This window comes from Glycine soja, chromosome 14 (assembly GCF_004193775.1).
Source record: "Glycine soja cultivar W05 chromosome 14, ASM419377v2, whole genome shotgun sequence".
NCBI lineage: Eukaryota > Viridiplantae > Streptophyta > Magnoliopsida > Fabales > Fabaceae > Glycine > Glycine soja.
In genome coordinates this window covers 50579462-50643372 of record NC_041015.1, presented here as the reverse complement: position 1 = coordinate 50643372, position 63911 = coordinate 50579462, and the positions used below count along the sequence as shown (strand labels likewise).

The 63911-nt window shown below is 29.7% G+C and overlaps 3 protein-coding genes across 3 annotated transcripts; 2 read left to right on the top strand and 1 right to left on the bottom strand.

Moving 5' to 3' along the window:
* The first annotated feature begins 19442 nt into the window (after nt 1–19442).
* LOC114384282 (protein SHI RELATED SEQUENCE 7-like) lies at nt 19443–22262 on the top strand. Its single transcript, XM_028343944.1, has 2 exons — nt 19443–20780; nt 21523–22262. Exons 1-2 carry the CDS (start codon nt 20141–20143, stop codon nt 21882–21884), a joined length of 1002 nt encoding a protein of 333 aa, XP_028199745.1. The 5' UTR covers nt 19443–20140; the 3' UTR covers nt 21885–22262.
* An 11724-nt stretch (nt 22263–33986) lies between these two features.
* On the bottom strand, nt 33987–36786 carry LOC114383215 (cysteine proteinase 15A-like). The gene is made up of 4 exons (XM_028342841.1): nt 36259–36786; nt 35930–36049; nt 34749–34992; nt 33987–34564 (listed from the first exon to the last, which is right to left on the bottom strand). Exons 1-4 carry the CDS (start codon nt 36718–36720, stop codon nt 34287–34289), a joined length of 1104 nt encoding a protein of 367 aa, XP_028198642.1. The 5' UTR covers nt 36721–36786; the 3' UTR covers nt 33987–34286.
* Nucleotides 36787–58936: 22150 nt separating this feature from the next.
* Nucleotides 58937–63692, top strand: LOC114383007 (protein WALLS ARE THIN 1-like). Its single transcript, XM_028342577.1, has 6 exons — nt 58937–59267; nt 59519–59581; nt 59789–59905; nt 59989–60418; nt 61486–61637; nt 63146–63692. Exons 1-6 carry the CDS (start codon nt 59047–59049, stop codon nt 63330–63332), a joined length of 1170 nt encoding a protein of 389 aa, XP_028198378.1. The 5' UTR covers nt 58937–59046; the 3' UTR covers nt 63333–63692.
* The last annotated feature ends 219 nt before the right edge of the window (nt 63693–63911 follow it).

Below are 63911 nucleotides of genomic sequence, written 5' to 3'. Positions count from 1 at the left end.
GTCCTGCCATAGGCAAATGATTAAGTGGATCCTACCGTAGTTTTTATGTACGGCAGGATCATCGACCCCATATTCAAGCGTCACAAATGTGTTACCTGCAATTTTGGACTATGTGAGTAATTACGAAATTTACTCATTGTTGGCAGTTACCAAACTCCAGCCAATGACAATAATTACTAATTAATCGTGGTTTTCAAACATAACCGACTATTTTTTTTTTTCAATATTAACCGCAAGAATAAATAGTACATATTAGTGTAAAAGATTTATATTATCATTTAATACTATCATAAATTTAATAACTTTTATAATAATTACATACTTTAAAAATCTTACTAACACTCTAACCACAATTTAAACTGTGGTTAAGTCTCGCATTCTAGACTAAAAAAATGTATGCAGCTAGTTACAGTTACAAAACCAGCTGCAAAATGTAAGATTTAAAATTAAAATTGCAAGGAATATAAAACTTTACATTGAAGCCACAAACTTGGGATGAGTCTGGTAATTCCAAGCATCATGGAACAGAGTGGATCGTAGATATCAAATGAAGTACAAGAGTTATAAAATAAATAGTGAAATTAAAACTGTTTATATATAGGAAGTTATTAATCTTAATCATGTTGCGCATGAAATCCACGAAGCCAAGTCTGCTAAAAAATTAGCGAGTCTAAAATGATACTGAGAGAAAAAGACAAAGTTTAGAAAATAAATGCCCACGTTAATTAAAATGATGAAATTGCAGAAAATAATTCATGGAAAACTTCACTCATGTTAATGATAAATTGGCGATAAATGCATTTAAGAAGCAGTAGACATGTAGAGTGATCAAAGTTACTACGTAATGGTTCAAGCTACTTAAACTAAATACATAGGAGATATTTAACTTTCCTAAATAATTTAATTTCCCTGTGTTTTGCTCCTTCCATTTTGTATTGAACTACTGATGACAAAAGAAATGACAATGGAAAAGGTTAAAGGACTTGTTTAGTTCTTGAAGAAAATACTCCCTTGTTTTGCTTCCTACAGCCATATTCATAATTACACAATTTATCATACACTTTTAGATCACTCTAGAAAGAGTTAGAAATTAGAACACTCATTATCAAACTTTGACTCTTACACCAAATAGAAAAACATGAGAACATGATGGATGCAGTATTTATTTTTAACCATTAAGAATAAAATATAGTAGTGCATAACTGAGAAATGAGATTACAAATTGTGGAATACAGTCAAAGTTGTAAGCAAGAAAAGAATGACAAAAAAGTATCACATTTTCAAGTGGACAGTATAGTGTATGTGTGTGATTTAATTATAATAATATCAATGACGGATTAAAATACTATATAGATGTGTTTTCTTATACATGCTTTATATACACTAGTCAGCATCAACTTGCACCAATAAAAACTTGGCAAATTTACACTATAAATTAAAATGTAAAATAAATATGACTGTTGGATTGCAACAAGTGCATTGCACAATTTAAAATGGAGCAATCATTTCTTTTCCATATCAAACTGTGATGCTAGGCTACTAGCTTCACTTAAAAAACTTGATGAACTTTAGGAGATAATTACAACCAAAAAAACTTATTTGAAATTGTTAAGAAATTTTACAGAATATGATCAACAAGTCAAAAGCACCATAATGGAAGATTTTCGTCAGAAACCATTAAGGGTATGAAACTAATCTGGTTTTACACAAGTGCCAATAAATGCTCAACCTACCCTTGTGTATGTGTTGATAAAGAAAATAGAACAAGAGAAGCAATGTAATGCATAGCATAGTCTGTCAATTTGTGATGTTGAAATTATTGAAAAGGGGGAGGACACTACCTTGATCTCCAAAGGACTGTGGAAGATCTAGGATTTTGTTGATGCTGTTTCAAGGATAAGGAGGTAAGACTTTTAGTCAAGTAATGATATCTTCACATACCAAAAAATTCTCAGCTTTTGAAGTCAAGCTCTAGAAACAGAAGTTTTCAGTTTTATATTTCTGTAAGTTAATTTAGCTCTGAACTTTAAAGGCCCAGTAGAAGGAGCATAAAGCAATAATATGATTTCAATTCCCTGTTTCTGACATTTGAGGACCTCATTTGTGACATCACTAGCACTCTAGCACAATGAGGTGAGCAAAAGTAATTTAGCAATTTCACAAAAATTCATATATGCTAGTCTAGAGACTTTTCTGACAAGATATTTACTAGATCACCCTAATGTGGTATGGAATTAATATGAAAACATTAGTGCTTAACTAGATATATGCAAGTTAAAGTAAAAAAGAGAGAAGCACAAAGAACAAGCATACCAAATAATGATAGAAGAAGGAGCACAACAAATAATGACAGAGAAGGAAGCATTTGAAAAAGGAAATAAAGGAAGAGAGAAGTAAATGGAGGAAAATGCAAAGAAACAATCAACCCAAAAGCTTAAGCTATTAGGCTTGAGCTTAGAAATTGCTTTTAGTCACATCACATCTCTTGACACAAAAAACCTTTGGACTTAAGGCCTGAATAAAGCACAAGCACAAAAATACCCTGTGCTTTAAATTTAACACTAAAACAAGAATGATGATAAAGATAAAACAATCATTTACACAAAGAAGGCTCCAACACCATGTCAAGAACCAATGATCCCTAAAGAACCGGCCAATACAAGAACTTACGAAGGCTCAATAATAATTTTCAATTTATATAACTTATACACAAGAAATATATATAAAAAGTTACACCTTATACTTCATTTTTAATGCTAACCTATCAGCGGAAGTATTTTCAATCATAATTACTTCATCTTCAAGTAGCTCTAGCAAATTGTTAGCTATATCTTGCCTAAAATAGATATATCAACAAATAAATACACAGACAAAAAAAACGATATAACAATATAAGCAGTCATACCAAGCAGAATACGGCATTAAATCGTGACATTGATGATATATGTAGGACTTCTGATATAACATCCATAGCATTTACTATCTGTCAAATGTTTCCAAAACAAGGCACTTATCGTCATGCATATCAATTCTAATTTAAAAAGGAAATATTTCAGACTTAGAAATAGAAAGTGATCCTGCTTAGTGCATAATACATAAGAGAAAGAATACACTGATTACTGAATACATTGAACATTATTCTTCCATCAGCATAACAAAATCTTTAGTTGTAACCAAGCTCTATTCTACCTAACAATAAGTTACAAAGCTTGAACAGAGACAGATAAAACTAAAAGGTACAATTGCATGATAAGAATTTGTTTGTATAGCAAAAGTATGCATGTTAGACACAAATCAGACAATGAACATATTCCTGAATCAGTAATACAAATTCATTCATCTGCCATATAAATATGAAATATTAATTGATATGCACATTTGGCTAATTGCAAGGCAAATGTCTATAATTGGAAATTCCACAGAAAATCCATAAGTAGAATAAATGAACGAGAGGTGAGTCAGTCAACGCTATATATCAACGGAGTGAAGAGTTACAATACAGAAGCAACGAGGAGGTGAAAATGAAGCAGAAGAAGAAATGACATAACGCCGAGGTGTATAGAAAGGCCAAGTTTTATCTATATTAATATTAGTTAATTAATCTCTTTGAATTTTGTACATCTTTTTTTTTTTTTTTTTTTTTTTTTATCTGAGGACATTGTATATCTGATTATAGTATTTTAGTTTTTAAAATTAGTTACTTTTCATCATCGTTATTCTTTTAAAAAAATTATTAAAATTATTAGATTTTTAGAAAATAAATGGTAGAATAAAATGTAACTCTCTCAATCCCTTCTCATTTATCTTGTGTATCGGAATCCTTATTTGATTTAGTTAAATTCGTAATTTCTCATCAATTTACTATTTTTAACTATTAATACTTTTTTTAAAAATATTGAAAATATAAATAAAATTAATGGATGGTAGTTTTAAATGATTTAGAGATTACTTTTTTTGGATATATGCAAAAATAGTATGTGAAATGCACCTCAAATGCGTTGCTTTGTTTAAATTACGAGTGAAATATAGATAACAAAATAAAAAGAAAAATATACTGGAAAACAAGTATGCTTGGATAGATAGAAATAAGAAAGAAAAAAAGTAGAAGAAATATTCTATGTTTGCTTGGGTAGACAAAAAAGAGAATAGAAATAAATTATGTTAAAATTTTTTTACTCTATTATTTTTTTCTCAACGTACATGCAATTTTTTGTTATAAAAAAGTATTAAAAATTAAAATAAAAATGAAAAAATTACCCTTTTCCCTCCATTTCATCTCAAGTTGGGAGGGAAAAGTATTTTGGTGGGTCTCGCATAAATAACTCATCTCCTGTATATTTTTCATTTTCAAATAATATTTGATACGTTTATCTTATCTCTCTCCTTTTTATTTCTTTTTACTATTTTTTTAACCCAAAGACACCGAAGGTAAATGAGAGAAACAAAAGAATATTGAGAATGTCAGCTAATTGAAAAAAAAAATAAGAAAAGTGAAAGTCTTACTCTCCAAATTATATATTCTAGTTTATTATATATATATATATATATATATATATATATATATATATATATATATAAAGAATGTTTTATGTTACGAAATGATATTATCTAACATTTTCATATTTATTTATTTCAGATAATTTAATTAATATAATTTTATATTTATTTTATATTTAATATAATCTTAAATCAATTATAATACATAAAAATAATATATATTGAAATAATTAGATTTTATATTTATTTTATTTTTTTAATTTTATATAGTAGATATAAGAACAAATTGATATGATATATTTTTGTTAATCAAAGCACAAATGTAAAAAAAAGACCTAATTACAAGTATATTATAAAGTATAGTAATGATCGTTAAAAGTAAATTTTATGTGAACACAACTAATAAGAGTTATTTTTAATATTATAAAAAAATATTTATTTTGATGTTTTTTTTAATTTGTACGGATAAAATTTAAATCAATTTACATAGGTATATTTTGCTATTATAAAATATACATATGTACAATTTTAACTGATTGTCGGATAAAACAATTTAAGTCAATATTAGTTTATTCTATATATTTATTGAATATTATATATTATATAATTATTGTCTAAACATTTTTTCTATTTTTATTTCATTAGGTGTTCTTTCTGTGACTATATATACCAACATATTAAAATTGAAAGTCTTCCATATGATCATTTTCTTTTATTTATTTCCTTTGATTTGCTTAAGATAACATATCGTTATGTTTCATTGACAATATAAAGTAATGTTTCTTATTTTATGTTATTTATGAAATTTCATTCTTTATGTTTAAAAATAAAAAAATTTAAAAAAATTAAAAGAAAATATGTAAGACAAAAGGAATCTTACTTAGGATAACAATCACAATAATAATAATTTTTTTGATGTATATGTGTATATAAAATATATTTAAATGTTTATTGGCATATCTACTAACATGCATTTATTAAAATTTAAATTAAGTAAAATATATTAAAAATTCAAATGACATATAAAATTACTCCTATAAATTATAAAATGAGAATTTAATGATCGTGTAACACACAATAACTAAGTAAGTTTATAATATAAGAGTGTAGATTTTAAAATAGTCCATAAAATTAAAAAATAGTTTATTAAGTTAATTTAATAGTCACTCTTAGTTAACGAATATCATTATATATATTAAAATGGCATTTTAAGTGTTCTATTGATGCTTACATTAGCCCACACATAATAATTAACTTAGTCATCAGAAATTGTCATTTTATTTGTCTTTGAAATTGTAGAACCTTGTCAATTTAGTTTTTGAAATTATTAAATATTTTATATTGAAGATCATCAATCATCATTCTTATATCATTAATTTTTTTTTTTGTGAATTATTAATCAATAAACAAAAGCCCCCTAGATTTCTAGAGAAGCTAATACAAGTAGCATCCACCCTCAAGACACTACAAATAAGATATGGGACTATCTCAAAAATATGTAATGTATTAACTTGGCATACTTAAACTATGCTTGGCCAAAAAATCAGGGACTTGGTTAAATTCGCGAAGCACACCGACCCAACTAATATGGTCCTCTTTTTATGGATCGCCTTAACCAAACCATAAAAAGGATTGGGAGTGAGATGAGATTAACTTGATGGATACTCTTTAATATTTTAGACTATTTTACAAATTTAGTAATTTTAGGAAATAAATTGACCCGTTCTAGAATTTCAAAGGTTAAATGACAATTTCTTGTGTCTAGATTGTCGCGATGGGCTAATATAGGCACCAACAAAACACTTAAACATGTTATATGAATTTGTTTGATGTTCTTTGACTAAAGATGACAATCGAAATAACTTTACCGATAGTCTTCAACTTGAAGAATTAAATTAATATCATTTTGCAATTTAAGAGATTAAAATTAAGGATGTTCATGAGATGGATTGATTTGGATTTATGGTAAAATCAAATCCAATTCAGTCGTATTTAATTAGATTGATTTAGCTTGTGTCACTTAGTTATCATAAAAAAATTATTTTATCTTCAAGTTTTTACTTTCACTTATTGTTTATTTATGTAAAGTTTTATTTTAATAATAATGTAAGAGAGAAATATTCACGATTTTTTAACAATCAATTACTTTTTTTTATAATCATCACTTTGCATGTCTCATTAATTACTACTTAAAATTTGATGAAAAACTATATAATAAATATGACCAAATTAAGATACTAAGTAACGGTAACATTAAGAAAGATCATAAGAAGATCAAAATAAATAAAAGAAAGAAAAGACAAAACTAGGTAAAATAAAAAATATAAATATAAAGTGCATTATCATATTAGATTAATTTGAGTTGGAAAAAAAACTCGACAACCGATTGAACTATATATACACTATTTGGTTCATATATGAAGAAACAAACAATTAACAAAACCAATTTAAATCTATTCATATGATTTTTTTTATCCATATGAAGGAGAGTTTTAACAATTCACATACACTATCCAACCAATTAAGCTCTCTCTTAGATTGATTTAGATTATCAAATTCAACAAATACTCCTAATTAAATTTAAGATTTACTCATTTTGCCCCAACCTTGCAACCATTCGAATCAAAGTGAGAGGCACGACAAGTGAGTTGTAATATGTTATTATATTATAAACCTAGGATCTATTTGTAAATATTAAAATTTTTAATCTGATAATAAAATTATTTTGAGGATTTCAGAGCAAAATTAAAAACTATAAAAACCCAACATATTACAGATCGATTTCATAATCATAATCATCTGTGCACCATTTCACTCAATTTCTGTACACGGCACTTAAAATAAAATATATAGAATGAGAGAGAGAGAGAGGATATGTTTCTTCTTCTGTCGTCACGATCGTAAATCGTAACGTAAGGTACTAATAACAAAAGAAGGTTTATTTTTTTGAATTTTTAATTGAAAATAAAAAGAAAAGGAAAAGGAGAGAAAAGACAGTGTGGGTAAAGTTTGTGTTACCTTCGTTGAGACATGATGACAATTTATCGGCTGAGAGGCCAATGATCCACTTAAAGAGAAACCTATGATCAGTCTTGGTCTATAGCTCTATATAATCTAAAAGAATAATATTCGTACACTTTGAATAATATTTTTATGTTTTCTTTTACTTTGTTTTTCTTTTTTTATTTTACATCACATCATTTATGATATTATTATTCGTTTATTTTTAATCTTCCTTCCTTCCTTCTGCCGCTTACACTAAAAAATAGTGTATAATAATAATTTTCCTATAATCTATATATTCTCATCTACCATCATTTCACTCACATGCAGGGTCATTTGGATTTCGGACCAACCCTAATCCCCTATAACTATAACTATATCTACTTGGGCATGGGGACCATCTCACGTCAAATTTCGTTTCCAATTGACGTAAATCTACATTATTGGCACATTGTTATCAAATAAATAAATAAATAAAAAGACCCTGTGGCACCCATGTTCTGAAGAGTGTACTATTAACTTAGTGCTCGATTAATTATTATACTGAATAATTTTGTATTAAAACAAAGTAAGAATTTCGTTATTGAAACTAAATAAAGGTTATATGATGAATAACTTATTATATTTTAAGAAAATAACTAATAATATTCTTTATTATTGATTTTTTTAAAAAGTGTATATAATGCAATAGGAGGCCCAAAATCAAGAAGCTAACGCAGAATTAATTTTGTTTAATTTATATAAATATATCAAATATAAATATCATGCAATAAATTTTTGAAATTATTTTTAATAGTACTTTTCATACAAAAACCTATAATCTTCACGTTTTTAACTAAGTTTTTAAAAAATAAACATTAAAGTATTTAAAAGAACATAATGTTTAAGCCACGATAAAAAAAAAAAGAGGAAATATATGAAATCAGATAAGAAGTGCAGCCATGCATGCAAGTAATAAAGATGAATCGTTTGAAGTTTGAACCGGAAGAAAGCAAGCACAAGGCTCGAGAGCAGAACTGTTGCAACGATGGGACACGCTTTTAGATTGAAAGGGATAACATTACTAGAAATCGGAAGGATAACGTTTCTACATAGATATAAACCATAAAGAGAAAATATTAATTATTTAAATAGATAGATAAAATAAAATAATGAAATGAAATGAAGATTTTTTGTATGTATTTAACTTAGTAGGAAAAATAATTATATAAAAAATATGTCGATTTAGATATAATTAAATATATACTTTAATATTATATAGTACATTAAAACAATATATTAATAGAAACATAAAATCATCAACATAAATAAATTTAAATTAATCTAAAACAACCATTTTATATTGTACATTAAAATAAATTCTTTATTTTTTTAAAAAAATAATTAGTATAAGAATCTTATATAAAATATTCTTTAATTGATTGCTTAAAAATGTATTTTTTTTACATAATGGTATATAAAAATTAAAAAGTTACTAACTAATAAATTATTGTCTCTATTATACTAATATAAAATTCTAAGTAAGAGTTATAATTGTCAAATTTAATGATAAAAATAGAATAAATAATATATACAATCACAACTTAAATATTTTTAATATATTATTATTCAATATAAATTATTGTGTGTAATAAATTTATTAACTTTTAAAATAATTATAATAAAATTTACATAATATTATCTTTATTAGTTAACAGTATAAAAACTTTTACACAAACATTAATATTTATTAAAAGAATTATACTTTTAGGATTTTTTTTGTACATAAGCTGTTTCAAGCTCGAAAAAAAATTCTAAATACAATGATACTACCTAACACTAAAAAAATTAAGATATAAGGTGAATAAGAGGTCTTACATTAGGATAAAAATGAAAAAAAGTTAATTAATATATAAGTGACAAAGATTCATAAACTTATAGTAATTTTTTTTTATAAACTTAATATCTTAAGTTTTTGACTTAAATGTAATGTCAAATTTATTTATATAATTGACTCATGATCTATTAATATAAATTTTTTCATTATTTTACCTTGCTCATGTTCCATAACAAATTATATTAGAGTAATGGTGCGACTTTATATTTTTTTGGTCGGGAATAATACTTTATATAATATATAATATATAACACGCACAAGGAGTGCTCACCAAAATACAGCTGATTTGTCCATCGAGAAGCCTTGTACTAGAATTGTACAATTAGCTCACTAAGACAAGCATAGTTTTACGAATTATGTACAGATCCATCCCTAAGAAGGATATTGAATCTTAACCTATACACACTGGTTGTGCATATGAGAAGATACAAGCCCCATATAAATGATGTGCAGTACAAACATAAACTCAACCTACGAATTACAAGAGACAGCAACTGGATTCAACTACCATAGCTGGAAAAAAGAGAAAAAGTCGTGTTGATATGTTTTCAGCCATGACCAGACGAGAAACAAAATTTGCTGCCATAGATCCTCCACGTCCGTTAGCTTTGTTTCAAAGACCATCTGATTTCTATGACGCCATATTTTCCAAAGCAAATGCTAGACTTTGCAAGAGAAAAATAGGTGTGATACTAATTCATCTTCTCCAAGGCATAACGGGCATGATAGGTTATTGTCTTGTAAAAATATGTTCCTTCCATTTGAGGTTCACCTTTGTTGGTAGTCTATTATGGAACACCCGCCAAAGGAAGAAGGCTACCTTTGGAGGTGTTTTCAAATTCCATAAAGATTTGAAGATATCAACCTCTTGTCCCCCCCACACACATTCTATATATTGCCCTGTATGATGATTGGACCATGAACTTTGATGATGGGTCTTCCAACCATCGCCACGAGTTCTTTCCATATATGACAATAGTGACACTTTGGATCATGCTTTGTAGGTGTTCCACCAATATTCTCTCCCATTTGAATAGTTGTCGCATCCACTTAAGCTCCCACCGTCACAACCCTTGCACCAAGCAACTCATGTTTTGGATAGACTCCCTTTTTTGCTCCGAGATAGTAAATAGCCTTGCAAAAAGATTTTGGAGGCACTCCTTTCCAACCCATTTATCCTCCCAAAATCTTGAGTGTTTCCCATTCCCAACTTTTCACTCAATTCCTCTCTCAAACCAACCCTTACTTTCACCTCCACATTCTCAAATTCCTCCACCATATTGACTTGTGAGTGTTTCCCCCCGCCTCATCTAAACCTTGACAACCCCGGCATTTTGACTCTAGCACCTTACCCCACAAAAAGCCCACATGATGGAATAAGTTCCATTTCCACTTGGCAAGTAAAGCTGTATTAAACATGACCAAATTCTTTATCCCCAAACCAACATGTTCCTTTGGCCTACAAATGACATCCCAACTAATCCATGATATTTTTTTCTCTATTATCCTCACAACCGCACAATAAGCTTCTTTGTAACCTCACTATCTTCTCAACCACACCTAAAGGATTTTTTTTTTTTATAAAAAAAAACATTTAAAAAAGAGGGAGAAAAAAAATACCGAGTTAATCAAACAAGTCTTTGCAACAAAAGATAGGTGCTTATGTTTCCATAATGAGAGCTTTTTTTTTATTCTTTCAATGATTGGATTCCATGTCTCTATCTTCCTTGGATTAGATCCAATGGGGATCTCCAAGTATACAAAAGGAATCGATGGTACTCTACAATTCAAATATCTAACATATCTCGCGATAACCTTCGAATCTACCCCAATTCCTTCAGTCAATGATGTGACTTGGTGATCAACTTAGACAAGAGTTGAGTCATGACGAAATTAGTAGCTTTATTTATAAAAATGTCTAACAAGCGACATAAAGGCAAAGTAATGTGTCTTGTTGATATAAACTAACCAGGAGATGTATAGAGTGTGTTCATGACAATGGTTAAGTTCTTCACCATTAAATACTTATGAATGAAAAAAAATTTCTGCTTAAGATAGAACATATTATAAAGAAGAAATTACACAAACTAAAAAGAAATTGTTGATGCAAATGTAAGTAAAAAGTCTCGTGATATTTGATACAAATGAGAAGTTGAATAGTATATAAATGATAAGAACTCATATACTCAATGTTTTATGATTTTAAATTGAATGTAATATTAAACTTACTTGTATAAATAACTTGACATCTATTAATAAAAATCCTCAACATGTTACACCCCTCAATTTTATGTATATAGTATAATCATTTAATTGATAAAAAAAATTTTATTTATCTAATTTTCGAATTCTTACAACAAAAGAAATACACTTTACTCTTGTGATTCAGTATTATTTTATAATTTTTTTATACAAGCATTCTTTTTCTCTTTTGTATTGTCTCAAGATTCCATGATATAAATGTACTTTGTTGTGAGGTGTTTTTGGTTATTCTTTTCTAAAGAAAAACACATACCTTTTTCTCATCTTATTATATCAATAAATTTTATTAGTTGTTTTCCCTCTTTTCACTTTTTGAATTGAAAATATAAAACAATATTTTAAAACCTATATTAGTCAAACCAATTTAGTTGATTCAGGCAACACAGAATATTGGAGGAACGAAAAACCAATCACAAAATAAAAGTGAACAAGAATCTGTATCAGGAAAATGGTTTGAAATATTTATATATACATAATTATCACCACGTCCATTACAATTAAACTAATGAACTGTAAATAAGTACCTTCAGAAATTCGATCAACAGTCCAGTTTTAGAAACATTACTATAAACTCAAGTCTCTTTTCTTCTTACCAAGTATAAACTCGAGTCTTATTTCTTGATTAAAAGATATTTGACAAGTCAATAGTTTATATAAACTCTTTGACAAAGAATGTTTTCAGAGTAAAAAGTTAACGAAAAAAGTGACAATGGTTTCACAATAGAAAAAAAAAATCACAATAAGCAAATAAAGTGATAAGAAATCCCTTTTGGAAACCTAAGATGGTAAAACAGGAAAGTAGATAGGATGAGTAACTAGACTTGTTAAGCTATCGTCATCCATTGTGTGTAATTCATGATTCTAAGGGCTAAATGTAGAAGAAAAGAAATGGCCAATGATGGTTACTCTTAAATAAGTTATATTTTGTTGGGCCAGCCCAAACCGACCTTCAAATTAGTCTATAATTCAATCATGATATAAACTAAATTGGGGGAGAGGGAGTTTGCAAGACAGAAAGATCAGTAAAAAGAGGAAAGTTACGCTTCTCAATTTTGAAAATTGAAACCCCTAAAGAAACGTCTTCTCAATTCTTTAGCTCTCGTTTTGGCTTTTGCCACTAACCACGCGATGATAACAATATACCTTACATGGTTTCTAATTGTAAGCCTCATTTCCATTTAACTATTAGTTATAAGCCTAAGAGTCATGTCATATACTTTATTATCATTGATTCAGATTAATTAAGTCTAATTACTTGTTCCTAGGTCTTCAGCTAAACTAGTCTGTTTAAGGGGTACATTTTCCATAATATTATGTTGTCTTTCCAAAAAGGTATTGTTGACCTGTTTGAGACTTCCATGTTGCGAAAACGCACCATCAAAGATTGAGAGCATCATTTTCAATTGGGCCACTAATTGGTCTAATTATAATTATATTGATTCAAGCGTCTTGGTTTGCATCTTTAATGCTGCCGCAGAGAACAAACAAAACAAAACAGCCAAAAGTTACCAAAAGAAAAAAGGGAAAAAAAATAATCAATCATCGTTGAAAGAAATACCACAAAGTTACTTGAGAGTGCGAGAATGTGACATAGTGGACAAAGGGGGCGGCCAAATAATGGTGTAGTAGTAATAGTTGGTGAAGGAAAGATGATTTGTTTCCTCGGGCCCCTAATAACAATTGAATTTAGAATACGAAGTTTGGCTTTGGGAATGATATAATAGTAAATAGTAAATTGAGTGAAAAATTTTAAGCATGCATGTGTTAATTTTAACACCGAACACGAACACGTGAATTAACCGGCTTACAGGACTCATGTATAAATAAAAAAAATTAACTAATTTCATCTTTACTTAAAGATATTATTCTTAAAATATCTTTCACTTAATTACATTTCTATTTTCAATGATTTTATTTTATTTAAAGTTCTAATAAATGATATTTTAGGAATAACTTTATTTTTACTTGAGATTAATAAAACTAAATGATTTCAACTAACTTTCTTAAACAATTTTAAAATAGTTATTTTTTCTTATACATGAGTTCAGAAAAATCATATAATTGTTTAAGTTCATAATAAGCATTCGTATTTGAAATATCATCTTAAGTATTCGGTGGACCGTTATAACTTCATCTTTGTAAAAGGATACTTCAATATATTAAGAAAAAATGGTGTTTATAAATGATCACTGTCCTCAATATCTAAATGATAAGATTTAATAACTATTAAAATAATAATCTTATTGGATTCAAACGTAATTAATTATTTGTGATATCGTGTTAAAAAGAAAAAGAAAAAGAAAATAGCGTACGGCAGTGCAAAGCAGCCGATGAGACCGTGTCCTTTCTTGCTACCTGGTCCAGTTATATTATTGAAGCCAATTATTTGTTGTCATAAGTTAATTACATTTTGGGGCGGTTCACGTGCTAGTGAATCATTTGTAGTTTGTAAAGGGTTTTTCTCATTAGATTTTGAGTCCCGTGGACAGCGCTCACGTACTGTTAATTACTGCTACTTAATTAAGTAAGAGGTTGCACTGCTACCACCGTTGTCTCTAATAAGCACACACCCCTTTTTAATTACTTTTGGACATTGATTTTGAACGGTTTTTTTGTTTTGTGTTTGTGTCAATGTGTGCCTCTCGCTTTCTACAAATGACAGCTAGCTTAAGTAGCTGAGCATGAGGCTGTTTCATCCTTACAAATTGACCAATTCAAAATTTTTCTTTCATCTCCCATCTTTCTGATGCTTGACTTGCTTTACTACTACACTATTGCAGTATTTACTTCTAGAAATTCGGTGAGAAGGAGTAAACAAGGAGCTCATTTGAAAATTCGTTGTAAAATTATGTTTGAAATAAAAATAATTTTATTAACAAATCAAGACCTTTATTTTTTATTTATTTTACTTTTATCCGTTAGATTTATATTAAAACGTGTGTTGTGGTATTTTTAAATGTGAATACAAACTATATTATATGACCAGATATGCACACTGTAGGATATGTGACCGTAGAGTCATGCTCCATGACATTACAATACAATACAAATTCATGCTGTTGGGAATGACGTACGTCTTAGACAAATTTTCCCTCTATTTCTCTTGCTAATAACACAAAAAAGTTAGCACATGCATGAAATAATATTATGGCAGCTAAGCTCTTGGACTGTTATTTGAAATTTTGAGCAAACAATTAATTAGGCTCAGAACAGGTCAATATCGGAATTTACCAGATTTCCCGCTACATGAAATGCATAGTATAACATTGAGAAATTTGTTTAAGGGCCCATATATAGTTGAATGGATGTATTGTATTTGCAAGTATGCATTGTCAATTCACATGTCTAGGTGTTACTCTTGGAAGGAAGAAGTTAATGGTAGCTGAGAGTTTTAACAATCTTTCACTGGCATATATATATATATATATATATATATATATATATATATATATATATATATATATATATATATATATATATATATATATATATGCATGTATGTCAATCCACATAAAATGACAAGTTCTGAATTATTTAAACACATTAAAGTTTGTTTAAAATGTGTCATAGCATGGAAAAAGCCATTGCATTTTACTTTTTTTTTCCCCTTTAAAATGTTGGCAGGTCTTCCCATAACGCGTCAAGTAACGTGTGTTACGTTACGCGTTAATAAGGTCCGACTCTTCTATCTATCACTCTCATAATGATATATCGGCGATACTTGATAGTAAAAGACAAATAAATAGGATTGGAAAACCATGAACTTACTGGCCAACAATGTCAATGAGAAATATATCCACCGTCCAATGTGGTAATCATCAAACGTGAAAAAAATTATAATCATATTGTTCGAGGTTTTTGCTTGATGCATGTTCCACAATGGAAGGCCTATAATTGAAGTGTGAGTTTTTTTTAAAAAAACTAAAGCAGTTTGGGTCTTCCACAATGCAATTACGTAGTAATATCTATTTAAAAAGCTTCAACAAGCCACAAACATAGACAACATATAAATCTTTAGTATATATATTTACTGTTTTAGAACAGAGAAACTAATTAGTATATGTTTCGATGAGTGTTGGAAAAATTAATTTTAAATAAAATTGATTTTAAAGTAATATGATTTATTTTTGGATATTTTATTATGAGATCAAGTTAAGAATATATTTAATATAAAATTTTAGATCTAATATAAAATTTATTCAAAATTATTTTAATCCAGAATTAATTTTAAACTTTAATTAATTTTTTAACATAAAACCAAACACACATTTGACAAGGCAGTTGCCGGTAACAGGTAGACGACACGACGCGGCATGGTCGCATTTACAATTCTAATTATCCAGCAATTACTAACATTACAGATAGAGAGTAGAGAATAGTACCATTATGTGAAATTGAGCGTCAATCATATAATGATTACTCCAACAATTTTGAGTGGAATACGAGGCATGGGACGAGGTTCGAATTTATATAGGTAAACTGAATATACAGGCACGAGGCAGGTAAATTCTCACTGCACCCGAGAATAAATTTGATTATTTTATATAACTACAGAAATAATTAGTGCAGTGACATCACATAAAATAACCAAATTTGCTCGGTTCATGGCTTAGGTTTTGTTTGATTTAGGATGGGCTAACAGAAATTTAAAAAAAAAATTGTAATTTTATGTCAAATTCATACTTTTTATATTTGATTGTAATTTAAAAATTTCTCTTATAATTTTATCATTTAAATGAAACACATCTTTAGTATGGGTGAGTGAATAGGATTAAAGTTTTAGTGTAACATCTCATGTGTGGATGAGGAGAGAGATTGATTGTCGATGCAAAAAGAAATGAGACATAAACATGAAGCGGTTTTTTGGCAAACTTTCAACCGAAGCAATACATGGATGCATCAAATATGTACCCGAATAAGTTATTCAAAGTTTGTCATATTTAAGGCCTGATCCGCGAATGATCCGCGAAGTCTGCATTTTAAACAATGCAAAAAGGATGAGACACAAACATGGAGTAGCTTTTGGAGACTTTATGCGGGAGCAATACATGAATGCATCAAATATGTCCTCTCCATTTCTATGATTTTTGAAAAAATAATCTGTACTTTCCATTTAATGTGTAACATATCCATTACATTTATCTATCCAAAACTTTAGTAATGGAAGAAATGGAGAGGATCTTAACCCTATTAAAATATACCAATATTTTAAAAATAAAAAATTATTCCATTCGATTTTGATTAAAGAAAAAAAATACATATTTCATAATTACTAAGAAAATTAATTAACTTCATTAAATTATGTCATTTTCAAATATAAAATAAATATTTTTCTTAAACTATTATTTATTGAAACTTGATATTTAGCATGAAATTTTTTTTGACCTTGTTAATTGAAAGGTATTTTGGAGAGTCTGGTTAAATAAGACATAAATAATTAAAATTTGTTTATATTTGAGATAAAGAAGAAGAAACTTTTATTGTTTATACTCGAGATCAGAGAGAATAACAATAACAACCTAAATTAAAAATCAAAATTTTAACATAACATATTAATAATACTTCATATTGAATTTAAGAGAATTAAAGTGTAATATGTTATCTATAGGATCCGTGGGCTTAACGGGTCAGTTCACAAATGTGGATTTATCTATCCACCCATATAAATAAGAAGGATCCAAAGAGTGCACAAATACACAATTGTATAAATGGAAAGGGTTTAAAAGAATTAATTAGTATTATTTATACTAACAAGATGCATATATTCTCATTCATGAGTGGCTTTTTGAAATTTTTTTCAAGTAGAGTGCGAGTAAGGATTAAACACATTAAAAAATCTTGTGTTGATTTATAGAAACAATCAACCATTAAGCAGTTGAGCCTTACAATTAGGGTGGTGAAGGACCATAAAAGCAAAGGGATAGCAGAGATGGGGAACAACATTGGCTAGAGATGAAGGTGGCCAATGTGAAAGCAACATGCCAAGATGACAACCTTTCGAACGAGAAGTACGCAAAGGAGATCTTGAACCTCGTGTCCCACTTGCACGGCTACATCCATGCGTGTGTCTCCATTTCTCCACAGTGTCCAAGCGTTTGGGGAAAGATGTGTGATTGGACTATGGTACTCATGCTCGTGCACCCGCTACTTGATATGTCCGATTTCAAAGACATGCTTACTCTAACTCTTTGAATCACTTCGCTTTTGTGAGGACCTATGCCATTTATCTTGATCAGGGGATTAAGTTGATGATGCTTTTTAGAAAGAAAAATTTATGCGTCTGTTGCCTGTGGATGAAAGGTTTGGTGAAGAGATAATTTCTGGTTGTCACACATGAGTACGGAGGCAATATGGGAAATGAATGAGGAGGACAAGATTAACTAGGAACATGAGTGAATTGGTTTGGAGGGGAAAGACAAGAGGGTTGTAACTTATGTGTTCTTTAAAGGATATAACGTCAAAGAAGATATTCAAGAAGATGGATCATTTGCAAAGCTGCAACAATCTCATCAAATTTTTTAAAAATTACTTATATAGAATTATTATAAGCTAGAAAACTCTTCTTTCAAATAATATAGTCGTATATTCAAAATTTGAATTTGAAACATATATTAAAAAATTATCATGTATGATATTTTTTTTAATACAATATTATATATATATATATATATATATATATATATATATATATATATATATATATATATTTCCCTGAAGACAAATCAATTTGAGATTCCTAGAATCATTATAAGCCATAAATTATTTTTTCGAGTCATATGGTTACCTATTAAGTCAGGAAACCTAATACCAATTGACCTATTTGTTCAATGATACGAAGGAAAATAATTTTATTGATTCTTATAATTATTATTTTAAAAGTTATAAAAAAGTATTGATTAGTTAAAAGTATAAAAACTTTTATAATAATACATCAACTAAATTCTAAAATATTTGGAATAATGACAATATATATCATATTTCATCAAAATCAAAATTGCTGAATTAATTGATGCAGAGCGGAAAGCCTTTCGTAAGCTGATTCGATTCCAGCGACTTTATCATCATGAATTTTGAAGGTGAACGTTACTTTACGTGATTAAATTCACAATTGACAAAGGTTTTTTTTTTTTTTTATAAAAAAAAGCAATTTCATAAAGTGGGGTGCATTGGCATTTGTTCAGGGAGAGCCGTTTGATGGCGAAGTGGGAAATAGTTTATGAGCGGCGATGGGGACGTGTGAGGGACGCAAGTGCATGTGCGTGAGGCAGCGTATTGGCCTTTCCAGTTTCAACTCCATCCATGGCATCACAACATAAATAAAAGAAGAATAATCCATAAACATCGTATTATTTTAAATATTTTATTGATATTTTTTATTATAACATAAATTTTATTATATTTATATATTTTTTTTCTTATATAAACCGTAAAATAGCATATTAAATATTTATAAAAAATATGAAATTGATTTGATGTTAAAAGAAAAAAATAATAAATTCAATTTTTTCACTCAAAATCTAAGAAATTAAGAATTAATATTATGAATAAAAAGATATTAGATATCTACGTGATATTTTCCTAAATAAAAATCGAAAAAAAAAACAATCTTTATAATGGAGATTGTCAGAGAAAAAAGTAGTAGCGGGTTTTCCGCTGCAAGGACGAATAAGCAAAAGCCAATGTTGCGACACGTGGAACATCCTGCACCGAATGATGGTCAAAGCAAGAAAGAGAGAGAGAGAAAGAGATGATTTATTGAAGAAACTGTGTGAGAAGAGAAGTTGGCAGTGACAGATTTTGTTGTTCCCCCCACACACATACACACCCTATCTCACACACTCTGAGTTTGAGTCTGAGGCACACACAAATACTACTACAACATCAACAACCACTGTAGTATTCTAATTCTAATTCTCTTTGGTGCAGTTATGACCGAAAATTCATAAATGAGATTTTCTACAGTAGAGTTGATGGGTGCAGTTGTCATGGCGGCGTAGCAGAGACTCTAATTCCGTGCCATAATTGCGCCCCAGGGAACAACTACTACTCAGGGAAATTCAATTCAATTAACCAAACATTTATTTATTTACTTTTATGTTGTTTTAATTTAAGAAACAGTTTTCCTCAAAAGCTGCGAAAAAAAACCCAACCAGATCAGAAGATCATACTTGAGACGCCCCCACACGGTCTCGCCACAGTGACAGATTGAGAGTCAACAAGACCCACAAAACAAAACAACAAAAAAAAAGAAAGAAAGTTCGAGTGGGTGAAAATTAATACTAATAAGTATCTATATTAGTATTATTAGTCAGCAAAAATTAATTAAAGGCGCACACTTTTTATACACTTGAAACCCACCAATATTTTACAGTTGTGGACTCTGATAATATATAAACCTGTGAAAGAAAACTGTTTTAAGATTCACGAAGGTTCTTCTTCTTCTGATATGGATATTATCTCTGAATTGGGGATCGTAGAAGAGTGCAACAAGAGATTATTATTATGGCTGGGTTCTTCTCTTTAGGAGCAGGAAGGCAGAACAAGGCGGAACAAGAAGAAGATCAAAGAGAAGAGAACGTTAACAACGCCGGTGGTAATAATAACAGTCAATTCTTGTTCAGAAACAACGTTAGCGAAGAGATCTACAACAAGGGATTCGAGATATGGCCACAATCCTCGTACCACCACCACCAGAACTTGACCAACTTCTACTCCTTCGGTGTGGGCCCTAGTCGCAGGAACAACCACAACAACAGCTCCTCCAACAACGTAAACGACGACGTTTCTGTGTCTTTCTCGGATGAGTCGAACCGGTTCGGGTTCACGGTGATGAGCTCCGGTGGCGGCGGCGGCGGAGGAATGAACTGTCAGGACTGTGGGAACCAAGCGAAGAAAGATTGTCAACACCTCAGATGCAGAACCTGCTGCAAGAGTCGAGGGTTTCAGTGTCAAACGCACGTTAAGAGCACTTGGGTTCCTGCGGCTAAACGCCGTGAACGACAGCAACAACTTTCTGCTTTGCAGCAGCAACAAAATCAACACCCACAGTTTCGTGGAGATCACTCAAAACGACACAGAGAAAGCATCGAAGGTGCTGCTGCTGGTTCTCTCGCTTGCGTTCCAGTTCCGATCACCACCACAGGTAAAGAAACTTGTCTTTTTATGATAAACATACCATATAACATTCCATAATAGAAAATGAGAGAGAAAACTTTATTAAAAGAAAAACATATAAAATGAAAATCCTTCTTTATATTGTTCACACGTCAGTCCTAAGCCTGTTAAGACCTAAGATTGATTTCTTGAGTTCGTAACAGACTTTATAAGATTCTTCTTCGGTGATGTGTATGTTCTGTGGCGTGAAGAGGTGTGTATCGGTAAGTGATGAATTTTCAACAACTATATAGCTATTTGGAGTCTATTATTGCTAGAGAAATTAAGATACACCGATGAGATCTCGATCGAGGAACTATTATAGTCTTCTATGATCTGATACCTAATATCTCCATACTCCATATATCAGTCATAGTTCACTCTCTCAAAATGAAATTCTACTCCATAGTCCATAGTCACCCTTCACCTTGCTTTTTCTGTCATCTCTTCTTTTACCTTATTCTATTACGTATGGTTAATAAGTTAAACTAACCAAAAATTAAATTTCATGTGATCCGTTAGAGTTGAAGTTTTATTTTTATCAAACTAAATATTAATTTGTTAGTTCTTTTGTTAGAGTTGAAGCTGGTTCATTCATTATTTGATTTCTTTCCCTACTTGATGGAGAAAAAAGAAAAGAAAAAAAAAAAGAGAGAAGAGAAGCTGGTTTCTTTGATTTACATGAATGGTTTAATTTTCTCATTTTTCTGATTTTGATTTTTGTTGGTTAGGGTTGGAGCTGGGGCAATTTCCACCAGAGCTAAACTCACCGGCGGTGTTTCGGTGTGTGAAAGTGAGTGCAATGGACGCACCGGACGAGCGTTACGCGTATCAAACCGCAGTGAACATAGGAGGGCACGTCTTCAAGGGAATTCTCTACGACCAAGGAATGGACGGTCCTTATGCGGGTGCAGGTTGTGAGGGTTCCTCCGGTGTCGGTGGCGAAGCTCAGCCACTAAGTCTCATGGCCGCCGCCACAACCACCACCGCCGCCACAACAACAAGCGGAAACCCTTTTGAGGCTTCACTCTACACGGCTCCGATGAATGCCTACATGGCTGGTACGCACTTCTTCCCACCCTCAAGATCCTAAGGACGTTTCACGTTTCTCTCTTTCTCTTTCTATCTAGATAAGCTAATAATGACTGAAAGTTGAAACCGGGTAGTGTATTTGTTTTTTCATATGTACTCTTATTATGGTTAAGGTTGTTGGGTGTTATATGTGCCAGCATCATCTTAAGTTCTTAACATCATCAGCTGAAGTAGCTGCTACTACTAGCTTAGACTAGTTAAGAAGAGTTCACAAATGATTATGTCGACCATGATTCACGAAATTAAAGGGGGGCTGGGATTTTTTTTTTTTTATATTTTTTGTCCGAATCTCAGTGCAGATTTTCATGTTTTTTTCTTTTTCTGTTATCGAAATACTAGTCACTTCTCATTCTCGATCAATTCTAGAGCAAATCATAATATATTTTGATTTCGTGGTGATTTTTCTTTGGAGCTGCGGCGGCATTTGGATGTGTGCATTATTGTTAATATTATGTCTTTAATTTGTTTTGTTTTGTTATGATTTGATTTTATTTGTTTATATCGTATTTTTTTTTCTTTTTGTGGATGAATATTATTGAGTGAGGATGAGGCTTTGTGGTTGGTGCTCAACTCGAAGCCGCTTTTCCCCGTTTACCCGTTGGTTTGCCGGATCAAAATGGAACGAAAATAGGTTTCGTGTTTGGTTAAGCATAGAATTTTTAAAGCATTCTTTTAACTCTATGCACGATTTCTGGGGGGAAGAAAACAGGTGCGTCTTTTCTTTGTCTCCCATGCATGGTTTTAAATTGTGGTCACAGGTAAGTAGAATTTATAGTATGGGTAATTACGAAAAAAATGCATTTATAATTACGGTTGCATCTGTGTTACGATGAGACAAAATATGTTGGCATTGGGGCCTCAATTACAGCTACAGCTACAAAATGCTATTTAAAACTATGCTCCCATGCATCGGCAAATTTGAAACTGCAGAACATAGTCCCAAAAGTGAACCCACTACACATTGGGATGTGCCTTTACTTTCTTTTCTATTATACCTTTTTTCCTCCCCCGATCGATCGATATGCATAATTGTATTTACGTATAAATGGAGAATTACAACTAGCATTTACACCAACTACTTCTCTGAAACCACAATAAAAATTGGCCACTGAAATAGACAACCATCATCCATGGATGTCTATTCCTTATGCCTAGAGTTGGAAAGACATTCTTCTTTGGCACATAATGTTTAATGCTTCTCAAAGTATGTGCATGTGAGGTGTGTTCATATTGCATACAAGTGGCTACTGCCACCAATGATATAGGTCAAGGTACATATGATATGATAGGGTTAATGATACTTCCCCTAGACTACTGGTTTTAGTTCATTAGGAAGAACCAGAAAATTTTACGAAAATTTCCTTTGTTTTCTAATAACTGACCCATAACATGTGCTGCACAACCTTCAGCTGATTGAGACCATAGCGGTCTCTTTCTTCTTCATCTATACTTTTGTTCTTTTGTATTTATAATAACCAACCTCTTTCAATGTCTTTTCCTTCAATTATTCCCCAAATGATCTCTTCCGGATTCCTTTTATAAGTATTGATCATATTCATGTAGCAACAGAAGAGTGCATCGTACCCTATCGTTTGTTCTGAACCTTTCTTCTATATCTAGGAATTGAAATGAAATTTTTGTTCTCTTCTGCTAAGATATTTTAGTCATGAATAATCTTTATGATATATTAATATTAATATTAAGGTTTAAAATTGAATCATTTTCGTGGGTTTTGGAGGAGACATATATAGAGACAAGGGTCAAAGTGAAAAGAGTTGGCCTTTACTTATGCTGAGCACGCCCAAAGAATAGAGAGAGAAGAAAAGTAAATCACACAACACTTGTTAAGTTTCATTATATGTGTTGAAAAGATTGCATAAAGCGTGTATTTTCGATCGGAAGCTAATAGTAATTTTTTTTTTGGTGAATTCAAGCTAAATAGTAAGATGCATCAAAATAAAAACTCTAAAAAAAAGTAATTAATAATCTGAAACGGTCAGCGCACACATGCACATACAAAACGCTGTAAGATGAGAATGAGTTGGATTAATAACAAAATCGTTATTTGTGAGAAGTGAAACAATGTTATGTCCAAAATTAATGCAATTAACTTTATACTAGATGGGCTGTAAAAAAAACTTTATACTAGATGTTATATAATAGAAATTAAAGAGAACATATTACAGTAATTAGACTCTAGATTGAATGATTGTTTTCATAAGACTTCTCAATTCATTGAGAGATATGAAATAACAAGAATGTTGATCGTGCATTTTCAACTTCTGGGGGAAAATGTGCTATCTTTGTGCGTGTTGATATTGTAGTTGTTAAGGTAATTATAAAAACACTTTTTTTTACAGATATAGAAACTCACCCTACTCTTTTATAGCTTATTTTCACTTCATTTTTTATATTTTTATTTTTAAAATCACATCAATATTATATTTATCATTTTTTCACTCTATCTCTCCATTTTATTCGCCTCTCTTCATTCTAAAATAAGATGGCCATTATCCTATTATATATGCCATGATATATATATCTAGTATAGAACTAAGAACATTGTTTATAAAATTTTAATTTTATAAGAAGTCTTACTTGATATAGTACTCATGATAATTATTAGATGATGTTAAAAACATATGCGAGACAAGAATGCTATGATGTTTGATGTCTATTCAAATCACATTGCATCCTTATTTGACTGGTCCATTGATTTATGGTAGGTTTATTTTACAATTGTTTTTCTTATTGAAGATTCAAACAATAAACAAGATCGTGATATTACTTGACAAATACTCCAACAAATTGGGCGTAATTAATAACATATCAAGCGAGCTTATATTAGGAATTTTTTTTTTATATTTATTCAATCTTCTCGCACTAGCTAGGGCAAGGATTTATGAGTTTCTGATTGCGCTGATAAATAGGAACCTTTTCATGGCTAGACGACATAATGTCTAGTCAAATGCCTAGTCATACAATTGTGTATATTCCTTTCTTTTTTGGGTGCACAAATCCTGTGATCCAAAAAATATATTACTAGTTCCCCATACCAGCGACGTTTTATACCCTGATTTAATTTTAATTTATGGATGCACAATAGGAGACTTCATATTTTAGGGGCACTGAAGTGGTGAATCATTATTCATTAGGGCTGAAAAGGTAATTTAATCAAATACAATTTCATCTCCTTAAATTAAAAAAAAAAATATTATATGAACACTCATGCTATATGATACCTAAAGAGAGACAAAAAAGAAAAAATATTTAATATTTATGATGTGATAAAATGAAAAGAATAAAAAAATAAAAGGTGTTAGAAGAATATTTAAACTAAGAAAAAGAAGTTTGTGTATCATTATTCTTAAAAATATCTAATACTTTTTTATTTTATTTAAAATTTTATATGAAGATTATTATAAGATAGGTAAAATATATTTATTGTTCACAATTTCAACATACTCCATGGATAGATTTATTCCTTATTAATTATGATGGCCATTAACACGGTGAAAAGCGATATATTATTCTAAAAGTGGTTAAGAGTATATTTATAGTAGTTTATATATGCTGATAAAAATAGTAGTATATATCTTATATTAAAATAACCTAGAATTGATACTTTTTTAAAATGATAAAAAAAATCATAATTCATACATATGCAATTTTTTAAGGTACGGTACAGTAAGTCAATAAGGGATATGTGTTTTAAAATTTAAATTGAAGTTACAAAACAATTACCAGAAGCCAGCTTAAAGAAAAGGAAACTGCAAAAACCAGCGAGCGCGCAAATACAAAGGTCGTTATAACACTTACTTGAATTGTTTTTCTTCGATCCAATGCGCATAATCAAACAATCTCGTTTTGAAACCATATAATGTGAAATTTTAGGTAATAAATTGTTTGAAAGTCTGATTTGCTGTCTTTGAGTTGGGGTCAACAATTATTTGATAGGACACGACCTACCATTGCCCATATGAAATTGACTTCCGTCATGCCAAATTTAAATGTACTCGCGAATATGGATACATATCATCGACAGTTAATTATTCGGCAATGACAGGAAATGTTATTATATGTCCTAAGATTGCGCTAGCCATAACAATAACATATAATAGTGATGAACAAATCAACGTGATAAATCAATCACTATTGACGTCAATTAAGGTTTTTCAATATTTAACCACAGCATACAAAAAGCCCAAATTAAGGTTGTTGTAGATTTCACCGTAACATGACTAATCACTCGATCACATTAACGTCAAAAACTAAGGGTACACAATTCGTGGGCCATTTCATGTCTTCCTGGTGGTCTCAATCCGGACAATGCATGTCGGAAGAAGGGTTATTCATATCGTGCTTTGCTGTTGTTTGATAAGTTATGTATAGTGTACACTATATTGGTAGCTTTTTTTCCAGCAAGAGAACTTTGAAGTAGCTAGGGTTTGATATGATGGTCACAGCCTAGGGTTTGAGCAATGAATAGAAGGAAGTATAGGTCGTAGCGCGGGGCATACCACAGAGCTATTTTCCCCTCTGCTTGATATCTGCTCAGCTACACACAGTGGTCCAAAGATACTCCGTTACTGCAGAAAAGTTTTTATGTGACATGTGAATATATATGAGAGAGATACTAGTTCTGGAAAAAACAACAATATTCCTATACCTATACAAATTTTGCATTTACATAATCGATGCTTATATAATATCTCAGTTAAAATTTATTTTTAAAAGATTAAACGATCACTAATCCCTTTTAACCTGAAGATATATATAATTTAACCTGGAGATATGAGGTACGTCTAATAGTTAAGGGAGAAGAAAAAATAAGATTGTGGGTTCCACTAACAAAAACTAATAATATTAACTATTAATATTTGTAAAAAAGAAAAAAAACTAAACACTTTAAACTAATAATATTAACTATTAATATTGGTATTATCAAGGATTAATTTCAGTGTAGCTTAATTAATTACATAAATAGGAGGGACACTTTTTTTCTTTGCCTCCAAAGTCTTCTATTAGAATAGACTTTAATTATCTCCATCGATCATTTGATCCTGTACTAATACTTTGACATGATGCACTCTTTCCATAATATGTAAGGTTTCTTTGGCAAGAAAGAATCGATTGAGATGGTCATGCTCCGACGAATTCTCAATAACACTTATCATTTCAAATTATCTGCATTTTTTAGGATAAATTATTATTACATTTCAAGATTAAAAATGTTTATGCTCCAAAAATTAAAAATGAGAAGTAATTAAATTTTGGGTGAGTGATAAAAAGCGTTAAGTAGCATAGGGTTGTAGCGGCTGGGAAGTATACTGGGAACCGACAAAGCTACCTGTCATCCACACTGATGAGTTTTGGCAAAAAGGTACTACACTTTGACTCAACTGTTACAGAAAATGGATTTGTTAAAACATAAAAGGGAAGGACAAAGGAGTCACAAGCAAATAATAGAATGAGGTGCTTTAAAATTTGAATTTATTCAATAAAAATATTAATTTTTTTATAAATATTTATAATTATGTATTGGCAGCTAGTAACTGAAAATTGTTAAAGTAACTTGTTATCTTATAAGTGTTTGTTAAAAATATTTATTGGCAGCTAGTAAATATAAAATGAAAAAACTAGACATGTTTGCATGGTATTTTTATACAAAATTTAATTTTATTTTATCAGTAAAAGTATACTTTAAAGAAGTTGTAATTTTAATTTTTAATTAATTTTAAAATATAATTTTTTGGTTATAGATCAATTATTAAAATTACATCTTTATCTTTCAATTATTATATTTTATATTGTGTATTCTACTGTATATGTATTTCATACTATATCTTAAAATATTTCTATTGAAATTTAAAATAAATTAAAAATAACATGCTTTGATTGCTTTCAAGTACACATTGTATTTTCATTGAGTAAATTACTACAACGATTAAAATATCTTGAAGAATAATGTAAAAAGATAAAAAGAAATATGAATAATATAATAGTTAAAATAAGTGATTTAATATGAAAAAAAAAACCTCTCATTATCAATATCAATATCTTTTATATTATAAATTAATAAAATAAATATTTTAAATAGTATGATGATTAAAATAAGTAGTGAGATATAAAAATATCTAAATAATAATTAAAAAATAAACTTATTTTATTTTATTATCAATATCAATATCTTATGGAATAAAAGAGTAAAAATAAGAAAATTCTATCATATGTAAAGAAAAGATAAAATAATAGAATACTACCTTATGAATGGAATAAGAGAAATAAAAAATATATAATAAAAATCTTACACTATATAAAAAAAGTAAAAATAAAATTTATTAAATATTTTAAGAATTACGGAGGAATAGTATAAAATTTAGATAGTTTCAGTTTGTAAGCAGTTTTAAAGGATATGATATGGATATACTGATGTTAGATGATTTTAGACGGTGATACAAAAAGTTAAACTATAAATACCAAAATAAAATATTTTAAATTGTGAGAATTAAATGGAAAAGTTATTGCAGCCAACAGCGGAGCTTCGAAGGAGGGGGCCCAATAGCCATGGGCTACCTAACTTTTTTCAGTTTTTATTTTATATATATATATATCTTAAAACTATCTATATTTTACTTCATTTCAATAAGATATTTTATATTATTTCTAAACTACTTTTTAAAGTTCTTTATTTATTAATAAGCATTTTTATATAGAAAAGTTTATACAATATAACTAGCAAATTTTCTTGCTGTGGATTTTTCTTGCATGTTTTTTATGCAGTTTTTTTTTTTATATAAATTTTGTGACATGTTTTCTTAGAAATTCTTTCTTCAAATGTTGCTATGATGTTGACAATGGCAAATATATATAGATAATGTTGTGAGAAGATTTAGAAATATTTGTATAAAATATACTATTACACTTGATATAATGAAATGTAACTGCTTTTTTCCCGTTCACATGCCTTTCTTTGGGCTTATTATTATCCTTATATGTGCGTGTTAGTGAGGGCATGTGTTGACATGGGGGATTGACATTGCGTGCTGAAATTTGAATCTCCTAGTGTCTGATGAATTTCTAATCAAATGTTTTGACCAACACCGGCTTGAATCTACCGACAAAAAGACAGATTATGTTGATTTGTGGTAACTAAAAATGAGAATTCCTAAAACTTGCCTTTGTTTGAATAGTAATGTTCTGTGAATCTGGTTGCTTCAATTCCTAATAAACAGATTGATATCAATATTATTTAGAAATTTATGATGGGATATAAGCACATTACTAGTGTTTAGTTCAATCCAGTTATACTCGTTTCTAATATTGTTGGAAATGTTAATTGTATTTAGTATTAATCAAATAGAATTTATATAATTGAGCGGTTCTTGGGTTATCTGTATCCTTTTGTCAAAAAATAAAAAAAGTTATGTATATGGGAAGAGCAAAACACTTGCAATCTCTCTGTATCTCCGTAATCTATGGTTATGTATGAGTTATATATGTAGATTTCTATGTTCTATTGCCAACAAGGTTCTAAGCTGGTTTATGTATTGATTTTCTGTCTAGAACTCAAACACTCACATGTTAATATTTGGCATAACTATCTGCTAGAACTCCACAAGTTTCGCGGGTTTTCTTATTTCAATGATTTGTTGTTTGAAAATCTCATTCAGGGTAAAAGAGTGGCATAAGAATTGAAACCGTCTATTATTACACCCAAGCATTAGCTGCAGCTACTTGTTCTATAATATGTCTATCTTCTGACTTTACATGGACTGGCCTTGAATTTATATAACTTTTTCCTATTTGAAATGCGTATGTAAGTGCTTCATATCCTAGCTTTTTATTATCTACTTCAGTTTTTTTCTGACTTTTACACATAGGCATCATATTCTTACTTCCAATTTCTTCTTCATGTTTTGGTCTTTTCAGTGTAACTGATTCAGATTTTTCTAGTGTTATCTTTGACAATGTGCTGGTGGTTTAATATGTTTTACTTCTGACTTTTATAAATGGGCCTCGATGTTATGCCTTTCCTTTTAGAAATGCATCAGATCCTTGCTTTTAATTTCTTCTTCAGGGTAAGTTCTTTATATTATGCGTGAGTGGTAGGAGTATAAGGAGTATGATCTGACATCTTAAAAATCCCTTGTATTTGTGATGCAGGTTTAACAACATCATTGTTGCATCATTATTTTCATTTTTGCAAGTGTTGGTCTCCAACCTTTGATCAAAACATTTACTAGTTTTTTTACACGTAATTATTTTCAACTCTTGAATGCAAGCTTTAAAAACATTGCTTAAGTCGAATATTTATATTACTATAGCATTTCAGATGTTCTTTAAACCTGGTAAAATCCTACCATTCTCCTTTGCTCGCTAGACCTATTAGCATTGGCTCTTATTCCTGTATTTTAACATGTTCTTATATAAAATATTGTTATGCCCACATTCTTGCAAACAATACCTCCATTCCACTAAGGACACTACTATTGGTACTATCCCTTTTGCTATCATCACTATCATTTTTTTAATTTGGGGATGAAAAGACAAAACTGCCCCTAAGGCAATATCCCCAAACCCACCCCTTCCCCATCCCTTTTCTTTTTAGTATATATATATATATATATATAGATTACAGGCTTGTGCAATTGCCGACAAGGATTGATTTTATAATGATGCGTGGCTTAATTAGTCGTTGTTTGTTTCAAATTTGTCGTTGTTTTAAAATATTGATTGATAATTGAATTTGAAAAATTTAAAGCTCATGCGTACCGTGCGAATGCGTGCGTATCCGTGCGCGTACTTACCGTATGCCAAAAAATCATATTTAGGTATAAAGTTATAACATTAGACAATATTATCATGTATTTAATTAGAAATAACAAATTGAAAAAAAATATAAGCTTTCATTAAAAAAATATCATAAAATTTTATAAATTAAATTTACTCTTTATATAAAAAAAACTAATTTATTATATCTTTTATCACTTTTAACTTTTTACATTTATTTTAAAAAAGTGTTTTGTGGACATCCATTTCTTTATGGGGCAAAAATAATTATTTAACATATTTTAAGTAAAAAAAAAACTTTGTAGGAGAAATTGTCCTGAGTCACTTTAAAAGGAATTTTACACATAATACTATAATTAAATGTTGACATCATTAATCTGGGTTACAACCACCATTACCCCTCCTGGATGATTCTGGTAGGAAACTTAGCATATGTGGTGATCACCTTAATCATCATGCCCGTGACAGTTTAATGGCAGAACAAGACGCCACATGAGTGCCACCACCACCAGTAGCGGCAGTGGCAGAACAAGAAGCCACGGAAGCACAACCACCACCACCACGAGAGGATGTAGCCATGTATTATTGAGTATCAATCCCAAACAAAAAAGATGGTTAGATGCTAAAACAAAATCCAGAGGTTAATTTTTTTTATTCTTCACATTAAATTTCATATCTCAAAAAATTATTGTAAGTTTCTAAAATTATATTATAACAAAATTTACAAATTCCAAAAATTATATTTCAAAAATAATAAATTCTTCTATTTTAAATTACAAAAACTCTAAATTTCAGAAAAAAAATGAAAAAAATGGGCGTTAGTGTTCTCAATGATAAAAAAACTATATGGATATTTTTATTTTGTTTCAATTTTTATTGTCTCAATTATTTTTTTTTTCAATTAAAAAATCTCTCATCTTCACAAGTTAATATTACTAGGTGTGAATTAACAACACAAATTAGAAAAAAAAAACCCAATGACTTTTCACTTTTCTGCACGCAACTATCAACACGACAAGATGATGGTCAGATTTATAATATATATATATATATATATATATAGATTACAGGCTTATGCAATTGCTGACAAGGATTTTATAATGATGTGTGACTTCATTAGTCGTTGTTTGTTTCAAATTTATCGTTGTTTTACAATATTGATTGATAGTTGAATTTGAAAAAAATTAAAGCTCGTGTGTACCCGTGCTTATCCGTGCGCATAAGCACGGTATGCCACAAAAATCAAGTTTACAGTATAATTATAGGTATAAAGTTGTAACATTAGATAATATTATCATGTATTTACTTGGAAACTAACAAACTGAGGAAAAAAAATAAGCTTTCATTGAAAAAATATCATAAAATTTTATAAATTAAATAGATACTCTTTATATAAAAAAAACTAATTTATTATATCTTTTATCACTTTTAACTTTCTACATTTATTTTAAAAAAGTGTTATGTGCGACATCCATTTTTTTTATGGGGCAAAAATAATTATTTAACATATTTTAAGTAAAAAAACTTGTACGAGAAATTGTCCCAAGTCACTTTATAAGGAATTTTACATCTATTACTATAATTCATTATGAGCTTAGAAAGTAAGTGTGGACATCATTGATCTAGATTACAACCACCAGTACCCCTACGGGGTGATTCTGGTAGGAAACTTAACATATTTGGTGATCACCTTACTTATCATGTCGGTGACCGTTTATGTCATGTACAAGATCGTTATGAAAAAACCTACAATACCAGTATCACCACCAGCGACAATGGCAGAACAAGAAGACACAGGAGTGCCACCACCACCAGGAGCAACAGTGGCGGAACAAGAAGCAAGCGCAACCACCACCACCACCACCAGGGGATGTAGTCATGTATTATTGAGTATCAATCCCAAACAAAAAAGATGGTTATATGCTAAAACAAAAGCCAGAGGTTAATTTTTTTTATTCTTTACCTTAAATTTCATATTTCAAAAAATTGTTCTAAGTTTCTAAAATTATATTATAACAAAATTTACAAATTCCAAAAATTATATTTCAAAAGTAATAAATTCTTCTATTTTAAATTACAAAAACTCTAAATTTCTGAAAATAATGAAAAAATGGGCGTTAGTTTTCTCAATAATAGAAAAAGTACATGGATAATTTTATTTTGTTTCAATTTTTATTGTCTCAATTATTTTTTTTCAATTAAAAAATCTCCTTTTTTCACAAGTTAATATTACTAGGTGTGAATTAACAACACAAATTAGAAGAAAAAAAAAACCAATAACTTTTCACTTTTCTGCACGTAACTATCAACACGATAAGATGATGGTCAGATCTTATAATAATGTGTGGCTTAATTAGTCGTTGTTTGTTTCAAATTTATGGTTGTTTTAAAATATTGATTGATAGTTGAATTTGAAAAAAATTAAAGTTTTGTGTATGCGTGCCCACGGTATGCCAAAAAATCAGGTCAGGTTTACAGTGTAATTATAGATATAAAGTTATAACATTAGACAATATTATCATGTATTTAATTGGAAACTAACAAACCGAGGAAAAAATATAAACTTTCATTGTAAAAATATCATAAAATTTTATAAATTAAATAGATATTCTTTATATAAAAAATACTAATATATTATATATTTTATCACTTTTAACTTTCTACATTTATTTTAAAAAAGTGTTTTGTGTGACATCCATTTTTTATGGGGCAAAAATAATTATTTAACATATTTTAAATAAAAAAAACTTTGCTGGAGAAATTGTCCCAAGTCACTTTAAAAGGAATTTTACACGTACTAATATAATATAATATCATTATATTCTTGTTGCTTAATCCTCTCATCATTAACAAAATTAGGATAACTTAAATTTTCATGCGAAAAACTTCTAACACGAATAGAGAATGGCATAGAAAAATGTGCTTTTTTAGAATAAATTTATGAAGATTTAGGATATTCGATTTTTATAGAAAAGTTAGGTTCAATTATTATAGAATAACGTGTTCTCCATACTAATAATAAAGTGTATGTTAGAGAAAAAATTATATAAAGAGATTTGTGTGGATCACTCCTTTCCTTGGATTTCCCAGTTGTATATCCAGTACTTCACACCCTTCAATGTAACCTCTAATTTCTCACTTCAGGGTAACTGTTAATTCACCTTCCGCATGATCAATGTTAATTCTTTTAGATAGTTTCCCAGTCTCATTCATGGTATTCGATTAACTGAAGTAATTATTTTATTACCTGATTCCTCTCAGCTATTCTCTTAAGCTAGTTTAAAGTTTTCCCATTCAAATTACCCTGATATTTCAAAACATGTACTACAAATATTAGGAGGCAATAAAATTTTACACTGAAGTATTTCCAATTCATTTACTCTGCCAAGTTGCCATAACATAACAATGGACAACAGCACTTTGTCTAACAAGCATACATACAGAATTACATACCACATAAACAACATGATCTTAGCAGTTTCCTGACCCTATATGGAGATAATTTTACCGGTACCAAACAATACGGTTCACAACATAAATATTTATACAAACTCCCCTAGCCCAGTATCATATCACACAACTACAATCAGGCATATGCATATCCTTGTATTTAATGGCTGGATGGATATATAGCAGCTACAGTTGAGACCATGGAATCTACTCCACACACATTTCGACCTCTGCAAATCTTGTAATATCCATTCTCTCCCCAGCTCTCACCCCATGAATTCTTAATGATCCAGTAAGGCTTGTTCTTAAAACGAATGGGAGCATATGCACCTTCACCATAACCCACTATAAGAACACCATGATCCAAATGCTTCCCACAGATGTACGGGCACGACACGCCACCTATATATGTCTGCATAAAAACTGCATTGATACCAACTGTACCAAGCAAAGCAAAGGTCAGTGTTTCTATATTTTGTCATTAAATCCGTGACTTGTACTTTTTTTTTAAGGAAAAAAAAAAGATCAAACAGATATGTCTATAATTTCTTTTCGTAGGGAGGAATGTGGGCAAGCAAGTTATGGAACCAAGTCTTTTTGTCCACAGAACAATTTAAGTTACCTGCAAGAGGGCCATTCTTCACTAGGTTTGCAGCAATTTGATCTTCATCAAGGGAAACCACACTGTAATTAGATACAGTAGCTGCAACTTTGGTTTTGTCAAATTTGCAGGTGCCATCTCTCCCCGTGTATGGATAGTCCTTTTCTTTCTGTACTCCCCCAGACTGAAGTATGTACTCAAATGCATTGTTCATCAACCCACCATTACAGCCCGAGTCACACGCTCCATATTCTTCTGGATCACACTGGGGAGAGATTCATAGCCGTTAATTCATCATTGTATATCAGGATGGCGGCTAATTTTAGTGTTATTTTACTGTCTTACCAGCCAGAAGGTACACATACGATCTAGACACAAATGCCATGTTACACGAACAAGCAAATGCAATAAACTTTAAAATTATTGGGTACAACACAGTTACATTACAACGTTTAAAGGAAAAACAAAAAGTCTTAATTTAGAAAAGAAAATCAAAATTCAAGGATCATAATATCATAATGCAGTTGATAATATCTGGAATGTCCAATCTGGAAACATGTCTAACATGGATACGGCAATTGTTTAGAAGGTTTGTTAGCTTACGGTCGGGCACATCATGTCTTCAATGTGTTATTATGTGTTCAGATTATCTTACTGTGATCAAAATAATCTATAAGCATGAAGTCAAGAAAAATATAATCAAAATAAACCAATTATTTAATAAAAGCTATGCTTTTCATTTCCAATCATACACTTTATAATAACATATCAAACACATTCAAATCATGTACAAGAATTTCATAATATCGCATCTTTGGGCTCACTTTAGATGATTCAGAATCCCTTAAAATATCAGCTAACTTGACTTTAGTTGTTCACCTGTTTGATCTCAGGTTGAAAAGACGAGTCTTGGATCCACAATCGATTATTTACTTGGAAGCAATTTAACTTATATGTTGGACAAAAAATTTAATCCTTGGATTTCACAATTAATAACTATTAAGAGTTATAAATCACTTCACTTTAAAAACAATTTCAATCAAAATCAACCATCCAAACATTCACCTACCACCTTATTAGGGGCAAGTTCAAAATCAAGTTTTCAAACATTCACCTACCACTTTATAGTATTAAATATTAATCAATACCAAAAAAAAGGAGGCCAAATAACAGAGAAGGCATGAAAAGTGAGAGAAACTAACCACGTGGTCGCAATCCACAAGCTGTTGCTCACTAAGGCTCACAAGCTCACCAGTGGCCAGATAATGAGCTCCTTCCAACGCTCCCGTGGTACTGAAAGACCAGCACGAACCACACGCCCCCTAAACACAAACCAAAACCTTCAATTTCACATCAAATAAAAAAGAAAACCTTCAAATAACAATAATAATAATTAAGAGATATTAGATTGATCCGTGATTGGGGAAGGATGAAGAGAGGAGAGTGAGGTGTTCAAAGCTCTCCGAGTGACGTTTCTAATAAAATTAACAAACTAATATTTGTCGATATTAAATAATAAAAATATTATTACTTGGTCCTTGACGTTAGTGACGGCTCCTTTGTCTCGCCAATCGAAATCCTTTGGGAGATCCTTGGTGGGGAGAATGGGTGCCTTCTGAGCGTTCGCCGGCAAGCGCAGCGGCTTGAGGCCCAGGAATTGGCGGCGGAACTCGGCCGGAGTGAGATCGGAGAATTTGGTGACGCCGTGGACGGCGGAGGGGTCGAGCTTGGCGTGCAGCCTCGCTCTGCGGAGGTTGGACTTGAAGACGCCGAAGCGACGGTCGTGCTCCTCCTTGGTCGCGTACTTCTTCCCGAACTTCGCCTTGAAGCTCGCGAAGTGGTGCTCCGCGTTCAGCAGGTGGTCCTCCTCCTTCTCCGCCGCTTCGCCGACGGCATCCGGCACCACCTGACGGATCAGGATGTCGTCGGCGGCGCTGGACACGGCGGCGAAGAGGAGGAGGAGGAGGGCCAAGAGGAAGGAGTAGCGAGCCATATGGGGAAGTCAAAAGGGGGAATGGATTGGAGAGGTTGGAAATGGAGGAAATTTAATTGGGACACAGTGAATGAAATTTGGACACGTATAATGGCGTCGTTTTCTACTACTTGGGAGTAGCTATAGCGTCTTCTATTTGTTTTTGGAATATCTGACCAATAATACGTGTGCGTGTGAGGTACGCTAATTGTAATAACCTTTTTTTTTTTTGTTTTATAGTCAAGATTAAATATGCTTTTTATTTATGTAACATACTTCTTTTATAGTTTATTGTTTGATATTTTTCAATTCTTTTATTTTTTATAATATCCATAGTATAAATTCGTTAAGGATGATGATGTGAAATTATGTTAGTCAGTCATATTATCATTTAATTTATTATATTATCACCTAAAAAATTAAAATTAATGATAAGTATTAAAAATAAAATATATTCAATAACTCATCTTCTAAAACTTTAAATTAACAGTTTGTGAAAATTATACTCATTTTAAGAACGAATATATTCAATAAATCATCTTCTAAAACTCAACTTAAGGTAACTTCAATCTTATTTCCGTTGAAAAAAAAAAAAGAGTAAACCAAATGTGTCTATAACGACTTGGCTAATTTGCCTCTATTTCATCTATTATTGTCAAGTTTTAATTTATGTTATGTGTAGAAAATGATTTTTTTTGCTTAATTTAAACCCAGCCTATGTATGACTTATCAAATTAATCTAATTATGCATATTAGTGTATATTGACATACTCACACACCGGTCCAAAATTCCCTTAAAATAAGTGATTGGGATTGGGCATAATCTTTTGAGTTCAAAGAATATTCGTTTTGGTAAATTTCAATTTCAAAGCACAAAATGCATGACGCCCTTAACTCAATAATGAGGGACCGCCTGACCAACATTTTTGCTACATATATACATGTTTATTCCTTCTACATATATACATCTTTGTTAAGTATATATTTGTGTCTCTTGTGCTAAGAGATAATTTATAGAGCTAGTTGAGCACTTTATTAATTTTCTTTGTTTCTTTCTTTTCCTTTGAGTGAAGCAAAGAGGGACACTAATAGAGTAATGAAAGAGAAGGAAAGCAAAGAGTGAAACTAATAGAGCAATAAAAGAAAAGGACAAGAGAAATTTCAAGGAATTGTTCACATCATTTCAGATCCTATTAGGCATGATACTAATGTAAATGTTTGTTATTAGATTGCAGTTATTATTAAGGATCATATTAGTTCATAGTTTCTTTATATTTTTTCTGTGATTGCAGCATATGTTACATTATTATTGTCATTTGTGTTGCGCCTTTACATTCTACCTTGAAATGTTTTTGATTTAGATATTTGTTACTTATAAAACTTGCACTAGTATCATGCAACGTGTCCTCCGAGTGTCCGTTCCCTTCGTTGGTGTATGTTTTCCACGCCTGACAATTTTTAATTATCGATGCCAAAAATTAAAGGGACCACTTTATTCACAGCTTCGTTTGTAGGCTTCTTTCTTTTTATTTTCCTTTCAACTTTGATGTCACTCTCACTCAATTAAATAATATAATCAATTTTTCAAAAGAAGCATGAACAAGCAACTTGATCTTTTTTCTTGTCAATTTTAAGATATTTTTGTCTATTTTTAAATAATATATTCGTAAATTATATTTTTGGTCAATGTTATTAAAAGTGCAATTTGATAATATAATTTAACAAATTAAGCAAATAAGAATGGTTTGATGTTTCTAAAGTTAGATGTACTACTTCATAAACTTAACTAATAGTAAATACATTTTTATTTTCGTACTTTATACATTTTCACTTTAAATGAGTCCAATCTAAGTAGAAATATATTTACTATGATAAAAGAAAATTTTCTTTATTTTAAAAACAAGTCTCAGAAACTTTTGTTCTTAATAAATTTTTTCTGTAAATAAAATATTGACAAAATATATCATTGAATTATGTTATAGTGATACTCCTTCCTTCCGGCCTATTATAATTCTCGTTCTAGGTTATTTTATATTGATAAAGAAAAAACAATAAATATATAAAAAAAAGTATTAATTTTTCTATCATCATTCATTTATTTATAGATTTTTTTGTTCATATTTAATATTATAAGTAAAAAAAAATAAGTAATATTACATTGAAAAACTAAAATAATAATTATTTTAGGATAATTTTTTTTCTTACATAATATTTATGATGAAGCGAAGAGAGTATTTAATAACAAAGATTAATTCAGCATCAGGTTGATAAAATTCAATGTTTCTAAAATATTAGTATTAAGTAGGGAATATTTCACTTAACTAAAATTTAATGTCCTAAGTAGCTAAGCTGTAAAAAAAAGTACACATACGTAAATGAATGTGAAAAAAATTATTTTCAATAAAATAAAATAACATCAAAATTATTAGTAATTAGTTAAGGCTAACGGCTCAAATTTGTTCAATGAAAGGAGTTGTACTCGATTGAATGATAATTCAAAATTACTTAGTACTCACACATATATAGGTCATGCTCAACAAAAGCATAATAATTACACAATAAGAGCAACTTTTGGGCCTTTTCACTTAAATTTGACAGGATAATCTTACCATTCATTCAATTTAAGCTAAAAAAAGGGATAGATAACGTGTATGCTTGTGTTTCTCTCTTTACGGGAAAATCTAGGTTCAAAATTTGTCTCAATCAATAACCAACACAAATTTATAAACGGATTAAAAAATCATATATCTCATATTCATAACCAACATAAATGATAAATGAAGACATTATTTTTGTAAAAAAAAAATTAATGATATTATTACTAGTCATTGGTCTTGGTCTGTACTATATTATAATTGATTTTATTGAACAAGATTTTAAATTTAAATATTGTGAATGAAAAAATATAATTAAAAGTATAATTACTTTTATTCTAATAATAACAATTTCTTCTTCCTCTTATTCATTTGATACATTATAATTTATTACTGTGTATTGAAATCTGTTAAAATACTTTTTCAAACTTTAATCCTAACATTTCTTACAAATATCGAAGGCAATTGTAAAACGAGTAGCTTATGCCATGGAGAACAGAGATATTATTAAACTAGTAATGTTATATTATTGTTACATGATATTGGTGTTTTTTTTTTTAATGTTAGCACATGTTATTTGTTTGAATGATATTGAATTTAGATTCCTTAACCAAGGTTTTATTTGGATTCCAGCCTATTGATAAAAAAAAACTTGGTTGAAAAGAAAAATTATATTAAAAGTGATTAATTATGTGTTTTTTAACAAATTAATTATTAATAAAATTGTTGAATATTTTATATTAATGTCTTAGTGACTAAAAAATATCTTAAAAATATAAAATATAATTAATGATAGGACTTACTACTACAAAAAAAATTATATAAAAAGAATTAGAATTCTTCTTCTTAAACTTAAAAAAGAAGAAGCATAGAAATTAATCTAGAAACTTTTACTTCCACCCATGGCAATACATCATTAAATTTTGCTTTCTTCCATCTTTAAATGATGAATGGTCGGGCAAGATATTTCGAGGTAGGTCATTCGTCGAGGCTCCACATGCTTTTAATTGATTTCATTCTCTCTCCTATTTATTGAGATTAAGGTAATAATGTCACCTTACTAGTTACTACAAATGACTTTGAGCATTTATTTTTCAAAGCCGTGGCAAATTTTGGTAGTAAGGTTTTAGTTTTAGTCGAAATTTGTATTTAATATCCTATTCATTAATATAATGCTGTGATATATATAGTAAATTCATATTAAATGTGTCTAAAAATAATTTACATTAAAAAATTGTCTTATAATAAGCATTGCACTAAATTAAATATTGGCTTGGTAAAAATATTATCCTAAATTAAATATTGTACTTTTTTACATAATTAAATACTGTACTTGACTAAACATTGTCCTAACTCCTAAGTTAAACATTTGATTTTTTTAAACAAACGTGGGGGTGAACATAGCATTAAGGGCCGTCAGATTAGCAACGCCCAAATTCATAGACTAATTTGTTAATAACATAGCCCAATGAATTTCAGATAAACACCACTTGATTTCAAATAATAGTCTAAGACAATTGCTTTTTGCATCTCCAAATTTACTTCCTGTACTTTGTTAACCTTCTGAAAAAGCCTAATTCAGAATGTAATTTTATATTGTGGATTAACCTTTTCAGAATGTAAATTTTTACATTCCAAAATAACTAATCCAGAATGTAAATTATATTCAAGATTAGGGTGTGAGAAGTAATTCCAGAGGTGTAGGAAACATTATATTATGAATGTATATGATCATCAAAACCAACCCAGCAACTAACTTTCCAGCCCATGATAAAAAAAAAACTATAAAATCAAAAAGACAAAATGCAGAATGCATATGATCATAAAACCGAACTCTACTGTCAACAGGAAAAAGTACAGTGATGATGGATGAGGTTTTTTTTTCATTGATAAAATTTTAATTTATTAGTGTTATTAGAAATATCAGTAGTTGAAGGATTCGAATCCACGATTTTTTCTCTTCTCTTCTCCATTCACCCTTTCTAAGTAGGAAAGTCAACCTCATATCTCCGGTGATGACCGATGACGATGGTGTCGAATCTTATTTGGATTTTGGTCTCAGTCTCATGTAAATCCTCGTAACAAAGGAAGCTAAGTTGGGTACTTCTTCAAAACCTCTTATTTTCCAATGACTTTCCTCCTTATTCATAATCACTTATCAGACCCTTCTCTCTCACTTTTTCTGCTTCCACTACTTCACTTCAAACTCCAACTCAACCCTTCACATTTCCTGGTACATCTTTCAAAAGCAAAAGCCTACCCTTTTGATTGCTCATTTCTCAATTATATGAACGTTGTTTCAACTCCGTTTATTGAGTTTTAAGACTCAATTAATGTAAAATAATAGCAAGTTGCAGGTTGAAGTTTGTTAAGTTGCAGGTAGACACGTTAAGCATGAATAGGACACATCCCCCTTTGGGTCGCGTGTTTATCCATTTGATCCCTCCAAGAATGCTTGTGTGATAAATTGATAGTAATGGTGTGTCTCCCCCTTCCTTGTAGTATGAAGAGAAAAATAAAGACAGAAAGCAATGCATGCCTACATCATGCCCTTTTATTTCAATCCTTTCAACCATCACTCTTTCTAGCAAGACATCTATGTCTATCCTCTTAAACCAAGCAGTTTAATTTCTTCTTCCTATATGGCTCCAATAACTTGTAATCTCCACAAGAAAGATGCAACCAATAAAAGTTTTGGGATATAATAATTCTATAATCTAACATGTTATATAAAGTTTTGGATTTTTAGACTTTGGATACTTCATCTCAACATTAGGTGCTACTTTTTTCGGCAACAGAGAGATTTTCATGGACTCTGTAGTATGGGCATGCTCCTTCTAGATCCCACACTGAAGCTTCAATGGCGACGTTAGACAATTCTTCTCATGTAGTATTAACAATAACAACCTGTTTTGTGAAGGAAGATAAAACGATTCTGAACCTTTAAGGAACTACTTTCATAAGACGACCATGCACAATTTTCACAAGTTCGTTACCCTTTTTTAATATTTTTAACTTGCTACTTATGCCTTCCTATCACAATTTTAACTTTCATAGGATGAGTACAAAAATATTTATTGTATCAATAAAATGACAACTCTATTTTCATTACCTACTTATAAAACTTGAATTTCATTTTCACAGTTGCCTTGCCTCTATCAAATATGTAATTTCTTCAGCACATTGACAACCGTAGAAACCTACTGTTTGATCAAGTAGATGATCATAAAATTGACTTCTCAGACCAGTCCAAGGATTTTGTGTCTTCCATATCAACTCACCTTTTTATTTACTCCAGATTCGAGAAGTCCATCCTCCCTGAAGAGCTCTATATTGTATGTAGTTAGAAAGATGAGCTTGAGAAACATTATAGCATCAAAATTTAACATCAACTGATGTAAAAGATCAACAAAAATAGTACAATGAAAGATGCATCATGGATGGCCAATAGAATGAAGGCTGGTATTTTCTCTTACTTCAAAACAAAAATCATCAAGATTTTTTGCAGCACTGTAAAGTTGAACCTGATCATGATCATGAACCTTGGCCGGTTTTGAATAAGGAATATATATTTATGGTATCCCATATGAGATTTTTAACTTCTTCAACATAACCATTGGGAAGTTTCTTAAACACCAGTATCTGCCATCCTTTTGAAGGCATTGTTGCTCCCATGGTAGCTGCAACTGGCACTTCCACATAACCTACCTCTGGAATGAATCCATAATTATAAAAGTAATCCTTAAAGAAATCTTCATGATATTGAATTTGAAAGGACCATCATCGAAGTTCCCCATACCAACCGAAAACATATCCCACAGTGAACTTTGTATTCAATGTATGCAAATGCATGTGCCATCAAGATACTGGCTTGGATATCCTACACAGGTTTGCTATTTTCATCATCCATACTTTCAAAACAAGGATGAAGCCTAAGATAATTTTCTAGAGCAACATACATATTATCTGGTGGAATTTGGAGCATGACCAAAAATTTAGAGCAACATGACCAAATACCAATAACAGAATAAAGGAACTTTTTAGAACAACATTTATATCATCTCAAGAAACCCACACAAAATAAAGGTCCTCCTTATGTTTAAGGTGCCAACCTGGAACTTAACAAAATTTTAAAACAACTTGATCACGGGGGACTAACAAGACTTATGTGGCAAAATGTTAGGTACTTCTTATTTACATTACTTGAGGAAATAACCATGGGAGACAGGGAGAGGTTAATATTTCGAGGATTAAATTGATAGTTTATTCTTAAAACCAAAGACTACATTTTTTATAACAATTTTTTTTAATTAAATATATTTTTAATTTTTTTAATTTAATATTTTTGACTTTTAATTTTTGTAAAATTATTATTTTATTTTTAGTTCTTATAAATCATATTTATTTTTTATTTTCGTTCTTATAATATTTTAGATATTTTTTTTTCACTATTTAATGTATTCAAAACAAATATAATTTATAAATATTAAAAACCAAAAAATAATTTTACAAGAACAAAAAATAAAAAAAAATACTAAATTAAAAAAGACCAAAAATATATTTAAACATATTTTTCTAAGTTTCCATATGGATTAGGAATTGAAGTATGAAGTTTTTTAAGATTAGGTTGTGGTTCTAGATCAATTTGTTGTAAGATGGTCCAAGATGAGTTTGAGAAGGAAGAAGAATATGGTCAAAAGGTTACTGAAGCAATGCACATTTCCTTATATGTGTGTGCGTACATAAGGTGGCAGGCACTGTACAGAAATAAACAGCCCACGTCACCTAAAGGAATTCGTTTCAACGTTTCATCAGTGTTGCAAAATTATCACCTAGCCATAGTACGCCAAAACAAGGCACGTTAATTTCTATTTGCAGTTTTAAGGTTCTATTCGCTCCCATGTGAATAGGGAAAATTGTATCAAGTTGTCTCAGTACGTTACTCAATTTTGGTTTGCTTGAGTACTAGGCAAGTTCATCTCTAAATAAGGATGATTACAGAAAAGTAAGTCTTCCTTATATCTGATTCATGCTTTGCTGCAAATGCTAAAGTTACTAAGAGTGCCCTTTGGCCTGAGTTTGGTGCAGTTGTGATAACCAGATGTTAGGCGTTCAGAAGACTGATACATCTAAGCAGTTTTTTGAACGCACGTGAACATTGACATAAGACTTATATTTTGTTTTTTTCTTGATGATGTTAGATTAGTGATAACCCAAGAAACTAAAAATAAATAAGTGCAATTAACAGTATGATAATTAGGGTGAAACAATTCTTTCAATTAACTTCGCCGTGCTATTCATTGTCCTTGTATCATCCTGACAAGTTACTCTAAAATATAGAGACAAAAACAAAAATGTTTCTCACGGATAAAAAAAAATAATTCTTATGTGTGACATACATTTAGCATGTTAAAAAACTAACAAATTAATAGTGTTATAATAAAGGTTAAAATATATCTTTGATCTATAAAAAATGATAATTTTAAATAAATTTTATTAATTTTTAATTTTTAAGAATTATAAAAATTATGTACTTTTATTTGAAGGATTAATCATACATTTTTTTATTAAACTAAGTAGATTAAAAATGAAAAAAAAAATAGAAATTAAGCATAAAAAGTCATACATTTTTAGTAAGAAGTAGTAGGAAGGGATATCTCTTTCCTAGTTTCGTATCGGAGAATTTTCTTTATTTTGAGGACCTTGCATTATTCATTTCCTCTATTTTTTTTATTGATGAGTGGAAAGGAATGATATTTTTTTCATTATTTTTTCACTATATTCATTTAATATTATCAGATAATTAAGTGTTAGAAGTAATTAATCCAATCAACACAAAAAGATTAAGAAAAATTGCCGGGAAAAATTTCAAAAGCTGATTTATCTACCCTAAAACCATCACCTTGGTTAGCGATTAAAATTCAGAGTGGCTAATAGATGAAAAGTTGAATGAAGGGTTTTTGTCATGGCATGATTATCCAAGCCTGGTTCGCGATCTTCGGTTGCATCTGGTGTAATATGCATATATTATATACATATATTCCTAAAAGTACATAAGATCGATATGATACATCAAGTGGTTTTTTGAACGTGAAAATTGATATAAGATTGATATGAGTTAGGTTAGCGATGACCCTTGTGAAGCACAACTGGACACACCCTGTCTTCTATAGTGCAATGAAGATGCAGTCGTCAACTTGGAATCTTGTTGTTTGCTTTTGAAAATTTTTGCACCAACTTTTCCCCTCACCCCAAAGATTCCAATACCATCTTCTCAATATTGAGCAAGCGATCATGTTCCATTAGACTTTATATATGGTGATATTGGTTGGTGCATGTTGGTGGGGGTGTCCTCAATTTTGACCTTTCCACCTCAAGAAGTACTTTTAAAAGAATGGAAAATGTAGGACTTTGTCACTCCCACCAACAAGGATTGCAAAATAGGAAATTAACCTAATTCATAAACGAAGAGAGAGACAGAGAAATTAAAAGAAATCAAGGACAACAATTTTGATCGGGGACTAGTATGTCTCACTGTGTATATGACAAATGGTCCTGCTTGGATGGGACATTATTCTACAAACATGGAGCATATACCCTTGGCGCATGGATATTCATCATTCATCAAATGACCTTTGTGTGAATTAATGCGTTGCCTTTACTAACTTCTTACATAAGTCTATATATATATATATATATATATGTGTGTGTGTGTGTGTTCTCTAAGAGTACAACTCTCTTCTTGTTTGTATCCTATTTGTGCCTTTAACATCAACAAGATGGTTGAATTGTGGGACTCGATCGTTCACCAAGTAGGTATGCGCATAATTAGAGCAAAGAATATTGTAAGGAAACGATACGAAAAATCACAAACAATATCTTTCTAAGTATATATGAGCATTATCTAAAGGACTTAATGAATCAGTAATTAAAAACATGTTAAGGTTCAGTCAAAATTAAACATAGCATGATTGGGGTGTAAAATATTTACTAATAGTTATAACAAAAAAAAATGGATCAAAACTTAATTAGTTTAAGAGAATAGAACTTTTCATTCTGTAATATATATTGATATAAGTCGTAACTTTGTATAAGAAATTCCTAGCGGTTATGTAGGTGTCTCCATTTTAGTTTGGATAGTCTTGTTTAAATTATTTTCTGGTTAAATCAGATGAGACATATACAGTTATGGAGTAGTAGTTATGTAAGTTGTAATATTATTTTGGTGCCTCATAGTAACATTATTGGTGGCGACTGCTTTGTTTAGTTGCTTATGATGATCGTTACTGGAATATCTTAAAAACAGAATCCAACAGAGTTATATTTTTATTTATTTATTTATAAAATTAATTTATTTTAATTATCTCATTCTCATTCCAGGATTATATTTCAAAAGTAATACCAATATCCAGCATCATTCAAATAGATAATGATGTGGATTGATACAACGTTGGAACAAAATATAATGGAAATATTTTAGGATTTGAATCATTAAAGAAAATAAAAGATAGACAGAGAAAGGGGGAGACTATGAGAAAGATTTTTGTCAAGATTGATATCCAAGAGGATGACTTTAATTCCTGTGAAACTTTAATTATAACGAAATATTGTAGGGTCAAAATGGCTCGCATGAAACAAGTAGCATAAAAAAACACAAAGATTAATGCTTTTCTATGTCTCTTTTAGATTATGGCATATGAAAGTTTTTTTTTTGGTTAATCTCATACCTCCCTCTTATATAAATTCCTTTAGAAGGAACAATTTTTAATAAAAGCTTTAAAAGAAGCTTTTGTCCACGAAATCATGTTCTTGTTGAAGAGTGTAGTATGCCAAATTCAGTTTATAAAAAAACTAAAAATAGTATGCCAAATTCAGAGAAGCTCATCCTGATCCATCCATCAACATTGTCAAAGATTAAATGAACATAAATGATAACCTACAAAAACTTATTAAGAAGGAGGTTTCTCCCACTCAACCATACTTAAATTCAACCCCCAAACTCCACTGCACCAACATCCAAAGATCCCATATACAATTTTTTTTTATCTTCTGAAGTAGAATACTCACTTTTAACACCTCTTGTCCTGTCCATATATCATCCCAGAAAAGTATGGACCCGTCATCCCCGTAACATCAGATCCATCGCTTCACCTTCATTAATTGACTAATCAATGATACTACTTGAATATGACCAAACCTTAGCAACCGTTCAGGTTTTTCTTTTACACTCTTATTGTGCTCAATATTCCTTTCAAAATATCCATCCAACGTTACACCTCCAAACAGGAGTTCATAATCCAATCTAACGTGGACAAAAAAATCGATAACCAAATAAATTGAAAATCAAACGGATAAAAAAATTAAAAAATTTATTGGATTAGATTAAATTTTAGATTTCAATTTAAAAACCAATCCAATCTAAATCAATCTAGTGCAAATTCATATATTTTTATTCATTAATTTATAATATCATTCATAATTTTTAATTTTATTTCTTATATATTTGTATAATTATTATATAACTTTTACCTATTTATGAAAAATATATTTGATTAAAGAAATTTTTTTCTACCTATTTGAGTTAAGATGAGTAAATATATTATTTTTAATTATATATTGACATATAAATAAAATATTTGATATTTTAATTATTTTTTATTATATTTATTAGATATATCTTATTTCTTATTTAATATTTTCTAAAAAAATAAAAGTAAGAATAAAACTGAAAATCACTTCAATCTAAATCATTTTAAATTAGATCAGATGAATTAAAATTTTAAACTAAACCAATTATATGATAAATTAATAAAAATTGAAATAATTAGATCGAAGATTTTTCTTTTCATAATCAATTTAATCTAATCCAATACAATTCTCAAATAGCCCGATCTCTAAACTCTTGATATCCATACCCACCAGAAGATAAGCATTTTATCAGATTTTAATTTTAGCAATTGTGCTTATATATATATATATATATATATATATATATATCAGTGTGTTAACATGAATTGTTCTTTGTAAGGTAACGTTAATTTCATTGAAGAGCCACCACTCATGTTTAAATGAGAGCAAATCATTTTGTGATTGACTCATGACTCTGGTAGCAATTAGGTATGCCATCCAAGGCTAGTGCACGAGGTACAACTTAATTATCCCGCAGGGTTCAAAAGCCAGTCTAACATCTTAGAACCTTTGAGTAAACAAATATAATTTCTAAAATTTCTAGGGACAATGTTTGAGCAAATAGAATGCAATTATTTTAAAATATACTCAAGAAAGTGTTTAGTACACTATTGTAATTAATTTTAGTATATTTTGCTTTCGATAATTATAACCTCACCAAAAGATTTAAGAATTCGTATTTGTTTAGCACAATAAAATATTCATATTAGATACAATTTTTTTAAAATTAAATTTAGGAAATTTTCTTCTCTTAAAATATTTTTTACGTATTTAGATTGTAGTTATTTCAATACATGTTTGAAGAAAATGACTAAACAATTACTTTAGTCCCTAAAAATAGTAGGCATTATTACATTAGTTCAGGAAACTAAGAAAATGTTAAATAAATTTCACAGATATTAATACTTATTGTCATAATGTTATTTTAATTCTTAAATATATTATTATTATTATTATTATTATTATTATTATTATTATTAGTATTATTATCAGTTTAATTTTAAAAGAGTTTATAGGCATTCTAAAAGCCTTATCAAACACACTTTGATTGTCAGTTTATATTTTTAAAGATTTTTTTGTCGGTTTATATTTTTTAAAGATTTTTTAAAAGTTTTCTTTAATTTAAAGACTAATGTGATATAGTGCCTATGATTTTAGAGATCAAACCGTTTACCCTTTAAATAACTATATTATATAATGACAAAAAAAAAAAAAAACTGCACACACTGATTAATGAGGAATGAATGTGTCTAGCCGTTAAAGAATAGTACAAAGTTGGCTTTTGTGTTGTCAAAATTTGGAAGAGTTTTCAACATCATGTTGGGCATGAGGAGGAACAGCGTCCCTCGCACGAATCCAATTGGTAATTGATTTGATTTCATCTATGATTCCTTCTTTTTCAACACTTTAATCATCACTCTTTAGTATTGTGCCATGCAAAATCTTTAACCAACCAACATATGCGTGCAATTTTCCAGCCAGTGGATATTATTAGTTTCTTATAACATTATCATTACTTACTAATAATTTGCACTAATTGACTACGAACCACATTTCTTTCATTGTTGAATTGGAAAAAAGTTAATTGATGTATAACTAAAAAGTTTATTTGGATTAAATATGATAATTACGGTTTTCATTGTTAATATATATTTTTCTAACAATTCTTGCATAAAAAGATAATTATTAATATAACAAAAAAAAACTAAATTAGCTAATTACACACATAAAAGAAAATTAATGAGATTTTTTAATAAAAGGAATCATGGAAAATATATAACATTCAATTTAATTAGTGAGTCATTAATTGAATCCAATAAATCAATATAATCTATATAGTATAATTCCTCTATGGCGAATACAATTATACAGCTGTGAAATAGTGAAAGCTATGTTGATGTGAGTAACGAGGTCGAAGGTTTAGGATCCGTTAAAAAGTGTTCAAATTTTTTTGTGCAAAGATGAAAATATTAAAAAGGTTGACATGATAAAGGAGATTCACCTCTCAGAGTATATGCAATTTTTTTGGTATTTAAATTTGATTCTCATATATAAAAAAAATGTTGGTATGTATTTTTAAGAAGACATTATTTTAATATATAAATAATAGATTTTTTTATTGTTAATGAGACTTTCATAAGTGGATAATCAACCCTAGCTATGCCAATGGTGAAATTTCAACTTTCCAAAGGTGAGATGATCCTATTTACTTTGGTCAAGTGTGTTAATAGGTTAGTAGTATATGTTTGGATATCTGTTTGAAGGGTGCTGAATGAAAATTTTTGTGCATTTCAATGAAGAAATGAAAAAGTTAGGAGTGGTGGATTTAGTTTAATATGGATTTAATGGAATATAACTGTAATCCAAACACACCAAAATCTTCCACAGGCCTATTTCTTGTTTTTTATATATTTTTTTCTTTTACATCTTATTAATATTTAGATTTAAATATTTTTTATTTCTTGTAATCTAGTATTTTTTATTTTTTGTCCTTGCAATTTTATTTTTTTTTACTTTTAGTCCTTGTGAATTATGTTTGTCTTATTTTTTGTTCTTATAACATTTTAGATAATATTTTTTGTATTGTTTAAAATGTTATCTAAAGTGTTCTAAGGATAAAAATAAAATAAATATAATTTGTAAGGAATAAAAATAAAAAAAATAAGGTTGGAAGGACAAAAATAAAAAATTATTAAATTATAATAATTAAAAAATTATTTAAGTCTAATATTTATTTGATTATAATTCATATTTATACTTGTGAGATGATGGTAATGGAGTAATCAAAATTAGCCACAGTAATGGGAAGGGCAGAGATAAATGATGTGTTTTAAAAAATAGAAGATAACAAATAGATAATTAGGGGGAAAGAGAAAATAAAAGTAATATATTATTTTTTTAGAAATTAAAAGAGATAAAACTATTTTCATAATTAATTAATGAGTTTAACAACACTCTTAACATGTGGATACATGCACATATTAGCTTAATCCATTTTTTAAAGTTAATTTTACAATAAGTAAAATAAGTTTAAAGAGAGATAAAAAAATTATTTATTAGAAAAATTAATTTTATTTATCATTAAAAATTATCATTGACTTATTTCTGAAATTTAATTTAATTATTTCGAACATAATTTTTTTTAAAAACAATTTATCAAAATTTTAAACAAATAAACCAAAAGATAATTGTTTAATGAATATTTCTATATCTTTATAATAAAAATAGTGTTTAACTACTTAATTATTTATAAAATATTTTTTATATTTGACATGATATTGAATTAAGAGATTATTTTTCATATTATACATATACATAATTGATATAATTATTTTAAAAAGTAATTATATGATATAAAAATATAACTATTTAATATTAATTATTATAATTCCTATATATATATATCAAGGTAAATATAATAATTGAATAAAATATATATATATAATTGCACTTTTCATCTCTTGTGTATTATAATTATGCAAATTTGGTCTCTTGGATTTCAATTATATCCTTCAAATATCACAATTATATATTTTTAGTCTTGTTAATGTTTTGTTAAATATATAATAAATTTTGTTGATGTGGAACTTTGAATGATGTTATGTTAATAAATGATAATTGACATCTTATCTAACATGGGATGATGCGACTTAATTACATTTTTAGTTATAATATTTTAAAAGACTAAAAATATAATTAAATCATATTAGTATTTGATTTAGGTTTAGGCAATCCTTTAGTTTTCATGTTATCATGGAGGGTCACATCAATAAAATTTATTAAATGGTTAACTTGCGTTTGATTTAGCATGGAAGTTGAGAAATTTTATATTTTTCATGTGAGATTTATATTTTTTGTGTTCTACTTAATTAAAAAAAAATCTTTTATTTTTATTCTTTAAATCAAACACATCCTTAATAAAAGACTGAACGAGGGATTTAAAATCGTACAATAACAACATCTAAAAGATCAATTTTTGCATAATTAAAATTTGGAAAATCAAAATCATACAATTGTAATATCCAAAGAACCATAATTTCATCTACTCCGTGGCAATGTCACATTTATTCCCTTTTCCGTAAACTCCTCCCCTATGACGAGAATTATTACCTAAAAAGTCATTCTGACGTTCAAATCAAAATTCACTCAATATAATAAATAAAAGTAATATATGCTAATAAATAATATGTTACTCGAAAATCTCATTTTATATACATATTTTTTTGGGGTGAAGTAAGGGGCCTTTATACACATATTTTAATTACAATGATCATGTAATACATATTTAGTTGAGGTTTAAAAATACAATTGTAATACACATATATATATATAAAAGTTATACGTTTAAAAATATTTTGATTCACGTTCATCCTGACTTCCTCATTAAACAAGAAGCTAGCTACATATAATATGGTGATGGCAAGTTTGAAACGCAGCTCCAAACATAACAGTCACTGGACAGTAGAGTGAATCACTTCTTGTCTAAGGTCCTAAGTCCTAGGTAGTCTACAGCTATAGTAGATATGCAATATTAACAGAACACAGTGAAGATTCTCTCGTGGCGTGGGTGGATCTTTTGAGGATTCTCTCCTGCACACAAAGTTTATAGAATAGTTGTCAGGAATGTACTTATGCGACCCAAAAAGGATGAAAGCTCGTGCAAACGCAATTACCACCGCAACTGGTTTGGGTAGTTGTTCATGCAGGATATTCACTGTTGGTTTCAGCCTTCCCATTAATATATTCTTACAATTTTTAAATTTTTTTCTTACTTCATCATCTCATAAATATGATAGATTGATAGCATTTTTTTGTTATCACATTAAGAATATCCTAAAATGAAAAATTATAATTCATATAATTGAAATGATTTACCTTCATGATACACAACATTTCTATTTTTTAAAGTAACTATAATCTTGTTATCCCCTAAAAATGTAAAAAAAAAAATACATTTCCTTATAAAGTTGATCATTTAACGCTATGACAAATTAACTACTCTATCATTTTATTTAAAGGGAGAGTCATATTACTATCAAGTAGAGCTAGACAGTTTGGGGTCCTACAAAACCCAGAACCCGCACAGCTAACTTATATTTTGAGTCACTTTAAATTGTGGGTTTTTAATCCGTTAAGTTTTATCCATGAGCTTAAGTGGATTTTTTATATTTTAATATAAAAAATACAATACTAATAAATAAGGGATGTAATAAAGTAAAAAAATTATAAAATATAAAATTTAAGTACTATAAAATTATGAATTAACTAAACATGATGTAGAAAAAATATTATTTAAGTGATTTAAGATGCAAATTATGTTATCATTTTAGGTAAATAATTTTTATTAAACAATTCGTAATTAATTTTTAAAATAGGTCAAATATTATATTTTAAATTTTCTATTTTTTTATATTTTTGTCAAATGTGGGTCGGTCTACTAGCCTATGGACTAAGCAAGGTGGGTGTGGACTCAAAAAATGAGTCTGTTGGGGATGTAGGCTTCGTGGGACGAGTTTATCAGTAGTGTCTAACTCTATTATTAAGTCATTCATTTGAGTAAAATTAAATTCAAATTTCATAAATGAAATCTCAGGTCCACACTTTATAGATAGAAAAACGTAATTCATAAAAAAAAATCACTAAAAATAATTTCGATATCAAAAAGTGTTCAACAACTTATATTTATTGTTCAAGAAACTAAATTAGACTCCTTTAATTTTTTGAAACACTATTATTTTAATACATGTGTATTGTTCACAACAAAGCACACCCAAATTAAAATTAAAATTAAAATAACACATGTCTAATATTGATTTTTGTTTCTTAGATATATGAAACTTACATATATAAGACATAACATAATGTAGCCATAGTCACACCTCAACCTTTTAAGAAACAAAAATTACAAAGTGATGCAAGATGAAAACTAGTGTATTTCACCTAGTTCTATTGTTAGGGTGAAATTGCCTTTGTGAATGGAAGACATATACATTAATAAAAATATATATAAGACTAAAAATAACATTTTTAATTAATATACTTTTTTTATATAACTCATTTATTTCTTTTTTCTCTCTTTTTCATTTATTCAAATAAACGCAGTTTAACTTTCTTCCTTCATGTATATTTCTATCAATTCAAATAGCATATTTCTTTTTATTTCTCCTCTATCTCTATCAATTCTATTTCTTTCTATAATACAAAAAAAAAAAAAGAATATAAGTGTTAACAGACATGCATCATTTTTCTTGAAAGTTTCATGGGAGAAAAATGAATTTTATTATTTTAGGAATTATAATCTCTTTCATTTTTGTCTCATTCTCGACTATCTTAGTAGGAATCCGAACCCCGAATATCCATTTCATTTGTTTCTAACTCTAACACGATCTACTGACTTTTGTAATACATTTCACTATTTCAGTAAAGCAATATTGATAGCTGTCAGATAGCAGGCTATTTTTTTTATAAAAAAATATGACTTTCGATTTTTACAATTTTGAAAAGATCAAAAGGTCTGATATATCAATCGATGGCTTCTTTTCTATGAATTTTAGAATGATGATGGTCGCATTTGAGGGGGGGCAGCATGTCTGTTAAAGTGAGGAGGTTCGATTCAGGAACCAACCCACACATTGTGCTAACTTTGGGAGTGGGAACCTAAGTGGAAACACTTCTTTAGCTTCAATCTCTAGATAAATTTCTATTGAGAGTGACTGCAGATTTTTCCACTTAATTAATTAGTTAATCAATTTCTAATTACCCGGCATACATGTAAACATAAAGGAAGAAAGCAAATATTTAAAAGGAAAAAACGAATTCTGGAGTTAGCTGCATGCTGCTACTTTTTTGCATACTAAAGGGCAATACATTCCTAGTTTCACTTTTTGAAATGATGGTCAAAAACAAGTAGATGGAGATGAGGTATCTTTATTCATACATTGAATAATATTACATGAAATTTAAATGTAAAATTTTCATTAACGAATATTTTAAGAATGTTGAGTACGCAGTAGTATAAAATAAAAATATTAAATATCTAATATATATATACAAAAATATTAATACGGTATTCTTTAAAAGTTATGAAATCTAACGAAGGATATTAAATATCTTAATTTTTTTTTACTGAAAATTTCTTAGTTAATACCCTTAGGATTAGACACCTCTAAAGTATATTTGTGAAGGTACATCCTAAGAATCCGATGTGATAAATTTAAAGTAATTGTGACGATCTGAACTATTTATTTTTGTATTTTAGAATGTGTATTTATTTATTTTCATGGAAGGAATATATATATATATATATATATATATATATATATATATATATATAAATAAAAAGAAATGAAAATGTAATTTAAACATTTCTTAAAGGAAGGTATAATTTATTCAATATTAAATTACTTTTTTTCTTAAATTCAGGACATAAATTATATTACACATCATTATGTACAAATGTATAATGATCGATCGACTCAAAGAAGGCCCCTCATGGCCTCAACTCACGATCTTAACCATCATTATTTATTTATGAGCTTTGGTTATATGTTTGTGATCGATGATTTTTTTTATATGCAGTTTTTCATTTCTTTTTGGTTACATTGAGATCGATGCCTTAAGTCAGCTTGCGTAATGCTAACCTCCATATATGCGAAATTATGAACCTTGCTTTAATTTCCGGGTCCTCTGTCTATCTATTTATATATTTAGAAAGAGTAGTGTTCTGATATACATTATTATTACTTTAGTAATGTAATCATCATCCATTGAATGGTTAAGATTTTTAAAATGTATGTATAAGGTACATGTACGGCACTTTGTGAATTGTTTAATATTTATAATTTATAATTAACAAGGATATACATTATATATAATATAATATGTAAGAATTCAATTTCATGTGTGATTAAATTAGATTGTAAAATTCAAAAAAATTTATTAAATTCATCTATAAATATATAACAATTACATCTTTCTTTTATTTGTTTATTACATCACAGTATTTATTATATTTTTCATTATCATTTTATTTTTCTCCTCGTTACTTTTTACATTCCAAAAGTGATTGCTTGAAATAGAACAATAAAAGAAACATTAAAGCTAGCTAGCACAAAAAGATAATGTATTGTTTGAATAGAAGGAGGGGTGGGGGCTAGTAGGGTGAGACCCGTAACTATAAGTGAGTAGCAAGTAGGGTGGGGTAGTGTCAATTGGTGGGTATCGGAATTCACTTTCGTGAGTCTAGCTTTAGGTTTGTCGGATAGAGTGAAAATATATGAAAATAAAATTTTTGAATTAGAATAAAGTATAAAAATGTAAATATAATCTTATTTTATTTTTTATTTTCTTTATCTTTCAATTCAAACAAATCGATCTTTAATCATTCTAAAACTAACACTTTAATCAAGATCAGAATAATGTGAGATTAATTAATTATAAAAATAGCATTTTAGCCCTTTACAACCATTTAATATAAATTTAAAAAGATATCTTTACTGAAGAGATAGGATCACTGAAAAAAATAAAAAATAAAAAAATTCAAACAGAAACTGGTGGGGTGGGTTGGGGTTTAGACTTTGAAAGAGAGAGGATGGGAAGGAATGGGGTATCCACCATACCCACCACCCCACTCGTGCGCCTTTATGTGTCTATCAGGGCGAGAGGCCATTGCTCAATTATCATCATTAATCGCATGGTGCCAAAGCATAACATGCCAATCTGTTAAATTAAACCATAGCAATTATTTTCCCAGAAAAAAATATATTATAAAAGGCGTTGCTTATAATTTGGGACAGAGATTAAGTCATTGCTATAGTTATGATTTTATCAACATCAATTATTATTTACATAAAATTAATTTTGTAAGTATTATTGTTAAAAAAGTTCCTATAAAAATTATGAGCTTATATTAATATTTAATTTTTTTATTTGGGTCAAAGATTACACATACTTCCAACTTACTGGTCAAAGATTCATTAGTCAAAGAAAATTTTACATGTGGAAGGAATCACATATGAATTATGTCACTAAATAACGAAATCTTATATCATTAAATCAAATTTTAATTAATTAAACAATTACTAAACATTAAATATAAATCGTACAATTAATTAGTAAAAAAATAATTAGCTTATTTTATTGTAAAAATATGTTATATGCACAATTAAAAAAACATTTTTTTACGACACAATATTAAAGACGGATGTCGAAAAATCATTTCGATTGTGTAGTGGTGGCAAATTCGTAAATACTGTCAATATTTCAAAGATGATTTTGCAAAAATCATCTTCGAATGTGGGCAATTTTAATTTCGTTAAATTCCCCCTCACGCCCGTGTTCCTCTTCTCTCGTGTATATCTTGTGCCAATTCCTTTTCTCGACCCTTATTCCCCTCTCCTCCCCTCCAAAATCCTAACCCCTAAAAAACCCAAATCCCCTATCACCCTCCTCCAGTGAAACCGCAAGTCCAGTCGAACTCTCCGGCTCCATCTCGCTCGTCATCGACATTACCTCCGGCAAGGGCGACGTGGACAAGATCACCAACACTGCCAACATCGACCTCTCACTTGCCTACCTGGGCTTCTCTATGGTTGCCATCAACATCGATGTCAGCCTCTGCAACCTCGACCTCGAGAACCGAATCAACTACACCTTCATCGAGGTCCTCAATGGCAATAGAGAGAGAGAGAGAGAAAGAAACAAAGACAAAAAGAGAGAGAAAGAATGGTTGAAAGGTAACATGGTTTCCTCTAGTGTGGCATGTTTGGCGTGACGATAACAATGTGTTTTTTGGTTTCAGACGCGAAAGCTGCGCTTTACAGGGAGTTATGGCACGCATGTGTAGGTCCTCTAGTGATGGTGCCTAGAGAAGCAAAACATGTGTTCTACTTTCTTCAAGGACATGCCGGTTTACGATCTACCACCTAAGATCCTCTATCGGGTTATCAACATCAAGCTTAAGGTAGTAACCAATGCTTAATTTTCTCTACTTTTCAAGAACTAAGTTTGAAAATGAACTTGTTTTTTATGTTATGGTGCTTCATTTTGGGTAAAAAAAATTCAAGTAGAGCCAAACATGGATGAGGTATTTGCTTAAGTGACTTTACTTCTTGAGCCAAATGTAAATTAATAAATCTAATTTCTTGTGAGTTTCAATTCTTTAATATGTTTAAATTTATTGCATGTGACATGGAATTACCATGGAATTTAAACATAATAAGTTTTTTTCTGCTAAAAAACATATTGTAACTATCAATCCAGACAAACATTGTAAGTTGATTTGATATTTTTTATAGGTTGAGCTTTGTGACGAAGTTTAATTTTTTATTTTCTTTATTAAGACAAAGCACTATAATGCTTACAGTCGTATGAATGTAAATACAAAGAAAGAAAAGAATTGTAAAAACAAAAAAAAAGAAAGAAAAACTTAAATATTTACAAATAATCATTTTTTTATTTTTTTAATTAAGAAACAAAGTAGGAAAACAATCATAAAAGAAAAAAGAAAAACATAAAAAAGAATGAAAAAAAGAAGAAAACATAAAATAAAAAGAAAAGACAAAAAAGGTAAAAATAAAAAGAGAAAAGAAGAAAAACATAAAAAGAAAATAAATAAAGGCAGAAAAAAAGTTTGGTAAAGAGGAAAAAGTTGGGAGTAAAATGACAAAAATAACACCCAAATTTAAACACATGTAAAAAAATTAAAAAAAGATTGTTTTTATATTGATAGTGGATTTAAAGCCAAGTGCGGTGGGGGTTGTCTTGTCAGCCAAACAGGGAAGATCAGCAAAAATATATATGGGAGACAACTAAAAACATTTCAAGGCTACCAAGTACACCAACAGTTTACATAACGTCTTTTTAGGGAGATAGTGGGCCATACCTATTGCTTCTATTCCAAAGTCCTCTTTTTTGCTCTCTCACACTTCACAATATTTATAGCCCCCCTTCTCCCGTTTTCTCTTCACCACTTCCTACTACACAAGAAGTAGCTATAGGCCTCAATTAGTTATTATATTAATTTGGTCTAAGTAGTTGTTATTACTTGTGTAGTAGTTCTTCTCCAATGGCTGATTTAGGTTCAGCCTCTTCCAAGAGAATGTGGTGTTCCGTTCCAGAAAGAATGCAGCTTCACTTGGCCATGTTGGCCTTGCAGTTTGGCTATGCTGGATTCCATGTTGTCTCAAGAGCTGCACTTAACATGGGCGTTAGCAAGCTTGTTTTCCCAGTCTATCGGAACATCATTGCCTTGCTTCTGCTCCTTCCCTTTGCCTACTTCTTGGAAAAGTTAGTGCCCTTTTAACTAATTAATCTTCCAACAAATTTAAATTGTTTGTCTATATATGTATTGTACATATAATTATATTATAACCCTTTTCCATTTGTTTGCATCAGTCTATTTTAACTAAAATAATTGTTTATTTTGTTTATAAACTTTTCACATGTAATTGATATTTATATGCATTTATAGTTCTAAATTAGTTATCTAATATGTCTATTTATCAATCTCACGTGCAACTTGTTTTCCTTTTGTCCAGGAAGGATAGGCCAGCCATGACTTTAAACTTCGTCTGCCAGTTCTTTCTTCTGGCACTTGTCGGGTATGTCTAATTATCAAACCATGCAAGACTAATTACAAACGGTTCTAAAGAAAAAAAAAATTAAAAATGAAAACACTTCCATCCTTTTGTGTACATACAAAAATTAAATTAAAGTATGGTCTTTCTTGTCTGTCATTTTCAAAATGCTACATAAATTGTAATACATCCTTTGATAATAATATATACAATATTGCATTAAATTAACAGGATTACAGCAAACCAAGGTTTCTACTTGCTAGGGTTGGAGAACACATCCCCTACCTTCGCATCAGCAATACAGAACTCAGTCCCAGCCATTACATTTCTCATGGCAGTCATATTAAGGCAAGCCCTTAATTAACAAATTATTATTATTATTATTATTACAAATGATATAATATTAATGCTTATATATGGAAACTCACCAGAATAGAGCAAGTGAGATTGAACCGAAAAGATGGGTTGGCTAAGGTGGCGGGAACAGTGCTATGTGTGGTTGGAGCCACCGTGATCACACTATACAAAGGTCCAACAATATATAGCCCAACAACTGGTGTGAACATAAACAACACAAGAGTGACACAAGTGTTTGAATTGGGGTCAGTGTCACTGGGAGATGCAAAGGGGAAGAACTGGACCCTAGGGTGCTTATACCTCATTGGACACTGCTTGTCGTGGTCTGGTTGGCTTGTGTTGCAAGCACCGGTTCTCAAGAAGTACCCGGCTCGCCTCTCTGTCACTTCCTACACCTGTTTCTTTGGACTCTTGCAGTTTCTCGTCATTGCTTTGCTCCTTGAAAGAGACGCGCAGGCATGGCTTTTCCACTCTGGTGGAGAAGCTTTCACTATTTTATACGCGGTTAGTATATATAATTTTTTTTAATCTGACAAATGTTATTCATTCATTTTTATTAGTGAGGAATTTCTCTTTCTTTTATTCTTCCCTTCAACCACTAGGTCTATCAACCTTATATAGTTCCATATCTCTACAATATCTGTGCGCTCAATATTCTATATGTATTAATAATTCAACCAGTAAACTCCCATGTTTAAAACCCTCCTCCTATTGGCCATTTAGTTCCTGATTTTTTAAAAAGTACAAAATTCTCATAAGATTTCTTATTAAAATCAGAGTTTTACCATTAATTCACTTTAATGTCATCATATGTTGTTAAAATGAAAGTTTAATTCCCAACGCGAAAGTAACAGTGTTTTTTTGACATGTTTTTTTTTTATTGACTGAAATTTATTAAAAATTATGAATTTAAGTTATATTTTTTTTACAAGGAGTCATGGTTCTCATGATTTTATACTTTCTAATAAATTTTAAATGATAGTAAAAAATGTATTAAAAGTTATGTTGTTAGCTTTCCTCGTTCTTAATACTAAAGGTACTTAAAGAATTACATATTTTAGTCTTTAATATTAATAAAAAAAAGATAAAACAAATGATTTTTTTATAAAATCAGATTTAGGAATAAACAAGTGTTTTGAAAACTTAGGACCTTGAGCTTACTCATTATTTATTCAATAGTTGGAATACTTTCATTAAAATAATTGCTTTGTCAGACACAGTCATGAATACATAAAGTGACCAGAAACCAGAGAGTCTTCGTCTTGTGAGTCATAGATAAATTAACACGATTCTTCCATTTTCAAGTTAACATATGGAACTGAACAAAAGTTGATCATCGTTTTTTCTAGCTAGCTAGTTTTGTTAGTTAATGAAACGCTTAATTTGAAAAGTGCTGTATATAATTGCATGGGTTTGAGGCATGACACGATATTATATAGTCCAAAAGTGGTTAGGAAATCATGTTCTGCGTGAATTAATAATGGTGGGAACACATGCATGTATTGATAGATGGTGAAATGAGAAAATTAAAAACTAATGAAGTTGTTGTTTTATTTGATGATGGGTCACAGGGAGTGGTGGCATCTGGAATTGCCTTCGCTGTACAAATATGGTGCATTGACAGAGGTGGTCCTGTGTTTGTTGCCGTCTATCAACCTGTTCAGACTTTTGTTGTCGCCATCATGGCTTCCATTGCTTTAGGAGAAGAGTTTTACTTGGGCGGGTTAGTCCCTTCCACGCTAATTAATTATTCTTCTCCTTAATTTTCTTCATAATGTCCATGATTTAATGAGTTAAAACAATATGAAAAAGGCTTAAAAATAAGACTAGGTAATCTTAAGAAGTTCTTAAATAAATATTATTAATAAATTTAATGATTATGTATATAACACTTCGTATATTATCATTAAGATAACTTTTAAGATAATTACTATAAAAATCAATAAATTTATCATATATAATGATTTGTGATTTGTGATTGAATGGTAGTATAAAATTATTTTATTACATGTATTTTTTTTATCATACTTAAATTGATAATTTACATTAATAAAAGAGATTTGTTAAAAATGAGTGCATTTCTATTCTAACACAACATATATAATATCTACATTAATTTTAGATGTTAAAAGTATGTACTTATTTTTCAAAGATGAAATTAAAATTTCTTTGACTCATGCATATGGAGCAGCTGGAGATCCCTGAACTAAGTACTCACACTAGGCAATAATTTCATTTTTCACACTTGATAACTTTGACCGCGTATTTTATGTAATATGCTTAGTCCGAAATGACGACCAAAAGTATGATGAAGGTTATTTTTGTAGTCGGGAGATTTAGAAAATGACAAAAGCCAGTTAACGACAAGGAGGAGGTAGATCATAGATGCACAGTTTAATTTGTTACCTTTCGGTGAGACCTGATAAAAGGGGCTTCAGCTGAATGATTCAAAATTCCAGAGGGTTAAAAAAGTTTGAAAAATTATACTATGTAGGACACATTGAACAGAAGATCGTGTCTCGTGTGCTTCTTCATGTTGTTTACTTTTTGCTTCCTCATAAATTACCTTTTTTTTTTTCCTTCTAAAATAATAACATTGGTTCCATGGTTTTAAATATGGATGGCAGTCACATTGCAGTTTCGTTGCTTTTGTCTATATCGAGACAAATTGTGGAGAAATGCGACCCATATGACTCTCTACCGAAAAGGCCTCTTCGTGATGGATGTGATTTAATTCAAAACACTCGCGCGAGTGAAGAATATTGTTTAACCTGCTATCTTAGGTCAAGAAGAAGACTATTTAACCTTATTTGCCAAGCATGTTTCCCGATATTGGCAGGTCAAACATTATAACATATCAAAATGTTCCATCATATCCCAAAAATGTTAGTATGTGATTCTATCATTGCTAGTTAGATCTTCGTTAGGTCAAGCTTTCTCATCGTATTAGCATATTCCCTTAACTCCGCATTTCTCAGGGATAATTGGGTCGGTACTGATATTATAGATATTGATCGGGTTAAGGCTTGGTTAGTAGGATCAAGTATATGAGGATACACAGTCCCCTAAGTACAAAATGCGTAGAGATAGATTCCAATTACGAGTGCAAACAGTTAAAAATCTTGATATTGCGTGATTTCTTGATATTGCGTTCTAAATCACGGTCGCGGACCATTTTTTTAAAACCTTGATTGGTTCTAATTTGGTTCTTGCCTTTATGATGTCATATAGGATCATTGGTGCCGTGTTGATTGTAGCGGGACTGTACCTTGTCTTGTGGGGTAAGAGTGAAGAGAGGAAGTTTGCAAGGGAGCAGCTTGCGATTGCATCCACTGAGCATAGCATCATAAGGCCCGCAAGCCACGCCAAAGCATCACTTGCTCAGCCACTCCTTTCTTCATCAACAGAGAATGTTTGAACAAGATCAAAATTCCAACTTCAAACCACACACCATTTTCTTGGTGAGAAGAAGTAAAAGAAAAAAGGGGAAAAAAGATACCAGCTATACCTTACTAGTTACTACTGCTACTACTACATTATGTCAGCAAGTTTGTGTGTGTTGGAACCGGTTTTCATCTTTTCCTTTCTTTTTTTTTTATTTAATTCAAATGCTTTTTTAGTAGGTCATTTAGAATATGAGAGAATTGTGGGAATGGTTGTAATGGTGGATGCCACTTTAAGTGGGGCTAGAGCCTGAAATCCCCCCATATGCTTTTGTATGTCAATTAATTTATGGTTTGATTTAAGAAATGAATTTTTGTTTTTTGGGTCTTGCGAATGGAAATTATTTATGATATATCATTTATATGACACTGAACAGAAGGGACAAAGACCCATAAAATTTCCTTTCTTTTGTGAGTAGGCTAAGCACATGAAGATGTGGTGATAAGCCATAAATAGTCACCCTCAAGCAAAATCATCATTTTGATCGGATTCAATCAAAATCTCTTTCACGTATCATGCACAATTTTTTTTATTAACATATGTTAGTTGTTAG

Bases quoted from the DNA above. Each gene is read 5' to 3' on its own strand.
- LOC114384282 (XM_028343944.1), top strand. From the start codon at position 20,141: ATGGCTGGGTTCTTCTCTTTAGGAGCAGGAAGGCAGAACAAGGCGGAA. The intron at 20,781-21,522 runs GTAAAGAAACTT...TTTGTTGGTTAG, and splicing joins AGTTCCGATCACCACCACAG to GGTTGGAGCTGGGGCAATTT.
- LOC114383215 (XM_028342841.1), bottom strand. From the start codon at position 36,720: ATGGCTCGCTACTCCTTCCTCTTGGCCCTCCTCCTCCTCCTCTTCGCC. The intron at 34,993-35,929 runs GTTAGTTTCTCT...ATCTCTCCCCAG, and splicing joins TTGTGGATTGCGACCACGTG to TGTGATCCAGAAGAATATGG. The intron at 34,565-34,748 runs GTAACTTAAATT...TGCTTGGTACAG, and splicing joins GAAGAATGGCCCTCTTGCAG to TTGGTATCAATGCAGTTTTT.
- LOC114383007 (XM_028342577.1), top strand. From the start codon at position 59,047: ATGGCTGATTTAGGTTCAGCCTCTTCCAAGAGAATGTGGTGTTCCGTT. The intron at 59,582-59,788 runs GTATGTCTAATT...TTAAATTAACAG, and splicing joins TTTCTTCTGGCACTTGTCGG to GATTACAGCAAACCAAGGTT. The intron at 61,638-63,145 runs GTTAGTCCCTTC...GATGTCATATAG, and splicing joins GAAGAGTTTTACTTGGGCGG to GATCATTGGTGCCGTGTTGA.